This window comes from Dermacentor variabilis, unplaced genomic scaffold (assembly GCF_050947875.1).
Source record: "Dermacentor variabilis isolate Ectoservices unplaced genomic scaffold, ASM5094787v1 scaffold_13, whole genome shotgun sequence".
Taxonomy (NCBI): domain Eukaryota; kingdom Metazoa; phylum Arthropoda; class Arachnida; order Ixodida; family Ixodidae; genus Dermacentor; species Dermacentor variabilis.
The window spans coordinates 45130625-45202713 of NW_027460291.1; the positions used below are offsets into that span (position 1 = coordinate 45130625).

At 47.9% G+C, this 72089-nt stretch overlaps 8 non-coding genes across 8 annotated transcripts; all 8 read right to left on the reverse strand.

Moving 5' to 3' along the window:
- Window positions 1-25819: 25819 nt before the first annotated feature.
- On the reverse strand, window positions 25820-25892 carry TRNAV-UAC (transfer RNA valine (anticodon UAC)). The gene has a single exon. It is a non-coding gene; the product is annotated as a tRNA-Val (tRNA).
- A 6107-nt stretch (window positions 25893-31999) lies between these two features.
- Window positions 32000-32072, reverse strand: TRNAV-CAC (transfer RNA valine (anticodon CAC)). The gene has a single exon. It is a non-coding gene; the product is annotated as a tRNA-Val (tRNA).
- A 79-nt stretch (window positions 32073-32151) lies between these two features.
- On the reverse strand, window positions 32152-32224 carry TRNAV-UAC (transfer RNA valine (anticodon UAC)). The gene has a single exon. It is a non-coding gene; the product is annotated as a tRNA-Val (tRNA).
- A 79-nt stretch (window positions 32225-32303) lies between these two features.
- Window positions 32304-32375, reverse strand: TRNAV-UAC (transfer RNA valine (anticodon UAC)). Its single transcript has one exon. It is a non-coding gene; the product is annotated as a tRNA-Val (tRNA).
- A 5235-nt stretch (window positions 32376-37610) lies between these two features.
- On the reverse strand, window positions 37611-37683 carry TRNAV-UAC (transfer RNA valine (anticodon UAC)). The gene has a single exon. It is a non-coding gene; the product is annotated as a tRNA-Val (tRNA).
- Window positions 37684-53219: 15536 nt separating this feature from the next.
- Window positions 53220-53292, reverse strand: TRNAV-CAC (transfer RNA valine (anticodon CAC)). Its single transcript has one exon. It is a non-coding gene; the product is annotated as a tRNA-Val (tRNA).
- Window positions 53293-62061: 8769 nt separating this feature from the next.
- TRNAV-CAC (transfer RNA valine (anticodon CAC)) lies at window positions 62062-62134 on the reverse strand. The gene has a single exon. It is a non-coding gene; the product is annotated as a tRNA-Val (tRNA).
- Window positions 62135-62213: 79 nt separating this feature from the next.
- TRNAV-UAC (transfer RNA valine (anticodon UAC)) lies at window positions 62214-62286 on the reverse strand. Its single transcript has one exon. It is a non-coding gene; the product is annotated as a tRNA-Val (tRNA).
- Window positions 62287-72089: the final 9803 nt, after the last annotated feature.

Genomic DNA, 72089 nt, shown 5'->3' on the forward strand with positions numbered 1-72089 from the left:
GGGGTAGTTTCAGCCGCGTCTCCCTCGTCCATTAGATGTTCCGTCGACAGTTCATCGCTTGCTTTGATTCCGGCCACGTTTGCGAATGTTCGCACGCAGACGCTTTCATCGTGGCCATATCGCCGACATTTGGCACAACGCGGTACCCGGCAGTCGCGCCTGATATGGCCTGTGGCATGGTACCTCAAGCATAGCGGTGGGCGTCCCGGCGCAACGAGTAGAGCCATGATTCCTGCAACCCGCAACTGATGGGGTAAATCTTCTAGAGTTACACCAGGCTTGAGCTTTAGGCCAACCGTGCGCGTAGACGAGCCTTTGTCAGCTATTCCGTGCACTCGCCAGCTCTCCTTGTAGATATTGCCTGCTTTCCCGTACGGTGCCAGAGCAGAGCGCACTTCTTCGTCCGGTACATTATGTAGCGCCCAGTAGAGCTTGATACGTACTTCTTGATTTTCGGGGTCAACCACAAGGCACCGTTTCTCCTTGACCAGAACTTCCCGAATTTCTACCATCTTCTTAGTAGCTTCTGCACTTTTAAACACGGTTCATCTGGAACGCCCCCAAAGCTATCACTTCAGGAAGCACTTCGAGATGAACCAACGTGTCCCGAAAGTCTTCTACACGGTAAGGCGCGGCTTTCAAATCCCCGTGAAGAAAGACAGTATTCGCAACAGACGCAGCTGTTGGCAGCGACGGCAGAATAACTTCATAGTCCAGGGCTTAATCAGCGAAAAACCTGTTTCTACGGCCCGAATGGGCCGCTGATACCGCTCCGGCGGAGCACATTCCACACGCGTCCGTTTGCTATCACGGTCGGAAGTAGAATCACCACAAGAACCGAGCAAAGAGTGGGTTAATTCTCTCCCTCTTTTCTTCTGCGTATACGCGATCGCAAAGAAAACGAAAATGTAAGGCACTGTTCCCGCCCGGGATGGGGCCGGGGGCCTTGCGCGTGTGAGGCGCACGTGATAACCACTACACCACAAGAACCTTTTCTTTTTATTCCCGGTCTTCGAGATTGTACAGAGCACATAATACAGAACAAAATTACAATACACAAATAACAACTACAAACATTTTGAAAGGACATACATGCCATCAGTCCTATAAGGACTGGCGTTGTCTAATTAAAATTATTTCAATGCTGTCAGAGGTTCTATCCTCGATAGCCATTCGGGTACACATTCTTGTATTTTCGTTATTTCAGTGAAACTAGACATGCTTTCTCGGAAATAAGTACGCGCAGGCCTAGCGTTGGGGTCGCAGTAGTACCCAGACATCCTCGAACGCCATAAACTATGAAGGAATTTGAGCATTATTAGGTCGAAGGGAACCCCGCCGTCATTCCTTACCGCTAAGTACCTGATCCTATGCGGATTTAACGATAACTCCTTCTTCATTGTTCTTTGTAGGACATCCCAGAAGAACACCCCGGCCCAGCAATGCAAAAAGACATGGTCTATTGTTTCAGGTTGCTTGCAAATCAAGCAGTGCGAGCCCCAGGGTACAAGGAAGGCACGTTCTTCCATGAATGTCTTCACTGAGAGTGTTCCTGTGTGTAATTTAAAAAAGAATGTCTTTACCCCAGTAGGCACTTCCATATTCTTCACTCGTTTAAGGACCTCCTGTCCTGATATTCTATTGTATAGCGCTCTGTACAATGGCACTGTAAATACAATGTCGCAAACATCTTTATATAATGTTTTCTTTTTTGCGTCACATAAATACTGTTACAAGAAGGCTCAAGAGATGGCGCCACCATCCTGCACGTGCTGGCCACGCGCCCCTTCTGAAACCTCCGCTCCCACCGTCGTAGCAGCCCTCCTCCTCTATGAACTCTGAGCACACGACATATCAAGTTGCGTCTGGCTCTCCCGCTCCTCTCCTGCTGGTCGGCCGCCGCCCCGTCTCAAGACACTCTACTCTCTGTACCTCCATGTAACCACACCCATTCCTGTGCAATCCATGCTTAATAAACCCAGTTAACCTCCGTTAACAATGTCCAGTGTTCTATCATCCACTATACGAGACATACCGAAACATGGTGTCAGAAGTGAACTAGTTCTAACATCAGCGCATCAGCAATGGAGAAGATTCCTGCATCTGCGAAATTTAACTCCAGAGGAAACGCTACGGAACAATGGCGAGCCTTCAAGCAGAGCTTACCTCAAAGCAACTAACACAGCGAGAGCACCATCTGACCGGCAAGTAGCCCTTCTTTTGACCGTCGGTGGTTCTTCACTGCTCCATATCTACAACACTTTGGACTTCGGGGGATCGACTGAGGAAAGACCAAACCCAGAATTTAACTATGCATATGTCATCAGCCTCCTCTACGCGCATTTCTTACCGAAGCACAACGAGCTGTACTCGCGATACGTCTTCCGAACTCGCATGCAACGGGAGGAAGAGCAGTTCGACAGCTTCGTAACAGATTTGAAGCTCAAGGCGCGCGATTGTGGATTCGGAAACGAAAGAGAGAAAAATGATCCGCGTCTGTGGTATCTATGACGAAAAAGCCCGTGCAGACATTCTCAAGTTAGAAGATCCGACCATAGAGAAAGTTGAAAAGGTGTGTCCAGCACACGAAGCAACGAAAATTCAAATGAAGGCATATGAAGAGGGCACTCCATAAAGCAGCGAGACAGTGCACGCAGTGAAGAAATTCGTCCATCGCTCCAATGCCAACTCGAAAAGCGCGAAAGGAAAACCACAAAAAGCTAACGTACCAAAATGCAGGTATTGCGGTGGTAGCCACGAGCGCAAAGAAGAAACATGCGCAGCTTGGAAGCAAACATGCAGCAAGTGCAAAAAACGAAATCACTTCGCGGCAGTTTGTAAAAGCAGCAAGGTAATTGCTGGCCTAGCAGTAGATAGCGAGGATGAAAACATACTGGCAGTTCAAAGCCACAAACCAAGCTCAGTTCACAAGTCTCTGAGAGTGAACGGAACACAAGTAAAGTTTCAAGTGGACAGCGGTGCAGCTGTTGACGTCATCCCGGCTAGACACGTCAAGCAACAGCAAATCGAACCGTTCACAACAACACTGCGGACGTGTAATGGAAGCAAAGTTGACTGTTCAGGCAAGGCGCAACTAGATGTTACAACCGCAAACGGACAGAGACATTCTGTGGAATTCATAGTGGTTAAAGATGACTTCACTCCTCTCATTGGAAGATCGACAGCTGAGAGATTGGGTCTGATAATCATAGACTATAACCCTGTGGCTGGAATTGACGAAATTCCAGAAGAAAATTTCACTAATCACATAGTGAAAAATACCCAAATGTTTTTGGTGACGCTCTAGGAACACTCCCGGGGAAAGTACACTTGGTGACCAAGCCAGATACGCTTCCGAAAGCGATGACAAGTCGCACATTGCCTGTCAGCATTAAACCGCAATTAGAACAAACATTGGCAAGCCTGGAAAAAAGAGGTGTCATTAAACGTGTAGCAGAGTCAACGCAGTGGGTGAGCAGATTGGTTGTGGCAACCAAAAAGAATGGTGAAATGCGAATATGCATTGACCCACAAGCACTGAACGAGGCTCTCGAACGAGAACGTCACACATTGCCCATCCTCGATGATGTGCTACCCGATCTTGCCAAAGCAAAAATATTCTCAAAACTAGATTTGCGAGAAGGCTACTGGCAATGTTCTCTCGATAATGAGTCAAGCTTTATAACCACATTTCAAACACCAAAAGGTCGTTATCGATGGCTCCGCCTGCCGTTTGGACTCGCGGTAAGCAGCGAAATTTTCCAGAGAAGACTTCAAGTGGCACTTGAAGGGCTTAGCGGAGTTCTCTCCGTTGCAGACGATATTCTTGTGTATGGAGTGGGCGAAAATGAAAAAGATGCTGTCGAAGATCATGACAACAAACTAGAGTCTACTCCAGAGATGCCGACAAATTGGAATTCGTATCAACAAAGAAAAAACTCAGCTCAGAGCCTCATCAACTGTCTTCCTGGGACACGTGCTGACAAAAGGACTAAAAGTTGATCCAAATAAAGCCTAGGAATTGAACCAATGCCAAAGCCAGTCGACGTCCAAGGAATGCAACGCTTCTGCGGATTGATAAACTATCTCTCAAGAATCTTGCCGAAAATTTCGCGTGTATTAGAGCCATTCAGGAAGCTCACTGTAAAGGATATACCATGGCACTGGGGAAAACCGCAAGAACAAGCATTTCAAAAGGCAAAAGACGCTGTGACAAGAGCTCCAATTCTGGTCTACTTCGACTCACGAAAGCAGTTAGAAATTCAGTGTGATGCAAGCGATCTTGGACTCGGAGCAGCTCTTCTTCAAGACGGACAGCCAATCTCGTTCGCCAGCAGAACACTTACACCGACAGAAATCCGATATGCACAAATTGAAAAGGAAATGTTGGCTATCGTCTTCGCACTAAACAAGTTCCACCAGTATAGATTCGGAAGAGAAACAAACATCATCAGCGATCACAAGCCACTACAAGCGATCCCGAAGAAACGATTGGATCAAGTTCCAAGACGACTACAAGGCATGATTCTTCAGACGCAAAGATACAACATTGCCTTCGAGCACAGACCAGGCAAAGAATTACTTTTGGCTGATACGATGTCCCGTGCGTTCCTTCCCAACGAAAGCAATGAACAAGAACTTGAAAACATCAACGTCTTGCACTACCTTCCTGTGAGAAAAGAAACCCTGGAAAAGGTTCGGTCTGTGACTGAGAGAGATGAATCACTGCAAAGGTTGAAAGCCATCATTTTGTCAGGTTGGCCACAAGATAAGCGTCAACTACCCCAAGGCACGCGCATGCACTTCACATACAGAGATGAGCTTACAGTTGAAGACAACCCCATTTTCAAGGGATTACGTCTAATCGTACCAATTTCTCTGAGAGGTGAGATCAAAGCAACGCTTCACTCATCACATCTTGGTATTGAGAGCTGCCTAAGACGCGCTCGTGCATGTGTCTTTTGGCCAGGATTGAATGCAGAATTAAAGGACCTCATCGCAGGGTGCGAAGTGTGTCAAAAGCACGCACACTCCCAGCAACGAGAAACTCTCTCTCCTCAACCAGAACCAAGCTATCCATGGGAGAGAGTTGGATGCGACATTTTCGACTTGAACGGAAGTAACTTGTAGATCACAGTGGATTACTACAGCAACTTTTGGGAAGTGGACCAACTGAAATCAATGACCTCCAATCAAGTAATACTCAAACTAAAGTCTCACTCTGTAAGACACGGAATACCAAGAATCCTGATAAGCGACAACGGACCACAATTCACCAGCGAGGAATTCGACAACTTTTCGAAATGCTGAAACTTCGAACATAAAATGTCAAGCCCAGTGTTTGGATCGCACCGCTGGTACGATCTGTTGGGAACTCGGCGCTGACGCCCGTGGTTGTACCTGGGTCGCAAGCCCCAAGGGTAGCGTTGGCCTGGCGGCCTGGGGTACAACTGGAAGCATCCGAAGGTCCCGGCAAAGCATGAGTCGACTGGTAACAACGAAACAACTTGTTTATTTTAACATCGCAAAGAGTTGGCGGTCAGGTTTGACCGAAGTAGAGAGACGGGAGAGCACTTCACTCAACAGAAGAAATCGGAGCCCTCCTTTTGGCGTCCGGGGGCAGCTGTTTTTATACTCTCGCAGTTGAGGGCAAGAAGGAACCCCTCAAAAGACGAGCACGTGAATGTACAATGGGCTAATGGTGACGCACACTGTCGTAGCGATGCCGTAGCACCATGACGAGCACGATCTCGTAGCACCCTATTGTAGCGCTGCCGGTCGGGCACAAAGACTGTAATGAGAGGATGATCCCTGCTTTGGCATCGCCTGTTTCGGGCACAATGACTGGAATGAGAGGATGATCCCTGCTTTGGCATCGCATGTTTCGGGCACAATGACTGGAATGAGAGGATGATCCCTGCTTTGGCATCGCCTGTTTCGGGCACAATGACTGGAATGAGAGGGTGATCCTTTGCGGTCGCATCGCCGCAGTCGCGCCTGGAAACACCTGCCGATGAGTGTTGCGGCGACGACGATCGGGCCAAAATGTCTGCCGCCCCGCCGCAGTCGCGCCGGCAAAACCACGTGTCGCAGGCGAAACGCAACAGACCGCCCCGCCGGGGGAAGGAGATCCCGATGGACAGGGGACTGCATCCGCTGGCCGGAGGGATGTCGCTCGATGATGCTCATAACCGAAGTCGGGCGTCCTTCGACGTTTCTTGAGCGCAGCGCACAGAGAAGGCCTCGTTCTCTCGTTCAGGTTCGCACGGGACACTGCAAAGTGACTTCGGGAGAGTTCACATTTTTGTTCTCGTTCCCGGCAAGCGTTAGAACTACGCTGAAACTCAACCGCTCAGTCAGCAAGCACGGCACAACCCTCACTAAGCCCTGCCAGGCTCTTTCCCCTTTTTATACCACTGCCTAGTTCCTTACAGTAGTCTAGCATCACTCAGAACGCGTCCACAAATTGAAAAATTGCACTAGAAAGCATATCATCACTTTGAAACACTAAACAAAAGCAATATGTTAAAAAAAATCCTGCCTCAGGAAGAAAAACATCAGTAACAAACAATTTTGAGGCTGATTCCTACGTTAGGGGCTTCGACTTAAGCCATCGGCGTTACCGTTGAGACTCCCCTTTTTGTAACGCACCTCAAAGGAATATTGTTGTAAAGCGAGGCTCCAGCGCAGGAGGCGGCCATTTTTGGGAGAGATGGTCTGCAGCCATTGGAGAGGGCAGTGATCCGTCTCAATGATAAACCTCGAGCCGGCAAGATAGCATGACAATTTCTGAACGGCCCACACGAGACACGCACACTCTTTCTCGGTGGCGCTATACGCCTGCTCACGACTGGACAGCTTACGACTAGCATACAGGACGGGGTGTTCTACTTCTCCATTTTCCCGTTGGCACAGTACAACGCCCATGCCTCGCTCACTAGCATCGCACTGAACAATGAACCCTTTTGTATAGTCTGGCGATCGTAGCACAGGCTGGCTTGTTAGGGCACTCTTTAGGGCGCTAAAAGCTCTTTCCTTTGTCTCGTCCCAGACGACTGTTTGAGGCTCTGTTTTTCTTAGAGCATCCGTCAGGGGAGCCGCGATATCAGAGTACCTAGGGATGTACCTCTGATAGTAGCCGGCGACACCCAAGAACGACCGAATATCGGTCTTGGTGCGCGGTTGCGGAAAGTCTCGCACAGCGGCCACTTTTATTTCAGAGGGGCGGCGACGACCCTGACCAATCACGTGACCGAGGTAGACAACCTCGGCCTGTGCTAACTGGCACTTAGGAGCCTTTACTGTCAAGCCCGCTTCGCGCAGGCGGGTTAGCACTGCCCGCAAGTGTGCCACATGCTCAGACCAGGATGCGGAGAATATCGCTACGTCGTCTAGATACGGTAAAGCGAATTCTTGCTGTCCCCGCAACACTTTATCCATGAGACTTGAAAAACAGTATGGCGCGTTCTTCAAACCAAAACTCAACACTTTAGGACGGAATGTTCCCATTGGTGAAATGAACGCCGCATACCTACTAGCCTCTTCTGTAAGTGGAACCTGCCAATAACCCCTGACAAGATCTAGGGTGGAAATAAACTGAGCGCTACTAACTTTCTCAAGGCGCTCCTCGATGTTAGGGATCGGATAAATTTGATCCTTAGTGATGGAATTAAGCCTGCGGTAGTCGACGCAAGGACGAGGTTCCTTGCCCGGTACCTCAACTAAAATCAAAGGGGAGGTATAATCACTCTCACCTGCCTCAATAACACCGAGCTGTAGCATTTTCTTTACCTCAGCCTCCATAATATCCCTCTGGCGGGGTGACACCCGATACGCCTTGGATCGTACTGGCTCTGTGGAGGTAAGTTCTATATCATGAGTAAGTACAGAAGTCCTACCAGGCCTCTCAGAGAACAGACCTTGAAACTCTTGTAATAGCTGGTGTAGTTCGGTTTTCTGCTCAGGCGACAGCGGTGCTTTACTGATAAGGTCACTAATGACTTGACCGGTGTCTTCCCTGTTCGTCACTGAGCCTAGTCCCGGAAGCTCGACCGGAAGCTCTTCAGGAACGTTTACCATCATGCACACCACTGCTTCCCTTTGTCTATAAGGTTTGAGCAGATTACAGTGGTAAACTTGCTGTGCTTTCCGCTTTCCTGGCAGACTTACCACGTAGTTAACGTCCGACAGTTTCTGAACAATTCGTGCTGGGCCCTCCCACTGCACGTCTAGTTTGTTGTTTAGCGATGTGCGCAATATCATGACCTCATCGCCAACCTCAAAACGACGGGCCCTGGCTGTCCGATCATAATAAACCTTGGCCCTCTGCTGGGCCTTTGTCATTGCTTCACCTGACAACTCCTGTGCCCTTCTTAAGCGTTCGAGGAGCTTAAGCACGTACTCCACCACGACTGGGTCGTCGCCCCTACCTTCCCACGATTCTCGAAGCATGCGAAGCGGAGATCGAAGCGAGCGACCGTACACCAGTTCAGCTGGCGAAAACCCCGTAGCCGCATGCGGCGCGGTCCTTAAAGCAAACATCACCCCAGGCAGACACAGCTCCCAGTCAGTTCGATGTTCAAAACACAACGCTCTCAACACGCGCTTCATGACGGAGTGGAGCTTCTCAACGGAATTCGACTGTGGGTGGTACACTGAGCTGTGTAACAGCTTTACCCCACACCTTTCGAGAAAAGTTGTCGTCAAAGCGCTAGTAAACACTGTGCCCTGATCTGATTGGATTTCCGCAGGGAAACCAACTCGCGCAAATATGGACAGAAGTGCATTAACTATCTCAACTGAGCTGAGTTCTTTAAGCGGCACTGCTTCAGGGAACTTTGTCGCTGGGCAGATCACAGTCAAAATGTGTCTGTACCCCGTGGCTGTTACCGGCAGAGGTCCCACAGTATCAATAACGAGCCGTCTAAAAGGCTCCGTTATGATAGGTACCAATTTCAACGGCGCCCTTGATTTGTCCCCTGGTTTGCCCACCCGCTGACAGGTGTCACATGACCTCACGAAGTGGTCTGCGTCCCGAAAACACCCTGGCCAATAGTACTCTTGCAAGAGACGGTCCTTAGTTTTCTTAACTCCTAGGTGTCCGGACCACGAACCCCCATGCGACAAGCGCAACAGATCCTGACGATAGCATTGAGGCACGATCAGCTGATCGAACTCCACTCCTCTGCGGTCTAGATACTTCCGGTACAGGACTCCACCTCTTTCCACAAAACGCGCAGTTTTCCTGGCGATACCTTCTTTGACATTGCAGCGCACGTTTTCCAGGCTGCCATCCTTTTTTTGCTCGGCTATCAAAGCCGACCGGCTGACTTTTAGCAACCTATCAAGTCCGTCTGACGTAGGCGCGATGAGCAAATCAGTAGATAGCTCTTCTAACTTTCCCGTGTCGGGCATTTCCTCTCCAGTATCTGGCGCCTTTAACGTTACAGACTCAAGTTTATTCAGTTCGGGCGTGCTCGGAATATCAGCTTGCTGCGCCTCTGACCCTTTTTCGTTGTTTGATAACGTCGGCCCCGCAACTACCGCCTTTGCAGCGAGCTCCCGAACCTTCGACCTGGTTAAGGCCTGAACACTAGCTTCACCAAACAAAAGCCCCTTCTCGCGCAGGAGGTGATCGGACCTGTTTGAAAATAGGTACGGGTACTGGGGTGGCAGCATAGATGACACTGCCGCCTCTGTCTCAAGCGCTCCGAAAGGTCCTTCAATAAGCACCTTTGCTACTGGCAGACACACGCTATGAGCTTCCACGGCTTGCTTGATCCATGCGCACTCGCCCGTGAACATATGGGGTTCTACGTAAGATGGGTGAACTACATCCATCGTAGCTGCGGAATCGCGAAGCACTCGGCACTCTTTCCCGTTCACGAGGAGGTCTCGCATGTAAGGCTCGAGAAGCTTCATGTTCTCGTCAGTGCTGCCTATTGAAAAAAACACAACTTTTGGTGTTGTTTCCGGACACTGCGCCGAAAAGTGACCCGGCTTCTGGCACGTATAACAAACGCCCGCTCGCCTCATCTCGAACCGCTTTCTGCGTTCGGCTTCGGCTGCCGCCGTCTCTTTACGTTTGGTCGGACTGCTTTCACTTGCATCCTCACTACGCGTGTTCCCCTTTGCTCTCATGGGTGTGAACTTCGGCCTCTCAAACTTCGAGCCAAATTCACCCTTTTGACCGTCCTTAGCTCCGCGAGCTCGACGCGTCACAAACTCCTCGGCTAGCTCAGCGGCTCTAGCCACCGTACTCACGTCTGGCCTATCCAAGACCCAGTATCGCACGTTCTCAGGTAACCGACTATAAAACTGTTCTAGCCCGAAACACTGCAGAACTTTATCGTGGTCACCAAACGCTTTCTCTTCTTTGAGCCACTCCTGCATGTTCGACATAAGCCTATACGCAAACTCTGTATATGACTCACTTCTGCCTTTCTCATTTTCCCGAAACTTCCGACGGAACGCCTCCGCAGACAGCCGGTACTTTTTTAGCAGACTCGATTTTACTTTGTCGAAATCCTCTGCTTCCTCTCTATCCAAGCGAGCGACTACGTCGGCCGCCTCGCCGGGTAACAAAGTGAGCAAGCGCTGTGGCCACGTTTCCCGAGAGAACCCCTGCTTCTCGCACGTTCGCTCAAAGTTAACCAGGAACAAACCAATGTCCTCTCCAAGCTTAAACGGCCGCATCAGGTCAGTCATTTTGAACAATACGCGTTCTCCTGCACCGTGTGCCTGACTTCCATTACGAGCGCGTTCCATCTCTACCTCAAGACGCTTCATTTCCAAAGCGTGTTGACGGTCACGCTCTTGTTGCTCTCGCTCTTTCTGTTCTTTACGTTCACGCTCTTCTTTTTCTTTCTGTTCTTTAAGTTCACGCTCTTCTTTTTCTTTTTGCTCTTTAAGTTCGCGCTCCTGTCTTTTTGCAGTCTCCCTCTCTTCAATGGTCTCAAGGCATTCCGACAGCTCGTCATCCTCAGCCTCTAACTCAAGAATAGCCTTTATCAGTTCTGGTTTTCTGAGTTTGTCCGAGACATCCAGACCCAACTCTCTTGCAAGCTCCAACAATTTCGGTTTGCGCAACGACTTCAAATCCATGGCTGCTCTGAATGCTGCTTTCTCTACTGCTTACTATTGTCTTGCCGCAAACTAACCCGGCAGCAACGACAACCACAATTACCAGCTCTGTTTCTGACACTAACAAAAAGCCTGGCAAAGCTCAGAAGAAGAAAGTCCCGCACTCACCAAACCTCGCAGGCAGGAATTCCGCGCAGTCGTTCCGCTGCAGGCAACCAGTCGTCACACAGGGCTCGTTGCACTGCTCCCGGATCGTCGTTGAGCTGCTCAGCATACAGTCAACTGCATCTCTTCGCTGCTGGCCTCCGTTGTCGCGATCTCACCGCTGGCAGACAGTTGTTTGAAGTCGGAGGCGATCTCACCGCTGCCAACCAGATGTTTGGATCGCACCGCTGGTACGATCTGTTGGGAACTCGGCGCTGACGCCCGTGGTTGTACCTGGGTCGCAAGCCCCAAGGGTAGCGTTGGCCTGGCGGCCTGGGGTACAACTGGAAGCATCCGAAGGTCCCGGCAAAGCATGAGTCGACTGGTAACAACGAAACAACTTGTTTATTTTAACATCGCAAAGAGTTGGCGGTCAGGTTTGACCGAAGTAGAGAGACGGGAGAGCACTTCACTCAACAGAAGAAATCGGAGCCCTCCTTTTGGCGTCCGGGGGCAGCTGTTTTTATACTCTCGCAGTTGAGGGCAAGAAGGAACCCCTCAAAAGACGAGCACGTGAATGTACAATGGGCTAATGGTGACGCACACTGTCGTAGCGATGCCGTAGCACCATGACGAGCACGATCTCGTAGCACCCTATTGTAGCGCTGCCGGTCGGGCACAAAGACTGTAATGAGAGGATGATCCCTGCTTTGGCATCGCCTGTTTCGGGCACAATGACTGGAATGAGAGGATGATCCCTGCTTTGGCATCGCCTGTTTCGGGCACAATGACTGGAATGAGAGGATGATCCCTGCTTTGGCATCGCCTGTTTCGGGCACAATGACTGGAATGAGAGGGTGATCCTTTGCGGTCGCATCGCCGCAGTCGCGCCTGGAAACACCTGCCGATGAGTGTTGCGGCGACGACGATCGGGCCAAAATGTCTGCCGCCCCGCCGCAGTCGCGCCGGCAAAACCACGTGTCGCAGGCGAAACGCAACACCAGGATACCCGCGTTCCAATGGAATGGCTGAATCAGCCGTAAAGGAGGCAAAAATGCTGCTCGAGAAAGCAGAAGACAGCCACTCAGATCCACAAATGGCATTTCTTGATTACAGAAACACTTCGCTGCAAGAACTCAACGCTAGTCCAGTGCAATTACTCATGAGTCGCCGCACTAGAACGACTTTGCCAACACCATCGGAGCTACTGCAACCAAAAGCAGTCGACGTGAGCGAGAAAAGAAAGGCAGAAAGGAACGTCGTACTACAACAAACAAGCCAAGGATTTGCCGAGCCTAAGCGAAGGTCAAAGTGTCACAATTCGACCACTGAAAGGCAGGACATGGGTCCAAGGGACAATAACTAGAAGAATTGACGAAAGGTCGTATGAAGTTCAAGTTGGTGAAAGCGTGCTGCGAAGGAACGACTGTTTATCAGACCAAGACCTTCCGCGACTGCAGAAAAAAGCCAACACGAACAGCCCTACACTACAACGCAACCAGAAGAGGATACCAGCGCGACAAATCAGGCAAACCGCCCCAACATCAGACGTCAAAGAAACACAAGACTTCCCAAGAAGTTCAGGATTTTGTTGTCGGTTGAAAGGTTATCACCAAAAAAGGAAGGATGTTACAAGAAGGCTCAATAGATGGCGCCACCATCCTGCACGTGCTGGTCACGCGCCCCTTCTGAAACCTCCGCTCCCACCGTCGCGGCAGCCCTCTTCCTCTAGGAACTCTGAGCAGACGACATATCAGTTGCATCTGGCTCTCCCGCTCCTCTCCTGCTGGTCGGCCGCCGCCCCGTCTGAAGACGCTCTACTCTCTGTAACTCCATGTAACCACACCCATTCCTGTGTACTCCCTGCTTAATAAACCCATTTAACCTCCGTTAACAAAACACCAGTGCTCTATCGTCCACTTTACGAGACATAACGAAACAAATACTCAAAAGAAAAACGCACAGAAAGAAAGCGCACGCTATCTGCAACTTCTTTAAGATAGCTACGAAGCCTTTGGGCATACTATCTGTACTAAAAGTAAGTGCCGGCAAAGTGCCTCTCAACCTGAGCTGGCATACAGTACGCAGAAATGGATCACGCACATTCCGAAAGAACAAACATTTGTTGACAAGCTGTCGTACAAAAACATGCGCCAAGCCCAGGCCCCCTTCCTTCACGCGCCTGAACACATTGGTTCGGCTACACCTTCCCCAGGTAGAGCCCCGGATAAAAACCGCGAACACTCTGTGCAACCTTTGCAAGTTTACTCTTGCATGACGTTTGCATGTTTGCATGTTGCATGTTTGCATGACGTACCACAACTTTGTAATAAAAAAACATGTTACACACAGTTGCCTTTGCGAAAATGGACAGGTTGATGCCTTTCCACCTGTCTGCTTTTTCTCTTGTTTCTTTTGCTTGGTTCGTCCAGTATTTGTCGCTATTTTTGTGACTGTCCATGGGAACACCTAGATACTTGGTCGGCGTTTTCATCCAGCTCCCATTTGCAAAAATGTCCGGGGCCGAAGACCACTCTCCGTGCCACAAACCGACGGACTTCCCCCAGTTCACTCTACTGCCCGTCACATCCCAAAAATTTTTCACTACCCTTATTGTTTCCGCCACACTTTCTTTGCTGGTACAACACACTGTGATGTCATCTGCATATGCCAAGAGCTTGATTTGCGTGGCTGCCAAGCTACATCCGCGTATTTGCTCATTCTCAGTTATTGCCAAACACATAGTTTCTATGTCAGTCAGTCAGTCAGTCAGTCAGTCAGTCAGTCAGTTTTTATTTGCAGGAAAATCACATCATCCTGCGGGTGGCAGAGACTAAAGGCATGATTGCCTGACGAGGTCTCTGCCCCCGTAACAAAAGGAGCAGTCTACAGCAGTACAGCAGAGAGCTGGTAACAAAAGAGAGGCGGCGTTACAAATAGTACACGCACACAACCTACATCATACATTCTATACAATATGGGTGTACTTAAACACTACGGACAGTTTATTTTTTTTTTAAATCACATTGAAGATTCGCTCATATCACAAAAATACTTAAAAGGAAGTAAACAATTGAAACGGAAATTTACATTTGTCATTGTAACTTAACAATTTCAACCAAAAACAGAGTCGACGGAAAACAAAATGAGCCGCAGTTCACGTTTGAACGTTTTTCTGGGTAGGCAGAAATCCAGAATAGAAGCACAGTTATTTAACATGTCTATTACCTGATATTCCAGATCCTGTTTTCCATAATTTGTTCTGACTTTTTTATTTCTGCGGTTGGGGTTACGGATGTCATATTGCGCCAAGACAGGTGTGTAAATACTGTGGAGTTTCTGTTTATATATTCGCTGTGCCAGTGTCCATAAATATACTTTATTTGCAGGTAAAACATCAAATCTAGGAAAAAGTGGTTGTGTCGGCAACAAACTAATAGGGCCGGTGTGGTTCACAAAAATCCGGAGGACACGTTTTTGCAGCAGCTGTAGCCTATCGTAGTTCCCTTTTGTCGTCGTCCCCCAGACCAGAATGCCATACAAAAGTTTAGAATAGAAATGGAGTAATATAGTGATTGCTTTAGCCAAAGGGGTAGAAGAGGAGCTATTTTTCTAATACATCCAACAGACTTCGCGAGTTCGGAGAGCAGATAATTGACATGGGGGGTCCAAGACAACTCTTCACTAAACCATACCCCAAGGAACTTTTGTACACTTACTTGTTCTAAGTTATGTCCTCTGTAGTGTAAGTTAATCATTTTTGTATGCTTATTGATTGGCTTAAATATCATGTACTTTGTTTTTACTGCATTTAACTGAAGTTTGTTTTGTTGCAACCATGCGGATAAATCATTTAAATACAGATTGGCCGAATGCTCAATGTCATGCAGTGTTCTACTTGTACAGAATAAACTAGTGTCATCTGCAAACATGGTTATTGCGGGTGTTCTTTGTAGTTCCGTAATGTCATTAACATATAAGAGGAAAAGTAACGGGCCTAATATCGAACCTTGCGGGACACCTAGTTTAATGTCAAGCTGTTTTGAAGAACTGCAGTCTATTTTAACAAACTGACGCCGAAACGATAAGTAGCTCTTGATAAGGTCCAATGTGATACCTCGAATTCCATAGCAATCTAATTTTATAGCTAAGATTTCGTGGTCAACGGAATCAAAAGCTTTGCGCAGATCGAGAAATATGCCTAAGGTGAAGAGCTGATCTTCAATATTTCTGATTATTTGCTGCTTGACGGCAAGAAGAGCGTCCTGAGTTGTCTTGTTTTTCTGAAAACCATACTGTGAGGGTGATATTATATGATGCTTGGTTATATATTTGACAGTCTGTTATTGATTGACAATTCGTAAATCTTTGAAACACCGGTAGCACTGAGATTGGCCGGTAATTACTAATATCGCCAATTCTACCTCCTTTGTGTATTGGAATTACTTTGGCCAGCTTTAATTTATCTGGGAAGACTCCAGTAGAAAATGCGAGACTAATGAGATAGGCTAGGACAGGGCTGATAATTAATGATACTCGCTTTACAGGTTCAACTTTAATTTCATCATACCCACTTGCGACATTATTTTTTAAGCATATTATAAGACCATTGATTTCTCTTTCGGTAACGGCATCCAAAACAAATGAATTTACTAGACGAGAAGGCCAGTAGAGCCCACTTTGTTGAATAGACGGCTGGGGTACGGCTGCATTAATGAAATACTCGTTAATTTCATCTGCTAGCGTCGTACCTCCCATAGAGTCATTGATTGCTATTTGGTCAGCCTTAACCGGTGATTGGTTCCTTCCAGTAAGGTAATTTACCTGTCTCCAGATCTTTGCCGGATCCGTTCTTATCCTAGCAAACATTGCTTCATAATATGCAAGTTTGGCTTTCTTTATATCGGCGTTTAATTGATTGCGATATTTTTTAAATTCTTTGAGCAAGTCACCGTCTTTGCATTTTATGAATTTGTGGAACATGTTATTTTTCTTCTTGATGCGTTTTAGCAGGGCGGTGTCAATCCAGGGCTTTTTAATCTTCCCATTGCATTTCTTATACTCTCTCAGTGGAAATGCATCATTGTAGCAGCTAAGAAAGACCCGAAGAAAAACCTCATACGCAGAATTTGCATCCTGCTGTAAGTACACATTTGACCAGTCAGCCCGCTCAATTAAAGAATGAAAGTAGCTTAACGATGAGTCGTTCACCACCCTATGTTCAAGCCTGCTGCGTTTATAGTTCGTGGTTAGGATGTGTTGTGTGGCAAAGAATATAGGCAGATGGTCCCTGATGTCACATGATAATGCCCCTGCTTTGAAATCTGATGCATTCAGGTTTGAAACACATATATCTATGGAAGTAGAACTTTGTGAAGTAATTCGGGTTGGCATAGAAATAGCATTTTCGCACCCATAAGAGGATAACAGATTCATCAAGTCGCGCGCAGAAGAGTCGTCGGCCAACGTGTCGATGTTTACATCTCCCAAGAGAAAGAACAGCTTATTAGTATTAATACAATACATTATTACATTTTCTAAATGCTGTAGGAAATGCCGCTTGTATCCAGACGGTGGTCTGTACAGATCAGCAATTAAAAACGTGCTGGTTTCCACCGTTAGGCACTCTATATCCCTATTCATAACTGTGCACTCATCAACAATATGATATGCATACTTTCGCTGTAGATAAATAATCAGGCCACCACCTCTACCTGTTCTGTCTAATCGTATTGGAATGTAATCAGTAAAACAAGGAGAAGGCTCATCTTTGCTTAACCATGTGTCTGTGAACATGAATGCGTCAAAATTAACTTGCAGGGATTTCAGCCAAATGTCCAGCTCATCTTGTTTGTGCCTCATGCTACGGACATTTAAGTGTAATAAGGAAAAACATGGGTGTAAATATTGAAGATTTGATTTGAGCGTGGACGATTCAGTAATGAAAGAGGATGAGTTGAGCATCATACTAATTAAATTAAATACCCGGACTAACACAATGACGTGTAAGATTATTTGATGCGGGCGATATCTTGTTTGTTTGCAATTCGAATGGCGTCGGTCTGTTCATCTTTCCGTGCCAAAATTTTACCCGAGCTGACCCAGACGTATTTCCATCCGGCTTTTTTCTTTTCCGCAAGGGCAGCCCCAAGAAGTTGCTTGTTCTGTCGTGTTAAGTGCTCATTCACGTAAATGGTAGTGATGCCTGTGCCCTTATATCCCACATCTTCAGATGACAGCTTCTTTTTTTTTGACTTGGCAAGGAACGTGTTGCGCTCGGTTCGTGATATGAACCGTACAACGATGTTCTTATCCTCTCTGCGGGCCGTGGGCACCCGGTGGCAAATGTCGATATCAGTATCAGTTACCGCTTCACCAACAAGTTCACCGATCTTTTTTATCACTGAGGTCGAGTCGAGCTCCTCTGGCACACCCCTGATTTCCAGGTTATTACTTCGCTGATATTGTTCGAGCTCGTCCACTTTCTTTTCAAGTCTCTCGTTTTCCGCTTTGAGATGTTGATCCTGAGCTGTTAACGCTTTTATTTCTTGATGTAACGCCTTGATGTCACCAGTAATTGCCTTAACTTCATCACAGGTGTCGCTACAGAAGCGCAGACTATCTTTTATTTGCCTCATTTAAGTCCGCATTTCCCTGCGGAAGTCTGATAACGCACTTGCGAGTTCCTTTTCTTCTTTCTTTGACATCGTGTGCCCACGTCAAAAAGCAGTCAAAATACAAAATATATATCAATTTTTGGTTGTCCGGCAGCAGTGCAGCAAGCAAGGTAATTACTATAACGTGTCAAGGTCGTTTGTTCTTACCTGTAACGATAAACAGGATCCCTTAGTCGCCCTGCTCGCTGGGTGCACTGCTGCCGGACTGAAGAGCGAAGCAGGGATTCCGGGCTTATGTAGGCAGCCGGGCACTCTGCTCCGTCAGCGTAGGCAGAGACGAGGATGCGCAGTAGGATGCACGGGCGTCACGGTAACCAAAGGGCTCAGGAAGCCTGCGTCGTTGATGGCAAGCCGAAGCGTTGATCCAAGGCCCCAAGAAGCGTGTGGCTGTAACGATAAACAGGATCCCTTAGTCGCCCTGCTCGCTGGGTGCACTGCTGCCGGATGTAAATTTCAAACAAAAGAGGACTGAGAGGGTAGCCCTGACGCACAGAACGCATGACGTTAATGGGGGTCGCCAATGATTTATTCACAATTAAGCGTGTTGTGCAGTTCTGGTACGCCAACGCCACTCCCTAAGTGATGATGGAACCAACATTAACGTAATCCAAAATGGTAAACAAAATATCATGAGAGACACAATCAAACGCTTTCTCAAGGTCGAGCTGGAGCACCACGACTCCGTCCGAGGTGACGTCACAGCACTCCAGCACTCACCGCATCGTGTGAATATTAAAAAAAATGGACCTTCCTTTGATACCACACGTTTGGTGATCTGCGACGCTTTGAAGTTTGGTAGCCAAAACTCTTAAAAATCTTATAATCAACATTGGTTAAAGAAATTGGCCTGTAAGATGTTACTAGCCTAAGTTTCTACACTTGGTCACTCTTAGGAATGAGTATGGTGCGAGCTTTTTAAAAGAAGGCGGCAAAGTTTTGTTATCATACGCAGCATTAAACAGCTCTGTTAGCAACGGCGACAGTTCTTTCTTAAAAGCTTTATATAAACACGCGCCCAGACCGTCAGGTCGAGGTTATTTGCCTTGGTTCAAATCATCAATCGCTTTTTCAACTTCGCGTTCTGGTTTTTTCCCTTCCAATCGATCTTTCGTATCGTCATTCAATCGCGGCATGCGACTGAGAAAAACTTTTTTAAACTCCTCTACATTCGCTTCTTGAAACGCAAAGAGGGACTGGTAACACTCTCAAAACGCTTGGCCTATGCTCTTACTGTCGTCGGCAATTGTGCTGTTCCCAAAAATGTTATCGACGTGATTCCGTCGGCCTTGTGCTTTTTCAAGTCCAAGCGCCCTTTTAGTGGGCGTCTCCCCCAGCACTAATGCATTTGCTCTTGCGCGCACAATCGCACCTTGATACCGTTCTTTGTCGAGCTGCTCGATGTTTTCGTTAAGGGTTTGCACATCTTGTTTACACGCCCCTGGCTCTTCGCACTCAAGCGCTATCAGCTGCTTAAGTGCCTTTCACAAGCCCCTTTTTTTCATTTCCTTCTCAAACTTTAAGCAGCTCGATCTTTCTAAGGCTTTCATTTTTACGTTTTGTTTGAACCCTTACCATTTCTCTGCTATTGTTTGACTATTTTCCTCACATACCTCCCTAACGGCCTGATTTGCTATCTCTACAAATGGTTTGTCTTTTAGTAGTAAGGCATTCATTTTCCATAGGTCCCAATTAAAAGCTTCTCTCTTCCTCTCCGTGCCTATGGGACATTTTACCAAGCAGTGATCTGAGAACGATACTCCTGCCACAGAACAACTATGGCACTTTGGAATCATGTCTTGCGATATGTACATGCTGCCTTACCGCGCGTGACTACTGCCATGAAATCGCGTGTACATTACTTCCCGCTCCCCCTCCAGACACCCTCATAAATCGTCCAGTTCATTTTCACTAATTAGCTTAGTCAACATACTGCGGCTTCTATCACGAATACCGGCATTATTGGCTCTATCCCGAGCACTCCAAACACAATTAAAATCCCCCAACAAAATTATGCACTTATCGCAGCAAATATACTGAAAAAGGTTCTCAAAAAATAAGGTGCGCTCTTCTACAGAATTTGGCGCATATATGCACATGACTCGATGTTAGGCCGCTCATCTCTCGAGCATGCAGAATGGACGGCGTAGGGCTGCATGATTGTTTTGTATATGCTTTTGCAGTGTCGCGAGTTGCCCATGTGTTTCGTGAATAGGGAGGTGTCCACCCCACAGCGCGTCGGGCAGCAACCATTTCTGTTTCTGAGGGGTCGGACGGCCCGCGTGGTGTCGGGTGCCGAGCCGCGGCGCGCGCCGCGCGGGGGCGCGGTGCGGATGCGGAAAACGGATTCGGAGAACGGGCTCTTACGCGCGATGTGTTGACATTCCGCCGATGGTCACAATAGGTCCACGCAGACAAACCTCGAGTGGGACGGCGGTATACAAGACGTTGTGGCGCCGGCTCCTGAGTCCCCTGCTGGTTATAGACGCAGCCGAGGTTTAGGGGCACTTAGCAATGTGGACCACGTGTTGCGCGTGCGGAGCGGGGGTCCACGCCCCTACGCATCCGGGCGGCAGCCACGTGCATCTTGTTTTGAGCGCTGAGGAGAGCCCGCTTGGTGTCGGGTTACAACTTGCAGTGCGCGCCGTAGAGAGGGGCGCGGTGCGCGTACGGAGGCCGCGTTCGGAGAACATCGTTTTAAGAACACCGAGTCCGGATGCCGCCAGCGGTCATTATTTTCCTACGAGGAAAGACCTTGAGGGGGACTGCGGTACGCGGTGTTGGGACACCAGCGCCCGAACCCCCCGCTGGCTAGGAACGCCGCTGAGGTGCGAGATGGCCTGAATAAATCGTGCGTGCCTGGCGTGTTTGCCGAGGCCGTCACTGACCACGTGTAAATAGGAGAGGGAAACGAAGCTGTGGGAAGAGGGAAAACAGGGTTGTTTTCTAATACATTTACTTTTGAGAGTAAGCCTATCCCTTTGGGTTCATCATCATTAGCCTGGTTACGCCCACTGCAGGGCAAAGGCCTCTCCCATACTTCTCCAACAACCCCGGTCATGTACTAATTGTGGCCATGCCATGCCTGCAAACTTCTTAATCTCATCCGCCCACCTAACTTTCTGCCGCCCCCTGCTACGCTTCCCTTCCCTTGGGATCCAGTCCGTAACCCTTAATGACCATCGGTTATCTTCCCTCCTCATTACATGTCCTGCCCATGCCCATTTCTTTTTCTTGATTTCAACTAAGATGTCGTTAACTCGCGTTTGTTCCCTCACCCAATCTGCTCTTTTCTTATCCCTTAACGTTACACCTATCATTCTTCTTTCCATAGCTCGTTGCGCCGTCCTCAATTTGAGTAGAACCCTTTTCGTAAGCCTCCAGGTTTCTGCCCCGTACGTGAGTAGTGGTAAGACACAGCTATTATATACTTTTCTCTTGAGGGATAATGGCAACCTGCTGTTCATGATCTGAGAATGCCTGCCAAACGCACCCCAGCCCATTCTTATTCTTCTGATTATTTCCGTCTCATGATCCGGATTCGCCGTCACTACCTGCACTAAGTAGATGTAATCCCTTACGACTTCCAGTGCCTCGCTGCCTATTGTAAATTGCTGTTCTCTTCCGAGACTGTTAAGCATTACTTTAGTTTTCTGCAGATTAATTTTTAGACCCACTCTTCTGCTTTGCCTCTCCAGGTCAGTGAGCATGCATTGCAATTGGTCCCCTGAGTTACTAAGCAAGGCAATATCATCAGCGAATCGCAAGTTACTAAGGTATTCTCCATTAACTTTTATCCCCAATTCTTTCCAATCCAGGTCTCTGAATACCTCCTGTAAACACGCCGTGAATAGCATTGGAGATATCGTATCTCCCTGCCTGACGCCTTTCTTTATTGGGATTTTGTTGCTTGCTTTATGGAGGACTACGGTGGCTGTGGAGCCGCTATAGATATCTTTCAGTATTTTTACATACGGCTCGTCTACACCCTGATTCCGTAATGCCTCTATGACTGCTGAGGTTTCGACAGAATCAAACGCCTTCTCGTAATCAATGAAAGCTATATATAGGGGTTGGTTATATTCCGCACATTTCTCTATCACCTGATTGATAGTGTGAATATGATCTATTGTTGAGTAGCCTTTACGGAATCCTGCCTGGTCCTTTGCTTGACAGAATTCTAAGGTGTTCCTGATTCTATTTGCGATTACCTTAGTAAATAGTTTGTAGGCAGCGGATAGTAAGCTGATCGGTCTATAATTTTTTAAGTCTTTGGCGTCGCCTTTCTTATGGATTAGGATTATGTTAGCGTTCTTCCAAGATTCCGGTACGCTCGAGGTCATGAGGCATTGCGTATACAGGGTAGCCAGTTTCTCTAGAACAATCTGTCCACCATCCTTCAACAAATCTGTTGTTACCTGATCCTCCCCAGCTGCCTTCCCCCTTTGCATATCTCCCAAGGCTTTCTTTACTTCTTCCGGCGTTACCTGTGGGATTTCGAATTCCTCTGGATTAATTTCTCTTCCATTATCGTCGAGGGTGCCAGTGGTACTGTATAAATCTCTATAGAAATCCTCAGCCACTTGAACTATCTCATCCATATTAGTCATGATATTGCCGGCTTTGTCTCTTAACGCATACATCTGATTCTTGCCAATTCCTAGTTTCTTCTTCACTGTTTTTAGGCTTCCTCCGTTCCTGAGAGCATGTTCAATTCTATCCATATTATACTTCCTTATGTCAGCTGTCTTACGCTTGTTGATTAACTTCGAAAGTTCTGCCAGTTCTATTCTAGCTGTAGGGTTAGATGCTTTCATACATTGGCATTTCTTGATCAGATCTTTCGTCTCCTGCGATAGTTTGCTGGTATCCTGCCTAACGGAGTTACCACTGACTTCCATTGCACACTCCTTAATGATGCCCACAAGATTGTCGTTCATTGCTTCAACACTAAAGTCCTCTCCCGGAGTTAAAGCCGAATACCTGTTCTGTAGCTTGATCTGGAATTCCTCTATTTTCCCTCTCACCGCTAACTCATTAATCGGTGTCTTACGTACCAGTTTATTCCGTCCCCTCCTCAGGTCTAGGCTAATTCGAGTTCTTACCATCCTGTGGTCACTGCAGCGCACCTTGCCGAGCACGTCCACATCTTGTATGATGCCAGGGTTAGCGCAGAGTATGAAGTCTATTTCATTTCTAGTCTCGCCGTTCGGGCTCCTCCAGGTCCACTTCCGGCTGTCCCGCTTGCGGAAGAAGGTATTCATTATCCTCATATTATTCTGTTCCGCAAACTCTACTAGCAACTCTCCCCTGTTATTCCTAGTGCCTATGCCATATTCCCCCACTGCCTTGTCTCCAGCCTGCTTCTTGCCTACCTTGGCTTTAAAGTCGCCCATTAGTATAGTGTATTTAGTTTTCACTCTACCCATCGCCGATTCCACGTCTTCATAGAAGCTTTTGACTTCCTGGTCATCATGACTGGATGTAGGGGCGTAGACCTGTACAATCTTCATTTTGTACCTCTTATTAAGTACCTTTGTACCTTTGGGTTGTGGCTTAACAAACTGTCAACTCTCATTGGCAACTGCTTCCGTGGGATGGGCTAATGACCCTACCGCCCCTTTTCTTTGTCTCTTCCAACTATAATCGAGACGAGGTGCTTGGTCCTCAGTCTAGGCTGTAATGACTAAACCTGATAGAACAGTAAGACTCCGTACGATGCAACGCTAGTCTGGGCCTTAACCACTTAGTGGTAGAACAGTGAGACTCGGTTGGTCGTATGTAGTGTCAGTTGTCCTAGGCTCTAACTTAAGAAAAAGTAGAAGAGTAAGGCGCTGTTTACTTGTGTGTTTTGCATCAGTGTTGTTTTGCTATCTCTGTATTTGACTTGTAAATATTTCCGTTGCGATACATCTTCAAGTTTCGTTACCTCCAACCTGCCTCCTGCTTCATCAACGCCGATAATCACCTTGAAGAGATTTTGGTCGACTTCAAGGAGGAAAGAACACAACAACTTAACTACTCGACATTCAATTTCAGGATAAACAAAATCAGAAAAAACAATCCTTCATGACTGACATCAAAATACACTTTGCACAACAAGATCAGGCAACTTCTTTACAAACAGAACACAACCGGCGGACGTCCCTACCGCGTGACTCACGACCACATAATATCTAGTCGTGAAACGCCCCACCATACTCCCGGTCGCCTCCTCTCTGTCAACCTTGGTCTCCTGGAGCAACCGTAGGACCAGGAGACCAAGGTGACCAACCGTAGGACATGACTTTGCCTACGACTAGCCGCCAACCCTCTCACGTTTAATGTGGCAATACTAGCTGACGGTAAGAGAGCCATCTTAACTAAGGAAAAAGTAGGCCCGGAGCATGCTGCTTACCATTCACGACTAGCCCTCGGCTAGCCGCCTCCGGGACCTTCCGGCTTGCTGGCGTTGGTGGCTGTCGCAGCTTTGAGAACAGGCTTCTTTTCAGGCGGAATATTAAGTTTTGGCTTGTAGCCCATCCGCCTCCCATGATAGGCCTTCGTCGGTGGCCCCTCGCTGTTGCTGGTTGCACTACCGTCCCGGTCCTTGGTCGCGTCGTGGGGGCGCTTCAATGGCGCACCGAGAGTCGCAGTTCGCTCACCGTCGTTGGCGTCCTCGTCCTGCAACATTGCTGTCGTGTCGTCATTGGGTGCGTCTGCGTTACCGCCCCCCCCCCCGCAGCATGACCCACTGACTTGCTGTTTGTCTCGTCTTCTCGGCCGCCATAGCCACCGTGCCTTCTGCGCCGACGGTCGATGCCCCACTGACTGTCGCTGTCGGAACAAGGTCTCCAGTTCCTTTGGCGGCGTCCTCCGTCTCGACGACGTCCATAACGTGCTCTGCAGCAACGTCACTCGCTGCTGGTCCTGTCACGGCTGCGTACTATTTGACGCAGTCAGCGTCAACGTGGCTGAAACGCCTGCCCCTGGAACAGCGGGTTACTTTACAATCACGGCGGACGTGTCCCGTGCATTGGCAGTGCAGGCACTGCATGTGCCTCCAGGGAACGACCAAACAATGCTAGCTCTCCGCCGACGCGCACCTGATGAGGCAGGTCTTCCAATTTTACGCCGCTCTTCAGCTTCAGGAGCACGATCCAGCTAGTAGAGGTCTTGTCTCCCATGACTTGGACGCGCCATCGCTCTCGGATCACCTCTTCCGCCCAGCCGAAGGTTGCGAACGCTGTCCAGTTGTCCTCATCGGAGACGCCGTACAGCAGCCAGTGAAGCCAAAGCTTCACCTGCTGGTCCTGCGGGTCAACAATGACGCACCGTCGTCCCTTCACTTGCATTTCCTTCATGGAAAGCAGGCGTTTTGGGGCAGTCGCATCATTGAGGGTTACCGCCAGACGTGGTCAATCTGGTACGCCTCTATGCATACCACGTCAGGCAGCAGGCCCTTCGGCAACAGGGCGTCCCTGAAGTCTTCGACCTTGTAGGGTCTCGCACGTACAACCCCATGTAAAAACACTGTGTTGATACCTACTCTTCCTTACGGCAGTTGCGGCAAAATAAACGGATACTCCTTGTCTTCGTCGGGAAGCCTGTTTCCGCGACCAAAAGTGGCCGCACTCGCTACCGCGGAAGAGGCCATGACCCTACGATCCCAACAGCTGGACTGCCGCATGCAGAATGACACCACGGGAACCGAGCCCGGGTTGGGTTATTTCTCTCCCCCTTTTGTTCTGTGTATACGCGATCGCAAAGAAAACGAAACTGTAATACACTGTTGCCGCCCAGGGATCGAACCGGGGACCTTGCGCGTGTGAGGCGCACGTGATAACCACTAAACCACGAGAACCGAGCTCGGAGTGGGATAATTCTCTGCCTCTTTTCTTCAGCGTTTAAGCGATCGCAAAGAAAAAAGTGTAATGCACTGTTCCCGCCCGGGTTTGAACCGGGGGCCTTGCGCATGTAAGGCGCACGTGATAGCCACTACACCAAGAAAACCTTTTTTTTTCTTTATTGCCGATAATCAGCAGTGCATCGGAAGGGCAACATAAGGAACATGTATACGCAGACAGATGAACTTCTCATCCGTTAAGAAAAATTAATAATAAAAGCCGGCTGTTATATGTGAGCTGGCGTTGTTTAAAATTCTTTAAGATTAGCCAGGGGTTCTATCCTGGCCATCCAACGCGGAGGACAATCATGTGTAGCAAGCACATCAAGGAAACCTGTCATTTGTTCTCGAAAGAAAACACGGCTGGTCTTGCATCGGGATCGCAATAGAAGCCTGCTATGCGGGCTCGCCATATACACTAGAGGCCAGTTAACATTATCTGATCGAAAAGTGTTCCGTCCTCGTCATCTATCGGTAGATACCTTATGCCATGTGGATCAACAGGAAACTTTCTTTATTGTTTGCTGTAGAACATCGCAAAAGAAAACTCCCGCCCAACAGTGTAAAAAAACATGGTATATTGTCTCTGGCTGTTTGCATATGAAGCAATGAGAGCCCCATGGCATGTAAAAGCCCCTTTCTTCTAAAAAAATTGCAAATGATAGTGTACCTGTGTGTAGTTTGAAAAAGAAAGTTTTTATACCAGGCGGTACCTGCATTTTTTAACGCGTTTCAAAACACTCTGGTCTGGGCCTCTACTTTATATAGTTCGCTACCGAGGTGGGGGAAAAAGGTTGTCCAATAGATCATTGCGCAGCCTTTTTCTTGTGACCGTAAACAAATATTCTTTGGAAAACCGTACATCAAAGAATCGAACAATCAGCACAATTTATATAATACAGCACAGATCATATAATAAACTCTGGTAACAAATGCGCAAATCTAACCTTCCAAACTGATTGAAGGAATCATTGTTCCTGAAGAAAAAGAACCGTCCAACTAATTGCCTCACAAACAGATGGGACAGCCCTAACCCTCCATCTTTCACTCATCTGAACAGATTGTTGCGGCTGCATCTCTCCCATCCAGATCCCCACACAAACACGGCAAAGACTCTGTGCAATTTCTGTACATTGGCTCTGTTACAAAAAATGAATTGCATAACGTGCCATAGCTTAGCTACGAAAAACAAGTTGCAGACAGTAGCCCTGGCAAATACTGAAAGGTGTTCGGCTTTCCACGCCTCAGCCTTCTCTTTAACCCTTTTAAGCTCGCACTGGCAGTATTCGTTGCTCTGTTTATAAGCTTCAAGTGGTACACCCAAGTACTTTGCTGGCGTTGTCGACCACGTGACATTTGCAAAGTAGCGGGGTGTTAAGCCACTCTCTATGCCAAATACCGTGGCACTTGATCCAGTTTACTCTACTTCCAGTGATTTCACTAAAATGTTTGACAGCATTTATCGCTTGCAAAACGCTCTGCTTGTCTTTGCAACACTCGGCTACGTCATCAGCATAGGCCAGGAGGTTAACTTCTGATGCTTGCATCGTAAACCCATGAATACATTTGTTCTCAATCGCTGCCAAACACAGAATCTCTAGATAAATACAGAACAGGAGTGGGCTGGCTGGCCAGCCCTGACGCACGGAACGTTGAATGCTGATGGGGGCCCCCAGTGACTTGCTAATTATAAGCTTAGTACTGCCGTTCCGGTACGGCATGACCACCCCATCAGTAATTATGGTCCCGACATTTATATGCTTTAGAATGGCAATTAAAATACCATGAGCAACACAGTCAAAAACTTTCTCCAAATCAAGTTGGAGAATTGCAACTCGCTACCTTAAGGCGTGACAACATTCTAGATTTGATCTCATTATGTGTATGTTAGTGCTAATGGTACGTGCCTTGATGCCCCATGTTTGGGGCCTGCCTACTATGGTTCCCATTACTTATTGTAACCTGCCAGCGATTGTCTTCGTGAATACTTTGTTATCATTGTTGGTAAGTGATGCTGGTCTGTACGATGTTACATGTTTTAGTTTCGTAGGCACGTCGGTCTTAGGGATGAGCACAGTGTGTGCTTTCCCGGAAGAATATGGCAATGCGTTTACTTCACACGCTTCGTTAAAGACGTCAGCGAGAAGAGGCGACAAGTCTGATTTAAACTGTTTATAAAATGCGGCGCAAAGGCCATCCGGACCAGGCGATTTTTCATTTTTTTAAATTACCAATTGCCTTTTCCACTTCATCTGCTGATATCAGTGCCTCTAGTCTGTTCTTCGTGTCGTCGCTGAGTTGCGGCATGCGTCCCAAAAACGTGGCTCTAAAGGCACCTACGTCAACAGCACTCGATGCAAACAGCTGTTGAAAATGCTGGTAAAACACTTGTGCTATGTCCTCACAGTCGCTTATTTCGCTACTTCAAGTACATCTATGTGGTTACGCCGTGCATGTCTCTTTCCAGGACCGAGCGCGCGTTTAGTTGGAGCCTCATCTGCTGTCAATGCCTCAGCCCTTGCGCGTATAATTACTCCCCGATATCGCTCTTCATCGCATATCTTCAATTTCGATTTGATGCTACGCAGATCGTCTTTGTATGCGCCCGGTTGGCTGCACTTAAAGGATGTTAATTTTTCCAGCACCGCCCTTAGTTCTTTCCCTTTAGCTCTTTTTTCGTACTTTATTTTTCAGTTGCGATCGATGGAGGCTAATTCAATTCGTTGTTTAAGATTTTCCCGTCTTTCGGTCACTCGCACCACGTTGTTATTTTCCACTTCTTTCAGATATTTCTGTACATTACTTAGAAAAAGCTTGTCATTTAACAATTTGGAATTCATTTTCCACATCTCCCACGTGACAGTGTGGTGTTTTGCTTTGCGTCCAACATACGTCTTCACGAAACAGTGATCAGGGAATGGAAGAGGCGCGACACCGTAGCTGTTACACAGTGGTATTACGTCTAGTGACACGTACAGTCTATCTAGACGAGCGTGACTATTGCCGTGGAAGTGTGTGTAATGAACCTCGCGTGTTCCCACCAGACAGTCAGCCACGTCGTCTAGGTCGAACTCGGCTAATAATTCAGTAAGGACATGGCACCTTTTCTCATTTGTTCTCCTGCCTGTCCTGTCCCGATCTCGGAGTACACAAATAAAATCCCCCAGAATTATCACTTGTCTGTTCATGCGAATCTGCATCCTCAAGGATTTAAAAAAGCTAGTGCGCTTTTCACAAACATTGGGTGCATATACACACAAAACACGCCACGAATCATCACCAACAATAAAGTCAGCATACATTAATCTGTCTGAAGGGCACGAATAATAATTTTCATTAGATAGCCCGGGCAGTTCCCTGATAAATAAAATAACGCCCGCCGATGCTCCATTTGCATGGCTCACTACCGCGTAATACAAAGAGGTAAACCTTAGCACCATGCCCCGGGTCTCCTCCTGCCATTCGACCTTGGTCTCCTGCACGGCCAGAACATCGAGGTCTTGGTCCACCATCATCCGGTACACTGTGCTTTGTTTACGCTTGGCGGCCGGACCTCTTACGTTTAGCGTGCCTAAGCTAAGCGTAGGTTTGGTTGCCATTGCTAATACGGGAAAGTGAGATAGGCTCGGAGCACGGTGCCAACCACAACGTCTAGCCATCCCCTAGACGCCTTCGGGGCCGTCCGGTGGTCTGGTGTGGTCCGCAGACGGCTGTCCCTTCCTGTCCCGAGGAATGTTTGGAGTGAGCTTGAAGCTGGTCCTTCTCGTCATAGTTGTCTTTGCAGGCGGCCCGTCGGCGTGATTCTTTGCAGCTGTTTTCCCGTCGGTAGCGTCTAGCGGCCTCTTAAAGGTAGCCTCGCCGCTCGTATCCATAGGGACGCTGCTTAGGGGCGGATCCCCACCTTTTGTCCCGCATGCGGCTTCATCAACTACTAGGCAGTTTTCCTTGCTTTTCTCACGCTCTTCGTCAGGACCCATTGTCGTCCCATCGTTCTTTTCGGGGGTAAAAAATCCACCTTCCGTATCGTTCGCTGCCTCCGGTGCCAAATCCGCATTGTTGGCGCTCTCCTTGTCACCAGCCCCCTTGGCAGCGTCCTCGGCTTCAGCAGCGACTACCTCGTTCGCTGGTGGACCCATGGATGCAGCGTAGGTGCGTATGCATTGATCTTCTGAGTACCCAAAGTTCCGACATCGAGCGCAATGCGGCACCTTGCACTCGCGACGGACGTGTCCGACACCCTTGCATCGTAGGTATTGCATCGGCCGTCCAGGCGCTGCGACATGGGCCAGTTCACCGGCAACTCGGATTTGGTACGGGAGGTCATCGACTTTCATCCCGCTCTTCAACTTCAGCAGAACGGTCCGAGATGTTGGGTCCTTGTCGCCTACTCCTCTGACCCGCCATCGTTCTCTCATCAAAGACGCGGACTAAAAGAACAACATGTACGACGGACAAGGCGCTACTTCCAATGAAATGTTTTTTTTGAAGAAACAGGACTTTAAATAGATGCAACCAAGAACGGCCCATCGTGACATCACGACCTCCCTATCTTATTAGAAAAGCTATCTCTTTTTCGGTAAGCGTCACTGAAGGGCAACTAATGTACGTGCCATCGGCCTTTGCAATGTAAAAAGCTTCTAATATCTCCCGTTCAAGTCTATCTCTAGACCGTGCCAGAAACCTGGTGTCGCAAAGATACGGAGGGAAATTGTACGGAGGGCAACTTTCATTAAAACACCGTCCGGTTTGACCGATATAAACCTGTTGGCAACTTAGGGGTATCTCATATACGACATTACTTTTGCAAGCAGTGTACTGCGCTGCATGCTTCTTAGAGCATGGTTCGGGTTTTGCTTTTGTAATCATAGGGCATATCTTGGCCAGCTTACATGGTGCACTGAAGAGAAGATTGATACTGTGCCTTTGTGCCACCTTCTTGAGGTTGTGGGACACCCTGTGCCAATAAGGAATCACATGTAATCTCTTCCTATCAAATGGCTTATCAAATATGAGATACCCCTAATTTGCCAACAGATTTATATCGGTCAAACCGGACGGTGTTTTAATGAAAAGGCGCGTGAGCACAATTGGGCCGTAAAAACAATGCGGGGGGCCATCTGGCAGAACACTGTAAACGTCACAATTGCCGTCCGTATCTTCGCGACACCAGGTTTCTGGCGCGGTCTAGAGATAGACTAGAACGCGAGATATTAGAAGCTTTTTACATTGCAAAGGCCGAGGGCACGTGTATTAGTTGCCCTTCAGTGACGCTTACCGAAAAAGAGAGAGCTTTTCTAATGAGATAGGGAAGTCGTGATGTCACGATGGGCCATTCTTGGTTGCATCTATTTAAAGTCTTGTTTCTTCAAAAAAACATTTAGTTGGAAGTAGCGCCTTGTCCGTCGTACATGTTCTTTTATTCCGCGTCTTCGCAGCGCTGTTTTCATCAAGTATGCAAAACCAACTCGCCCACATCAAGCTTCTGCTTCTCTCATCACTTCCACGGCCTTGCCAAAGGCCGCCAGCGCTGCCTTTATAACTTCGTCAGCCACCCAATACAGCAGCCAATGAAGGCGGAGGCTTACCTATTGGTCTTGAGGGTCGACGATTACGCAGCGACGCCCCTTCACGTTGAGCTCTTTCAACGCCAGCATCCTTTTCGTTGTCTCGTCACTCGAGAAGGTGACTGCCCAAACGTGGTTGATCTGGTAGGCTCCTAGGGCCACGACCTCCGGCAGCAATCCAGTCGGGGCGAGAGCATCTCGAAAGTCTTCGACCCTATAGGGCCTCGCTCGCACGTTGCCATGCAAAAAGCGGTGTCTTTCACGACAGATCCCCTGGGCAGTGGTGGCAAAATAAACTGGCAGCTCGCATCCTCGTTATCGTCGATAAGCCTGTTACCGCCGCCAGTACCCGCGCCTTCGGAGCCCACGATTCACACTTCCGTACAGCTCGGCTGCCAGAAGCAGAATCTACACGAAGAGAAACGAGCACGCAGTAGGTTAATTGTCTCCTCTTTTCTTCAGCGTAGACGCGACCGCAAAGAAAACAAAAGTGTAATGCACTGTTCCCGCCCGGGTTTGAACCGGGGGCCTTGCGCATGTAAGATGCACGTGATAATCACTACACAACGAGAACCGAGCACGGAGTGGGTTAATTCTCTCCCTCTTTTCTTCAGCGTATACGTGATCGCAAAGAAAAAAGTTTAAGGCACTGTTCCCGACCGGGTTTGAACCGGGGGCCTTGCGCATGTGAGGCGCACGTGATAACCACTACACCACGAGAACCAACCATGGGGTGGGTTAATTCTCTCCCTCTTTTATTCTGCGTATTCGCGGTCGCGAAGAAAACAAAAGTGTAATGCACTGTTCCCGCCCGGGAACGAAGCGGGGGCCTTGCACGTGTAAGGCGCATGTGATAACCACTACACCACGAGAACCGAGCACGGAGTTGGTTAATTCTCTCCCTCTTTTGTTCTGCGTATTCGCGATCGCAAAGAAAATAAAAGTGTCATGCACTGTTCCCGCCCGGGTTTGAACCGGGGCATTGCGCGTGTAAGGCGCATGTGATAACCACTACACCAAGAGAACTTTTTTTTTTCTTTATTGCCAGAACATTCACGTGGCAAACACAAAGGATATCATCTTAGTAATTGAAGTAAGTGATACATAAATATACACAAACACACTTTCATGTTTGTGCGCATGCATATTGTGCGCTCAGACACATTGTAGTTGGCCATGTCACGTTTAAAATTCCTTTAATATAGCGAGGGGCTCAATCTTCGCCAGCCAATCCGGAGGACAGTCTTGATCTTTAATAACATCAATGAACTTGGAAATAGCTTCCCAGAAGAGCAGCTTCCCAGAAGAAACCAGCCATTCGAGCCCGCAATAAACAGTGGAGGCCCATTAACATAATTAAGTCCAAAGGCATCCCGTCCTCATTTTCTGCCGACAAATATGTAATGCCTAATGGACTTAAAGGCAATTCTTTCTGTAGTCTTCTATGAAGAACGTCCCAAAAGAAAACCCCTGCCAGCAATGGTCAGTAGTTTCGAGTTGTTTACAAATAAGGCAGTTTGCTCTCCAAGGTAAATAAAAAAAACCTCTCTTATAAGAAGGCCCGTACCGGCAAAGTTCCGGTATGTAGCTTAAAGAAAAAGGATTTAGCGCTTGGTTGCACCTGCATTTTCTTAACACGCTTTAACAGGTGTTTCCCAGTCCTCCACTGTTTACGGCTCTGTACATTGGAGCCGGTACAATCACGTCAACTCCATCCGTGTACAATTTCTTCCGCGACACCGAAAAGAGGTAATCATTAGAAAAACGTACGGGCATAAAACGGACACTGTCAACGACTTTCCTTAGGTACCCTCGAAGAGCACCAGGCATACTTAAATTGCACACCACGTACATCGGCAGATGCTTGCTCAGTCGTAACTGGCACATTGTGCGCAGAAAGGGGTCACGCACTTCTCGAAAAAAAGCAAACCGGTTGACTAGCTGTTTTACAAAATGATGTGACAGGCTTAGGCCCCCGTCCTTCACTCTCCTAAACAAGTTCGTACGGCTGCACCTCTCCCATTCTGATGCCCCAATGAACACAGCAACAACTCTGTGGATCCTTTGCACATATAAACGAATGCAACATGAAATTTGCATCATGTACGATATTTTGCTTGTTAAAACCAAGTTACATACCGTGGCTCTCGCAAACATCGAGAGATGAGCACCGTTCGAATTTGTTATTTTTTCTTTGAGTCTTTTGGTCTCTTCGAGCCAGTAATGTTTGAGCGGAACGCCCAAGTATTTAGCAGGCGATTTGATCCATCTAATGTTTGCGAACGTTTCTGTTGTTGACAGCCATTCACCATTCCAAAAACCGAGACACCTTGCTCCAATTTCCAAAGCTCCCTTTGTGTTTCCAAAATGTTTAACAATGGTTGTTACTTCTGTGATGCTTTCTTTAGTTGTGCAGCACACCGCTACATCGTCTGCATATGCTAGAACTTTCACTTCGGCTTCCATGAGTTTGAAGCCCTTTATGATACTGTTTTAATTATTCCCAAACAAAAGCTTTCTAGATAGATGTCAAACAAAAGCGGGCTGAGAGGACACCCCTGGCGCACGGAACGCTCTATTTTAATGAGGGCCCCCAGTGTCTTATTAATAATCAGCCGTGTAGAGCAGTTCCGGTACGCCAGAGCTACCCCATCAGCGATGTTTGATCCTGCGTTCAAGTGCTCAAGAACTAATATCAAAATTTCTTGTGGGGCAAAATCAAAGGCTTTTTCTAAATCTATCTGCAAAATGGCAACGGCCGATTGAAAATCGTCACAGCATTCCAAAACGCCTTTCATCGTAGGTACAGTACATTTGTTGCGATAGTGCGTCCCTTTATACCGCATGTCTGGTGTGGTCCTACAAGATCCTTAATGATTGACTGTAATCGGCTTGCAAGAACTGTCATTAAGACTTTGTAATCCGTGTTGATCAATGAAATGGGTCTGTATGCCGTGACTAGCCTGAAAATTGCTTTTTGATTAGCCTTAGGAATAAGGGCAGTATGGGCTTCAGAGAATGACGGTGGTAATGTGTTGGTAGCAAAAGCTTCGTCAAACAGCGCTTTAAACAAAGGCACCAGCTCGTTCTTGAACGCTTTATAAAAGGCCGCGCCAAGACAATTCGGACCGGGCGACTTATTAGGGCTCGGGTTATCTATAGCACTTTCTATTTCAGCATGCGTAATGGGTGCTTCTAGAAGTCTCTTCGTTTCGGCTGATAGTTGCGGCATACGAGAAAGATAGTTTGCGCTGTACGCTTCGATATCGACCGGCTGGTATGCAAAGAGCCGCTTGTAATGCCGGTGAAAAGCACGTGCGATGCTCTCCTGGTCATTCAGTTCTTCGTCATTCTCTTCAATCGCTTCTATTCCGTTTCGCCACGCACGCGTCTTCTCGATACCTAGCGCCCATTTCGTGGGCGTATCCCCCCCCCCCGGCCCATCCTTCTACTCTGGCTCGAAGGAGCGCCCCGCGATAGCGGTTCTCCTCGAATCGCTCCAGCTGTAGCTTTGTCTTAAGTAGGTCTTCTTTAAAAAGACCTGGCACTTTGCTTTCCAGCGCAGTTACTTTCCGTAATGTTTCTTTCAGTCCGTTCTCTCTCACCTTTTGTTGGTATTTTAAGACGCTGCTTCTTCGATGGACTTTATTTTAAAGCTTTGTTTTAGTAATTCCCAATCTACACCTATCTGCTTATTATCATTAAAACTTCTTTCTGGGCAAGTTGATGCATACTTGACATAAAAATTGTTGCAGCGCAAACACATGCAACCACAAAGTATGAAGGATGTTAGTATCCCTCGCCTTTTGCTAGTGTCTTTCTTGTTTTTTCTGCGCCTGATTCCGTTGACTGCTGGCACGTTCGTTCATCGATGCGCAATGTCATTTTCCCCGATTGTATCACCCCCTTCCCCCTTCACTTCTGCCATGCCCCTTATATAAGGTATCGGTCTTCTGTCAATAAAATTTAGTTGACAGTCAGCGCTTGTGTCCCGTCCTTCATACTTTGTGGTTGCATGTGTTTGCGCTGTAACAATTTTTATGTCAAGACTGCTTATTATCGTCCAGTTTAATATCGTTTATTGCTTCTGACACGAATTGGATAAAGTGCTCGTCACGTAATAGCGTTGCGTTAAGTTTCCACAGATCCCAGTTAAAACTGTTACATCTTTTTTCACCCACATTGCATTTCACTAAGCAATGGTCCGAGAAAGAAGCGGGTAGTACAGTGCAAATGTTACATGCAGGTATGATTTGAAGGGACACGTAAATCCTGTCTAGCCGAGCATGGCTAGAACCCTGAAAATGCGTGTACTGTACCTCGCGTTCCCCTTCTAGACATTCGGCAACGTCGGCAATATCATGCTCGTCTATCAGTTCTTTCAACAATACGGTGCTCTTGTCGTTCCGTCTCTTTTTTGTCGCTCTATCCCTCCCACTCAGTACGCAATTGAAATCCCCTAGCAAAACCTGTTCTTTCATAACATTTAGATGCTTCGTAAGCTCCGAAAAGAAATTGGCTTGGTCTTTATCAGTGTTCGGTGCATAAATACAAATGACCCGCCAGTCACGCTCGCGCAACGAAAAATCGCATCACACAATCCTACCCGACACACATGAAAAATGATTTTGTATCACAAGGCCTTGCAACTTTTTAAGAAAAACGATGCAGCCAGCGGATGTTCCAACGGCATGGCTAACAACAAAAAAATACTTAGAAGTGAAACGAAGCACGATGCTTGCGCTTTCCTCCAACCCTTGCACTTTAGTCTCTTGTACTGCCAATACGTCAAGGTCCTGGTCCACCAAGAGTCGATAGACCTGACTCTGCTTTTTCTTGGCAGCCAGTCCTCGCACATTAAGTGTGGCGAAACTAAAAGGCTGGTTGGAAGCCATCGTTCACTAATGGTGTCAGAGGGGAACCCGAAGCATGGTGCTTACCTTTAACGTCTAGCACTCCGCTAGAGGTCACCGTACTTGTTCGGTTGCCTGGTATCGTTTGGTTGCGGCGCCGGTTTGTCTCCGACCCACCTCCCTGCCCCGATGTTGGGCATTGGCTTGTAGCCGGTACGTCTCCCCAGAGGCGCCTTTGCGGGCAGTCCGTCCTTCTTGCTTGCCTCATGGCTGCCTTTGAGTTCTTCTTCCTTTTCCAGCGGTCGCTTGACGGCGGCGCCAGCGACCGATGTATTGGTGGCCCCGTCAACTGCCTGGTCTTTGCAGTCGGTCGGTGAGGCGCCCACAGCAACTTGAGGAAGATAATCCCCTTTCTCAACGTCTTTGTCGTTGCCGGTGTTGTGGAAGATTTATTCGCGGTTGAGGGGGCCCGTGTGTCTCCTCCGCAGCAGGTGCCACTGTAGTGGTCGTCACCTGCAGATTGGCCACGTCTCCTGTACCTCTGGTAGCATCCTCAGCTTCAGCCATATTCATGGCTTTCTCTGCTGTGTTATCACCCTTAGGCTGACCTACCGCGTCGGCGTAAGAGCGCTTGCACTTGGCGTCAACATGCCCGAAACGTCGGCACAGAGAACAACCGGGCACTTTACAGTCGCGACCTACGTGACCGTTTCCCTCGCAGCGCAAACACAGCATCGGCCGGGCAGGGGCGACGACGAGGGCCAGCTCACCGGCGACCCGGATCTGATGGGGCAGGTCATCCACGGTTCAATTGAAGTTCAATAGCACGGACCTCGTCGTGGATCCTTTTTCACTGACGCCTTCGACGCGCCAGCGCTCCCAGCTGACCTCCAGCGCCTTGCCGAAGGCCGCAGTGCAGCCGTAACTTTACTATCCGGTCCTGGGGATCGATGATGAGGCAGCGCCGCCCCTTCTCCTTGCAAGCCTGCGGCCTCTTTGTTCCATCAGCGCCACACATGGTGACCGCCCAGACATGATTTATCTGATACGCCCCCAGCGCAACGAATTTAGGCAGCAGTCCGGTAGGGCGCAGGGCGTCTCGAAAATCTTCAACATTAAAAGGCCTGGCGCGGATGTCGCCGTGTAAAAACACGGTGTTCAACGCGACACGACCCGTAGGCAGCTGCGGCAAAAGAATCTGATAGTCGCTATCGTCGTTCTTGTTCAGCCTGTTTCCGCGGGCAACGCCCGCCTGAGCCACTCCATAGAAGCACATGATTGCACGTCCGTTCGCCGTGGTGACCGGAAACGGAATGACACCATGAGAACCGAGCACGCAGTGGGTTATTTCTTTCCCTATTTTCTTCTGCGTATACGCGATCGCAAAGAAAACAAAAGTGTAATGCACTGTTCCCGCCCGGGATCGAAGCGGGGGCCTTGCGCCTGTAAGGCGCACGTGATAACCACTACACCACGATAACCTTTCTTTTATTTATTGCCGGTCTTCGACATTGTACAGAGCACATAATACAGAACAAAATTACAATACACAATTAACTACAAAATATTTTGAACAGACATACATGCCATCAGTCCTCTAAGGACTGGCGTTGTCTAATTAAAATTATTTCAGTGCTGTCAGAGGTTCTACCCTCGACAGCCATTCGGGTACACATTCTTGTATTTTCTTTATTTCAATGAAACTAGACATGGTTTCTTGGAAATAAGTACGCGCAGGCCTAGCGCCCGGGTCGCAGTAGTACCCAAACATCCTTGCACGCCGTAAACTATGAAGGCATTTGAGCATTACTAGGTCGACGGGAACCCCGTCGTTATTCCTTACCGCCAAGTACCTGATCCTATGCGGATTTAACGATAACACCTTCTTCATTGTTCTTTCTAGGACATCCCAGAAGAACACCCCGGCCCAGCAATGGAAAAGGACAAGGCCTATTGTTTCAGGTTGCTTGCAAATCAAGCAGTGCGAGCCCCAGGGTACAAGGAAGCCACGTTCTTCCATGAAAAAAAGTATATTATGGGGTTTTACGTGCCAAAACCACTTTCTGATTATGAGGCACGCCGTAGTGGAGGAATCCTGAAATTTTGACCCCCTGGGATTCTTTAACGTGCACCTAAATCGAAGACACGGGTGTTTTCGCATTTCGCCCCCAACGAAATGTGACCCCAGTGGCCGGGATTCGATCCCGCGACCTCGTGCTCAGTAGCCCAACACCATAGACACTGAGCAACCACGGTTTTTTTTCTTTATTGCCTGATCTCTTTTACAGGTCGTGGAAACACAGAAACATGAATGATAAAAGGAAACACTTGGACCAACTCTTGATCCGGTGTGTTCACATTAAAATTTCTTCAAGTTACACAATTCGTCCAAGAGAGGTAGCCAGTCAGGAGGCTCTGGTTGCGCTTTATACAGTTCGCGTATATAATCCATGTTTACAATGAAATTTTCCCTGACAGGACGTGCGTGAAGGTCGGCGTTGCGGACCGCCATTCTAGTCTGCCAGATGCTGTGCAGTGCTATCAGCATGAACATGTCGTACGGGCCGCCGTCTTCATTGTCCACACTCAGAAAACGAATGCCATAACTCATGATGGGTAGGTCCTTTTTTCAATGTGCGCTGCAGAATGTCCCAATGGAAAACGGCGTCCCAGCAGTAAAGAAATACGTGTTCTACCATTTTGGGCGTCTTACAAAGTATACAGTTTGTCGTCCATGGAACGTAGAGTCCCTTATCAGCTAACCATTGCTTTACTGGGAGCGTCCCAGAATGAAGTTTAAAGAATTTTTGTTCCCGGTTTTACGTTCATCTTTTTAACCCTTCTTAGCACGTCCTCTCATAGACCGAGATTGAATAAAGATCTGTACCTCGGTGTTGGTAACAAACAGTCGACAAGTTCATTGTAAAGTGTTTTCCGTTTTACAGAGGACAAATACTCTAGTGAGAAGCGTACTTTCAAAAATTGAAAAGAACGCACTACTTCACGCAAGAATCCAGTCACATAATGGTACATATGGTTATTCGACGACACAACGAATTCCGGAATGTGTGAGCAGTCTTAATTTTATTACAGTTTACAAAAAGCCATTTCTTTGGTCGCGGAGAAAAATAAAACCAGACACAACTTGCCTAATAAATAAGTGATACAAATACAATCCACCGTTTCGGGCTGGTAAGAATAAAATTGAGCGACTTGTTCGTTCCCAGGTGGATTTCCACACAAACACGGCGAAAATCCTGTGAAATTTCTGCACATTCACCCGCGACATACAAAGGACTTGGAACACATACCATATTTTCGCTATTAAAAACAGGTTGTATACAGACACCCGTGCAAAAATAGAGAGCTCCCGCCCATCCCAGGCGTTTGTTTTTTGCCTGATTGTTTCTGCTGCGTCCTTCCAGTACTCGTTGTCACGATAAACCTCCAGTGGCACCCCTGGGTACTTCAGAGGGCAGGTTTCCCATCTTACATTTACTTACACATCAGGCTTCATATCCCAATTACCATACCAAAAAGCAGTTGTTTTATCCCAGTTAATCATGCTACCTGTCATGGAACAAAAATGTTTGGCTGTATGAACAACTTCACATATGCTCTGCCTATCTTGACAGAGTACGGCCACATCGTCAGCATATGCAAGAATCTTTACTTCAGTACTCTATAATCTAAATCCGTGCACGTTTGAATTTTGGATAATTGATAAGCAAAAAGGATCTAGGTATATGGCAAAAAGTAAGGCTGAGGCCGGGCATCCTTGTCTGATAGAACTGAGTATGTCAATTTCTTCACTCAGCGTCCTATTAACTACCAGGCGTGTTACACACTGCGAGTACGCCATCTTTATTCCATCCAGAAAAACATTTCCAACTTGCACATGTTCTAACACGTTGAACAACACTTCATGGGAGACACGGTCAAAAGCTTTCTGAAAGTCTAACTGCATCATTGCTATTCGGTCTCCAAAGTCATCGCAAATCTCTAGGACACTTCTTACTACGTGTATATTTGTCGTAATGCTACAACCTCTTATGCCATATGTCTGGTGCGTTCCTACAATGTTTTGAACGACATTCTGCATTCTTTTGGCCAACACCTTCATGAAAATTTTGTGATCCGTGCTCCAGAGGCTAATGTGGCGATATGACGTCACAGACCGAAGTTTGATGTCATCGTCCGATTTGGGGATTAAAACAGTCTGCGCTTCAGTGAAAGACCATGGTAGCTTCTTTTTATACCCCCCTTCGATAACTTCGAACAGCGCGCTGGCAATCTCTTATTTAAACATTTTATAGAATTCTGCTCCGATTCCATCTGGGCCAGGTGTCTTTCCAGTGCTTAAGTCATCAATAGCTTTTTTAATCTCCTGTATACTGATAGGGGCCTCCAAACTTTTTTTTAGTTTCATCGTCAAACTTGGGCACTAAAGAAAGGAAATCTTCACTAAATCCACTCGCCATCCAAGCAAATCGCGATAGTGTTCAACAAACGCGTTCATTATCTGACTTCTTTCTTTCGTCAGTCTGCCATTGTACATTATTTCCTTAACTTCTTTTCTTTGTGCATATTGCTTTTCATCACTTAGTGCCCGCTTTGTCGGTGTTTCGCCCATCCAAAGCCGTTCTATTCTTGACCTAATAATAGCACCTCTGTACTTTTCTTTATCTAAAAGTTCCAGCTTGTTTTTGCTATTTTTGATTTCTTCAGTGAAAGAGCCCGGTTTCACACTCTCTTCCTTTAAAAGTGCTTGCAGTTGCGACTGCAATTTCTTGTCGTCTTGTTTCTTCTCAATATTTAAGGATAGTCGTACGTCCTATAGCACTCAATTTAATATCTTGTTTAAAAGCTTCCCACCTCGTTTCCCAGTCGTCTTCTCCAACTTCATACAGCATCGTTAACGCTTCACGTACTTTTCTAGAAAAATTGTTATCTTTCTTGATGCTATTATTCAATTTCCAGAGATGCCAGTTGGACTTAAGCATCTTTTCCTTTGTCCCAAGTGTGAATTTTACCAAACAGTGGTCGCTAAAAGACACTGGTATAACAACGTATTCGTCACAACACATCACAAGATCAAGTGGGATGTAGGCTCTATCTAAACGCGCGTGACTTTGCCCCTGAAAATGCGTGAACTCAACCCCGCCGTTAGGCATGCAGAGGACCACATCTTCTAGTCCATTCTCTGCAATCGATTCCGTCAAAAACATTGCGCTTTAAACGCGCAAATTTACACGTTTGGAGCGGTCCTCAATCGCGCACACACAGTTGAAGTCACCAATTAATATCGCATATCTACTACAATCAAGGAAACCACCAATCTCTTCAAAGAATGCTTTTCTTTCGTTGTCACAATTTGGGGCATGCAAGCAAATCACGCGCCATTCAAAATTCATTAACGAAAAGTCACAAACCACGAAGCGTTCGCTCTCACTGCTTCTTGTACTTGTCTCAACTATGCCCATCGATCTTTTTATAAAAATTGCACACCCTCCCGATAAGCCATCGGAATGTGACACACAAACATTATACGTTGTACGGAAAGGCACAACCGTTCGATCAGTTTCGTTCTCCCTGTGTACTTTTGTTTCTTGCACGGCGATAACGTCTAAATCATGTTCCGCAAATAGCCTACTTAATTGGTATTGGCGTCTTCCAGACGAAAGCCCGCGCACATTTAGAGTGCGGGCTCTAATTAAATAAAGGATGCGCTCACCAAACAGTCTGTGCCCCGATATTGGGGTACAAACTCGGTGCGTTAGCCGTGTTGTCAAGTGTGCAGCATAGCCGCCCTCTTTTCCCTTTTGGCTTTGGGGTGGGCCGCAGCCGGCGAATGGTTAACGCTTTCGTCGGCGTTTCACTGCTGTTGGCGTCTTTAGCTGTGCACCAGCGTCGTCTCATGGTCTCTTTCCCAGCGCACTGCTGTCTTGTGCTTCACGGCAATCCATGGCATCCACTTCGGCACTCTTGTGGTGAAATCCCGCTGTGTCTTTATTTCCACCTGTTTTGTTGGCACCACCCTCGATGAATTCGGAGCCCTGTATCTGGGCTTTTGCGTCTGCTGAAATTTCTACGTGTACAGTGGCTGACAAATTTTCCGCGGTAGTATTTTTCGATTGCTTACTTCCTTTGGTGCTGGTGCCTTGTACTCCTGATGTTGTTGCAGAATGCAGACATTCTTCTGCTTCCGCTTCGTCCATGGTGAGCTCTGATTTCTCCGTGCTCAATATGGCCATGGCAGTTGCCGCATACGTCCTCGAGGAGTTTTCTACGGCGTGTCCAAAGCGTTTGCAGACGTTTCACCGCGGCACGCGGCAGTCCTTTCTTATGTGGCCAATCTGTTGGCAGCGCAAGCACCTTGGCGCTCTTCCGGGCGCTACGACAAGGGCTAGCTCAGCTCCGACGCGCAGCTGATGTGGTATATCATCCAACGTAACGTCACCCTTCAGTCGCACCACAACTGTGCGTGTAATGGTGTTCTGTTGACTGTAGCCGTCAAGGCTCCATTTATCCAGTCCTATTTCCACGACGGTTCCGTAGGGGCTCAGGGCGTTTCGCACGCCTTCTTCGCGTACATGGCAGAGCAGCCAGTGAAACTTCAGACGGACGTCGCGGTGGCTTGGATCAATTACGATACATCTCCGACCCTTGACCGTCAATTCCGGTTCGGCCAAAAACTTCTTCGCGCCTTCAGCAGTTTTGCAGGTAACCGCCTACACATGATTCATTTGATAGGCGCCGAGCGCAAGAACCTTGGTGGGCGGAACACGTTGAAACAGTGGCTCACGAAAATCTTCTGCGCGATATGGTCTATCTTTTACATGAGCATGTAGAAAAACGGTATTTTGAACAACGTACCCAGTTGGCAGTGGGGGCAACATGATTCCACAATCCTGCGACATTTCATTCCTGGTACCGCGGCTATGGTGGGCCGCTACATCCGCTCAGACGGAGCTCATATCAGCCACGTCCGTACACTACGGTGGCCGGAAGTCAACTCCTGAGCAACCACTGCGGTCGTTCTTCCATAAATGTAAGAATGTCTACATTCAAATAATGAATGAATGAATAAATGAATGAACGAATAATGAATGAATGTCAAATAAGAATGTCTTTACCCCAGTAGGCACCTCCACATTTTTCACTCGTTTAAGGTCATCCAGTCCTGATCCTGCACTGTATAGCGCTCTGTACAATGGCACTCGAAATACAATGTCGCAAACATCTTTATATAATGTTTTCCTTTTAACGTCACATAAATACTCAAAAGAAAAACGCACATAAAGAAAGCGCACGCTATCTGCAACTTCTTTAATATAGCCACGAAGCGTTCTGGGCATACTATCTGTACTAACAGTAAGTGCCGGCAAAGCGCCTCTCAACCTGAGCTGGCATACAGTACGCAGAAATGGATCACGCACATTCCGAAAGAACAAAAATTTCTTGACAAGCAGTCGTACAAAAACATGCGCCAAGCCGAGCCCCCCTTGCTTCGCGTGCCTGATCACATTGGTTCGGCTACACCTTTCCCAGGTAGAGCCCCAGATAAAAATCGCGAACACACTGTGCAACCTTTGCACGTTTACCCTTGAACAGTACAACGTTTCCATGACGTACCAAAGCTTTGTAATTAAGAAAACATGTTACACACAGTTAACTTTGCGAAAACGGACGGGTTGATGCCTTTCCACCTGTCTGCTTTTTCTTTGATTAAAAGACTAGCGCAAAATAACAGGGACACAGACGGAGGAATCGACAGGACTGTGTCCCTGTTATTTGCGCTAGTCTTTTAATCAATGCTGTCACACTAACTAGCACAGCTTTCTGCCTTGACTGCTTTTTCTCTTGTTTCTTTTGCTTGGTTCGTCCAGTATTTGTCGCTATTTTTGAAACTGTCCATGGAAACACCTAGATACTCGGTCGGGGTTTTCATCCAGCTCACATTTGCAAAATTGTCCTGGGCCGAAGACCACTCTCTGTGCCAGAAACCGAGGGACTTCCCCCAATTCACTCTACTACCCGTCACATCACAATAATTTTTCACTCCCCTTATTGTTTCCGTCACACTTTCTTTGCTTGTACAACACACCGCGATGTCATCTGCAAATGCCAAGAGCTTGATTTGTGTGGCTGCCAAGCTATACCCGCGTATTTGGTCATTCTCAGTTGTTGCCAAACACATAGTTTCTGTGTAAATGCCAAACAAAAGAGGACTGGGAGGGCAGCCCTGAGGCACAGAACGCATGACGTTAATGGGGGCCCCCAATTATTTATTCACAATTAAGCGTGTTGTGCAGCTCTGGTACGCCAACGCCACTCCCTCAGTGATGATGGAACCAACATTAACGTAATCCAAAATGGCAAACAAAAGATCATGAGAGACAGAATCAAACGCTTTCTCGAGGTCGAGCTGGAGCACCACGACTCCGCCCGAGATGACGTGACAGCATTCCAGCACGCACCGCATCGTGTGAATATTCGAAAAAATTGACCTTCCTTTGATACCACACGTTGTTGCGTACTCTAGGGTAGCGTATCGTACTGCTGCCGAGTTGTAGCGGCGCCTACCTATCGAAGCTCGACCGACGTTACTTATTGAGTAGCGTGGCGTTGTCGGCGGGCTGCAGGCGTCCGGTAGACCACGGCGACCAAGCAATAGCGAGACGATTTCTAGTGCGAAACTTGCACGGTTTATTCAAAGGTAGATGAAAGAAAATGAGAAGAGCATGAAGTGATCAAAAGTAAATTTCGGAGCCCCTAAATAGGCTCTCTACTGCGTTGGCGGGATCTTGCTTCCGTCGACGTCTAGTGACCGGCACAGAAAGAGGGCCCCTCCTTCTCTGGTTATACCGAGCCTGCTGCAAAGTGGAGATCGTGCCGCCTCCTGGAATTGTACACGCGTGTCCGTCTCTTCTGCGCGTTGCGGGTTAGTGGAAGTTCTCTAGTGTGTTCGAGGAAAGGGTCTCTCTAAACACACACATACACACACAAAAGAGGCCTGTACACTGCGGCGCGTCCGCCTGACCGACAGACACTCGAAATGGTCATGGCGAATTAGGAAGTCATGCTTCATTTAGACGAGGCCTGGTGGAAGAAGGTCGCGTGAGAGAAAGTTCTTTCTGCATGTGGAGCCGGACGCCAACCATCGCAGCAGAAGTCAAGCCTCATTTCGACGAGACAGGATGAGATGGTCGGTTGAAATTCCTTTCCGCACGTGGTGCCAGACGCCAACCCTAACAGCACCTCCGGCGGGGTAGGAAGATCCCGACGTGTAGGGGCCAGCAGCCGCTGTGCGAGGAATCGGCGTCTTAGTAGCAGAATTCCCCTTAGAGGTTACGAACCCTTAGTTCGTAGCTGGTACATTCCTGGGAGTGGTCATCAGTCCTCGTGGCGCTCTTGTAACTTTTCTCCCTGGTCCGGTCCGGTCAAATTGCTCTTGCAAGCAGGTCTCGCAACTTTTCGTCTTCTGCGTGGGCAAGCAATCACCCCAGAACAGTGCCGGGCCCACAATCACAAAGCAGCGAGCACAAGGCCACCCTCCTCCAAGACACACCAGGCTTTAAAAAAAAGAAAACTCGCTACACCTTTCTCATTCCTTACGCGCGTCTCTCCCCCCTGAACACTAAAAACAGCCATTTCTTGAAAGCTTTAAGACATGCTTATTAAAATCAGCTAACAATCGGCTACACTTCAAAAAAAAAACGTATGAACGAACGTACAAATGCCATGGCAACCCGGGAGCGCATGAAGCTTTTCGTTACTCTAGGGGCAACGACTCAAACCTTCGGCGTTGCCGTTAAGCTTACCCTTCTTGTAGTGAATATCGAAGCTGTACTGTTGAAGAGACAAGCTCCAGCACAAAAGACGACAGTTTTTCGTAGTCATGGGCTGCAGCCATGTGAGGGGACAGTGGTCAGTCTCTATGGTGAATCTTAAACCAGGGATATAGCAAGCTTGCTTTTGCACCGCCCATACTACGCAGGCGCATTCCTTTTCTGATGCACTGTATGCTTCCTCACGAACTGAAAGCTTTCTACTGGCGTACAGGGGAGGGTGTTCGTTCTCGTCATCTTTCCTTTGAGAGAGCACCACCCCCATAACCCTGTCGCTGGGATCACACTGAAGAATGAATGGCTTAGAGTAGTCGGGCGCGTTCAACACTGGCTGACTCGTTAGTGCGTTCTTCAGCATACTAAAAGCCTTTTCTTTTGCGTCATCCCACTTTACCGTTTGTGGTTCTGGTTTTCTGAGAGCAGCCGTCAAAGAGCTCGCAATCTCGGAATACCGCGGGATAAATCTTTGGTAGTAACCTGCCAAGCCAATGAATGATCTGATGTCTCGCTTGGTGCGTGGTAGCGGGAAGCTGTCTATTGCGGTCAGTTTAACCTCGGAAGGCCGACGATGACCTCGTCCTATTACATGACCTAGATAAGCTACCTCTGCGCGCCCTAATTGGCATTTGGCAGCCTTAACAGTTAAGTTGGCCTCTCGTAGACGACACAGCATGGTTCGCAGCTGTTGCATATGGTCCGCCCAGGATGAAGAAAAGATTGCTATGTCAATGAGATACGGAAGTGCAAAGTCCTCCATTCCTCGCAGCACCTGGTCGATAAGAGAAGAGAAGAGAAGCAATGCGGCACATTCTTCAATCCAAAGCTCAGGACTTTCGGACGAAAGGTTCCTATCGGGCAAATAAACGCCGCAAGCCTGCTTGCCCTCTCGGTCAACGGAACCTGCCAATACCATCTGACTAAATCGAGCGTAGAGATGAAATTAGCACTGCTCACTTTCTCAAGCCTTTCCTCGATATGGGATATTGGATAAGTCCAGTCCTTCGTGATTAAATTGAGCCCGCGGTAGTCGATACATGGTCGCGGTTCTTTTCCTGAGGGCTCAACCAAGACAGGAGGCGAGGTATAATCACTGTCTGCTGGCTTGATTAGACCTAGCTCTAACATCTTGTTTATTTCAGCGGCGATGACTTCACGCTGACGAGGTGAAACGCGATAACCTTTCGAACGAACTGGGTCCGGCGAGGTTAATTCAATATCGTGAACGATCGCAGTGGTCCTGCCCGGTGTGTCTGAAAATACGTCTTTAAATTCAAATACGAGTTCGCTCAGTTCGGCCCTTTTATTGGGATTCAACTCCGCCTGTTCTACTAACTTGTCAATGGTCTCGTGAATGTCTTTTGTCACTGCTGTTAACGATTCAACGAGGGTTTCAGGATCATTGCCTTTTCCCCAACTTCAAAGCGTCGCGTGCGAGCCGTTCTGTCATAGTAATGCTCAGCATTGCTTTGTGCCTTACGCATTTCCTGCTCAGCGATCATTGTGGCAAGGCTTAAGTTCAATAACCTTCTGCACTCTGCCTTGCGAGACATTTCAGGCTCTGCTGCTTTCCTGACCTCTTCATTAGCTGGTGTACTTTCCGCATTATCCCCTATAGGGCTATCCTGTTTGGTGCTGGTTGACGAATCCTCCGTCAGACCTGTTTCCTCCACCACTGGACATTCGTACACCGCCTTGGCCACGAGCTCCCTTGCCTTGGAATGAGTTTGGGCTTGCACTGTTCCCTCACTAAACCCGATTCCCTTGCGTCGTAGCAAATCCTCTGATTTGTTAGAAAACAAATACGGATACTGCGGCGGGAGATGTGCCGAGGCGGCGGCTTCAGTGTCCAGTACTCCAAAAGGGCCTTCGATAGGAATCTTGGCCTCAGGGAGACAAACACTGGAGGCCTCTACGGCTTGCCTTATCGAAGCACTTTCACCTCTGAATTGGCCTTCCTCTATGTTCGACGGATGCACTGCGTCCATTGTGGCTGCCGAGTCGCGAAGCACTCTACACGGTTCGCCGTTTACCACGAGGTCTCGAATGTATGGTTCTAGCAAATTCAGATTTTCTACTTTACTACTTAGTGACATAAATACTAGTTTGGGATTTCTGCACCCCACGGAGATATGCCCTGTTTGCTGGCAGTTGTAGCAAACTACTTGTTTCTTTGCCTCGAAAGCCATTTTTGTTGCCTTTCTGTCCTCCGTTCTGGCGACTCCTCCTTTCCTTCGCTCTCCTCGTCACTAGTTTTCACCGAATCTGACCTTTCCATTGTTTTATACCGACTCGACTTTGACCATCGCTTTGGCTTGTCGGGTCTGTATTTATTCATCTCCTTCTTAGGACCTCCGTTGCCTTCGAACGCACGGCGGGTTACGTACTCCTAAGCGAGATTGGCCGCTCTCGTGATAGTGTCTACGACTGGCCTATCCTGAACCCAATACTTGATGTTTACTGGCAACTGGCGGTAGAACTGCTCTAAAGCAACGCACTGCATTGTCTTTTCAGCGTCGCCGAGTGCACCCTCTTCTCTGAGCCACTCCTTCAGCTTTACTTTAAGGTGTATGCAAAATCGGAGTATGACTCGCTTTTGGTTTTCTTGACTTCCCTGAATTTTCGCCTGAATGCTTATGCTGATAATCTAACTTTTAAACAGGTTCGCTGTGACTTCACCGTAGTCCTCTGCTTCTTCTTTCTCCATGCGGGCGATCATATCAGCTACCTCACGTGGCAGTAACGTAAGCAAGCGTTGTGGCCACGTGCTTCTTGCGAATTTTGCCTTTTCACACGTGCGCTCAAACTGTAGCAGCAAAAGACCTATGTCCCCTCCTACTGCGTAGGGCGCCATCAAGTCGGTCATTCTGCGCTCGCTTTCACGTGCCCCTGTGCTAGGTCTTTCAGTATTATGAGCTTTCAGCAACTCAATCTCTAGGCGCTTCATTTCGAATGCGTCGCGTGCAACACGGTCGAGCTCTTCTTTTTCCTGTAGGCGTTTACGCTCATCTTTTTCCTTTGACGCTTACGCTCTTCCTCTTTCTCTTCAATGCTCTCTAGGCATTCCGTCAGTTCATCGTCTGCCCCGATCGCTTCGATCGCCTCAATGATCTCCGGCTTTCTCTTTGATTCGGCAATTTGGAGGCCCAACTCTTTGGCCAAGCTCAACAATTCCGACTTCTTTAGTGCCTTCAAGTTCATGGCTGCCCTTAGTGCTGCTAACTCTTCATTATATTGCAACCTTGACGTACCCAAACTTCCGTCAACGGTTAAACAAAAATCACTGCACCATACTTTCCAAAAAATGCGTAAAAGCCAAGCGATATCTCAGTGAAGAAAAGCCGTGCACTCACCATATGCAGTCATGAATCCAGACACCTTCCTTCCGAACGTTGTCACCGGGACGAAGAGGCTACGATCTCGTAGCTGTCATCCAAGTTGGGGTCTCCAGGGTTCCGTATCCCAATCGCTGCCAGTCAGTTTGTTGCGTCCTCCAGGGTATCGTATGGTACTGCTGCCGAGTTTTAGCGGCGCCTGCCTATCGAAGCTCGACCGACGTTACTTATTCGGTAGCGTGGCGTTGTCGGCGGGCTGCAGGCATCCGGTAGACCATGGCGACCAAGCAAGAGCGAGACGATTTCTAGTGTGAAACATGCACGGTTTTTTCAAAGGTAGATGAAAGAAAATGAGAAGAGCATGAAGTGATCAAAAGTGAATTTCGGATCCCCTTAAATAGGCTCTCTACTGCGTGGGCGGGATCTTGCTTCCGTCGACGTCACGTGACCGGCACAGAAAGAGGGCCGCTCCTGCTCTGTTTATTCCGAGACTGCTGCAAAGAGGAGGTCGTCCCGCCTCCTGGAATTGTAGACGCCTGTCCGTCGCTTCTGCGCGTTGCGGGTTCGTGGAAGTTCTTCTGTAGTTTGTTCGAGGAAAGGGTCTCTCTAAACTCGCACACACACACGCGCACACACAAACACACACACAAAAGAGGCCTGTAGACTGCGGGGCGTCCACCAGACCGGCAGACACTCGAAATCGTCATGGCGAATTAGCAAGTCCCGCTTCATTTTGACGAGGCCTGGTGGAAGAAGGTCGGGTGAGATAAAGTTCTTTCCACATGTGGTGCGGGACGCCAACCATCACAGGAGAAGTCACGCCTCATTTCGACGAGGCAGGGTGAGATGGTCGGTTGAAATGCCTTTCCGCACGTGGTGCCAGACGCCAACCCTAGCAATGTTTGATGATCTGCGACTATGTCCTTTATGACGCTTTGAAATCGGGCAGCCAAAAGTTTCATAAAAATCTCATAATCAACATTGGTTAAAGATATTGGCCTGTAAGAAGTTACTAGCCTAAGTTTCTCCACTTGGTCACTCTTAGGAATGAGTATTTTATGCGATTTTCCATAAGAAGACGGCAAGGTTTTGTTATCATACGCATCATTAAATAGCTCTGCTAGCAACGGCGACAGTTCTTTCTTGAAAGCTTTATACAAACACGTGCCCAGACCGTCAGGTCCAGGTGATCTAACTTGGTTCAAATCATCAATCGCTTTTTCAACTTCGCGTTCTGTTATTTTCCCTTTCAATCGCTCTTTCGTATCGTCACTCAATCGCGGCATGCGACATAGGAAGGCGTTTCTAAACTCGTCTATATTCACTTCTTGAAACGCAGAGAGCGACTGGTAATACTCTAGATACGCTCGACCTATGCTCTTACTATCGTCGGCAACTGTGCCGTTCCATAAAATCCAGTCGACATGATTCCGTCGAGCTTGCGCTTTTTCGAGTCCCAGCGCCCGTTTAGTGGGCGTCTCTCCAGCTACTAATGCATTTGCTCTTGCTCGCACAATCGCACCTTGATACCGTTCTTTGTCAAGCTGCTCGATTTTTTCTTTAATGGCTCCTACATTTTGCTTATACGTCCCAGGCTCTTCGCACTCCAGTGCTATCAGCTGCTTAAGTGTCTTTCGTAAGCCCCTTTCTTTCATTTCCTTCTGAAATCGTAAGCAGCTCAAGCTTTCTAAAGCTTTCATTTTTACGTTTCGTTTGAAGTATTCCCATTTCTCTGCTATTGTTTCACTGTTTTCTTCACTTGCTTTCCTGACGGCCTCACGTACTGCCTCTACAAATGGCTCGTCTTTTAGTAGTAAGTCATTCCCAATTAAAATCTTGTTTCATCCTCTCCGTGCCTATATGACATTTCACAATGCAGTGATCTGAAAACGATACTGGTGCCACCGAATAACTATGGCACTTTGGAATTATGTCTTGTGATACGTATATGCGGTCTAACCGCGCATGACTACTACCTTGGAATCGTGTGTACATGACTTCCCGCTCCCCCTCCAGGCACTCACAGACATTGTCCAGTTCATTATCACTAATTAGCTTAGTCAACACACTACTGCTTTTATCGCGAATACCAGCATTATTGACTCTATCCCGAGCCTTCAAAACACAATTGAAATCCCTCAAAAAAACCATGCACTTATCAGTGCTAATATACTGAAAAAGGTTCGCAAAAAATGAAGCGCGTTCTTCCACACCATTCGGTGCATATATGCACATGACTCTGAATTCCAATTCACGAAAAACAAAATCACAAAAAACGATCCTTCCGCTTTGACATGAAAATACATTTTTAACAACAAGGCCAGGCAACTTCTTAACAAACAGGACACAACCGGCGGACGTCCCTACCGCATGGCTCACGACCGCATAATATCTAGTCATGAAACGCCGCACCATGCTCCCGGTCTCCTCCTCTCCGTCAACCTTTGTCTCCTGGACAGCTAGAACGTCTACGTCTTGGTCAGCGGCCAACCGTAGGACTTGGCTTTGCCTACGCTTGGCCGCCAACCCTCTCACGTTTACTGTGGCAATAGTGAGCGACGGATTAGGAGCCATTATGAACCGCCTCCCAAGAGGCGTCTTCGCTGGTGGCCCGTCACTTGTGCTGGATGCCACGCTGTCCTTGTCTCCGCCCTCGTCACGGGGGCGCTTGGAGGTGGCACCGAGACTAGCCGCCCGGTCCCCGTCGTTTGCATCCTCGCCCTGTTGCATCGCTGACTCAGTCTCCTCGCGTTCGCCTTCATTAGCACCTGCCTTCACAGGGTCTTCGTCCCTCTCGACACGTGCAGGCCCAGTCACCTGCTCAGCACCCTCGACTACCTTGGCTTGAGCGACCTCCGGTACCGTCGTGGCATTTGTAGTCAATGAAGGCACTTGCACACCGGCTCCCTTAGCAGCTTCTTCTGTCTCGACTGCGTTCATGACGTGCTCTGCAGCAACATCACTCGCTGCTGGTCCTGTCACGGCCGCGTAAGATTTAACGCAGTCAGCGTCGACGTGGCCGAACCGTCTGCATCTCGAACAGCGAGGGACTTTGCAATCACGGCGTACGTGTCCTGTCCCTTGGCAGCGCAGGCACTGCATGGGCCGCCCAGGTACGACCACCAATGCCAACTCTCCGCCGACGCGGACCTAGTGAGGCAGGTCTTCCACTTTAATGCCGCTTCTCAGCTTCAGTAGCACGGTCCGGGTGGTCGAGGTCTTGTCTCCCATGCCTTGGACGCGCCAACGCTCCCTGCTCACCTCTTCTACCTTGCCGAAGGTTGTGAATGCCGCCCGGACGTCCTCGTCGGAAACGCCGTACAGCAGCCAGTGAAGCCGGAGTTTCACCTGCTGGTCCTGCGGGTCGACGATGACACATCGACGCCCTTTCACCTGAAGCTCTTTCAGGGCCAGCAGGCGTTTTGTTGCAGCTGCGTCCCTGAGGGTCACGGCCCAGACGTGATTGACCCGGTAGGCCCCGAGGCACACAACTTCCGGCAGCAGGCTTGTGGGCGTAAGCGCATCCCGAAAATCCTCGACCTTGTACGGCCTCGCTCTTACATCACCGTGTAAAAAGACGGTGTTGAGAACAATTCGTCCTTTTGGCAGTTGGGGCAAAATGAACTGGTAGTCCCTTTCGTCGTCGTTGCTGAACCCGTTTCCGCGGCGCAAAGTGACCGCTGTCGCCGCCGCGCTTGAGGCCATGATTCAACGATCCGATCAGCTCGGCTGGCGGAAGCAGAATGCTACACCACGGAAACCGAGCACGCCTGAAGCTACTTTGCTCCCCGTTTTGTTCTGCATGTATGCAATAGGTAAAAAAAGGCAGTACATTGTTCCCGCCCGGGATCGAACCGGGGGCCTTGCGTGTGTGAGGCGCACGTGATAACCGCTACACCACGGGAACCGAGCACGCCTCAAGCTACTTTGCTCCCCGTTTTGTTCTGCATGTATGCAATTGCAATAGGAAAAAAAAGTAGTACATTGTTCGAACCGGGGGCCTTGCGCGTGTGAGGCGCACGTGATAACCGCTACACCACGGGAACAGAGCACGCCTCAAGCTACTTTGCTCCCCGTTTTGTTCTGCATGTATGCAATTGCAATAGGAAAAAAAAAATGTAGTACATTGTTCCCGCCCGGGATCGAACCGGGGGCCTTGAGCGTGTGAGGCGCACGTGATAACCGCGACACTGCGGGAACCTTTTTTTTATTTATTTATTACCTGTTAGCGATACAATACGAAGAAATATGGAATGGCTCAATTCACAATTTTGAATTCAAAGGAAAACTACATTCACAATGAAGAAAGGGCGATAAAAACACCGGCTGTATTATACAATATACAGCTTCGTTAAAGGTATTTTGTTGTCATGAGGTAGTCAAAGATCCATAGCCATTCTGGGTGCTCGCATAAAGACCTATATGCGTCACGTACATGTACAATATTTTCAACAAGATACTCTTCTGCTGGTCGTGCAACTTGGTCTGTATTTTTGACCACCATTTGCGTCCTCCAGAGACTGTGCATGCACAACAACATTATTAGGTCATACGGCACCATCTCTGTTTGCTCAACAGGCAGAAACCTTATCCCGAAAGGCGTTGATGGGAAACCTTTTTTGAGAGTTCTCTGTAGGATGTCCGATAAGAATATGGAATCCCAGCAATTCAAGAAAATGTGCTCTATGGTCTCTGGCTTTTTACAAATGATGCAGTTGACGCTCCCAGGCACAAAGATACCTTTTTCCTGGAGCAAGCTTTGACAGGGAGTGTGCCGCAATGTAACATAAAGAAGAAAGTTTTGGTAGAAACCTTCACAGGGAAACCTTTTACACCTTTCAGCACATTCCGCTCTTGTCCTAAATGGTATGCTGCACGATAAATCGGTGTAGGGCAGATGACATAAATAAGGTCCTTGTAAAGCTTCTTTCTGGAAACATCTGAACGATAATCTACTGAAAAATGCACTCTGAGAAAACGGACACTATCCACAACTTCACGCATGAATCCTTTCACAGCTACATTACGAAACGTGTGTGAGGTAACAATAAAATCAGGCAATGCATCACACAATCGCAATTGAATGACAGTGCACAAAAACACGCCACTTTGGTCGCGGAAAAACACGAATCTCGACACGACCTGTTTCAAGAACAAATGAGATAAACCTACACCTCCATTCCCCACCGCATGAAACAAGTTTACACGACTCAGCCTATCCCAACCAGATGCCCACAAAGAAACAGCAAATATTCTGTGCAAATTCTGCACACATATCCTTGACATACACAACACTTGTAACATATAAAACACTTTCGCTACCAAAAAACAAGTTACACACCATCGCACGGGTTAAAATACACATACTTCGTCCGCCCCACTTTGATGTCTGTGCTTTCATTTTTTCGGTTGGTGCTGCCCACTGGCTCGTTGCATCTTTATAATATTGAAGCGGAACACCAAGGTAGCTGGATGGCACAGTTGTGAACTTTATGCTTTCATAGCATTCTGGCTTATCTTCCCATTCTCCGTGCCAGAAACCTAAACACTTCTGCCAGTTTATGGCACTGCCAGTAAAGCTACAAAATTCTTTCGCATCTTTTACGGCTACTTCAATGCTTGTTTTGTCTTCACAAAAATTGCAATGTCATCTGCGTAAGACAAGAGTTTAATTTCATGTGTGAAGAAACGGAAAACTCGTATATTCTGGTTGTTTTGCACTTTAAGACAAAAAAGGTTCCAAGAACATTGCAAATAATAATGCTGAAATCGAATCTCCCTGTTTCACACCAGTTACAACTGATATTCGATCACTTAATGTCTTAATAATTATTAGATTGGTAGTACAATCAGTGTAAGCCATTCTTACTCCATCTAGGACCATTTTGCCCCCCCCCTACGTTATTATATTCCAGTAATCTAAAGACCGCCTCGTGTGCTACCCTATCAAAGGCTTTTTCAAGGTCCAGCTGTACCATCGCCACGTGCCCGCATACCATATCACAGCACTCCAGTACACTTCCTGCTGTATGAACATTCGTAAAAATTGTCCTCCCCTTTATGCCACATGTTTGGTGTTTACCAACTACCAATATTATTACACTTTGCAGTCTTTTAGCTAACACTTTCATGAATATCCTGTAATCAACATTTGCAAGACTTATCGGTCGATATGCTTCAACTGAAAGTAATTTCGAGGGGTCATCTGTTTTATGTATAAGTACAATATGGCTTGTTTTAAAAGATGGAGGCATTCCGTGGCTGTCATACGCTCCATTAATAACATGGTAGAGTATTTCAGCCAATTCCTGTTTAAAAGCTTTGTAGAATGACGCGCCAAGGCCATCAGGCCCAGGCGACTTTCCTTCACTTAACTCCTTTATTGCTGTTTCGATTTTATTTACACTAATGGGAGCTTCCAGTGTCTTTTTCATATCGTCGTTCAACCTCGGCATTAGTGGCATAAATTCTGTAAAGAAGCCTTCGTGTACAGGTGTCTTACACCCCAGCAAACACGTGTATCTCAACAAACGCTTTCTGGATCACATTTTTATCAGTAGTGACTTGGTCACGATAGCAAATTCTTTTGATTTCGTTCTTTGCGCCGTAGCATCTTTCGTGTCCCAGTTCACGCTTGGTTGGGGTTTCCCCCAACTGCGTCGGCGGTCCCACAGCGCTCGTTGGATCGGAGCAATCCTCGTCGCTAGCCACCTTCTCATGAGGTCTCTTAGTAACAGCTGTTGCAGGTTGATTTTTTTTCACTTTTCGGGAGTGCCTCGTTCTCCGAGTCATTCTGCGAAGTCGATGCGCCACCTCCAAGAATTGTTTCCATCTCGGGAGTACTTTCGCGAGTGCTTGGGTGGGCCCGTTGTCGTTTTTCGTCCTCCGTTTTTAGTTCTTTGTCCTTTACAGAAGACGCTACAAGCGGGTTCTCTTGCCTGCTCGCCTGATGCCCACTTCCCACAGGAGCTTCTTCGGCGTCTGCCTGGTCCATAAGGTGCTCTTGCACAATGTCGCTTCCGCCTGTTCCGGTTACATTGGCATAGCTGCGTACACGCTGGCTCTCCTCGTGGCCATAGCGGCGGCAGGCACCGCAGCGCGGTACCCGGCACTCGCGCCGTATGTGACCGGTTCCGTGGCACCGGAGGCAGAGCGGCGCTCAACCAGATACGAATACAAGTGGTTGTCTTCGCCTATGCGCAACTGGTGCGGCAGGTCTTCGACCGTCAAACCGGACTTCAGGCGCAAGGACACCAAACGTGTGTGAGAGCCCTTCTCGTACCAGCCTGAGACACGTCACTTCCCTTTGGAAATTTCAACAACTTTGCCAAAAGGTGCCAAAGCCGTTCGAACTTCGTCGTCGGGCGTGGTGTGCAGGAGCCAGTGAAGCTTCATCCACACATCCTGTTTGCACGGGTCAGTAACGACGCACCAGTGCTCCTTGACGCTGAATGCCTCGAGTGAAAGTATGTTTTTCTTGGCGTCTTCGTCCTTGAAGGTTATCGCCCACACATCATTCATTTGATAGGCCCCAAGGGCCAGCACTTCCGGCATAAGCTGTACTCGCGCAAGCGCATCGCGAAAATGTTCTGCGCGATACGGTATTGCTTTTAAGTCTCCGTGCAAAAACACCATGGCGGCGATCAGATCTGTGAAGCAGCAGATGGTGCTAAGAATCCCTCGCTCCGTACAGGCCGCCATTGGAATTTGAACCTGGCAACGTTTAACGTTAGAACGTTATCTAGCGAGGCGAGTCTAGCCATGTTATTGGAGGAATTAGAACGTAGTAAATGGGACATAATAGGGCTCAGTGAAGTTAGGAGGCCAAAAAAAGCATATACAGTGCTAAAAAGCAGGCACGTCCTGTGCTACCAGGGCTTAGCGTAGAGACGAGAACGAGGAGTTGGATTCCTGATTAATAAGAATATAGCTGGTAACATGCAGGAATTTTATAGCATTAACGACAGGGTGCCAGGTCTTGTTATGAAACTTAATAAGAGGTACAAAATGAAGGTTGTACAGGTCTACGCCCCTACATCGAGTCATGATGACCAGGAAGTCGAAAGCTTCTATGAAGACGTGGAATCAGCGATGGGTAGAGTGAAAACAAAATGCACTATACTGATGGGCGACTTCAATGCCAAGGTAGGCAAGAAGCAGGCTGCAGACAAGGCAGTGGGGGAATATGGCATAGGCACTAGGAATAGCCGGGGAGAGTTATTAGTAGAGTTTGTGCAACAGAATAATATCCGGTTAATGAATACCTTTTTCCGCAAGCGGGTTAGCCGAAAGTGGACGTGGAGGAGCCCGAATGGTGAGACTAGAAATAAAATCGACTTCATACTCTGCGCCAACCCTGGCATCATACAAGATGTAGACGTGCTCGGCAAGGTACGCTGCAGTGACCATAGGATGGTAAGAACTCGAATTAGCCTATACCTGAGGAGGGAACGGAAGAAACTGGTACATAAGAAGCAGATCAATGAGTTAGCGGTAAGAGGGAAAATAGAGGAATTCCAGATCAAGCTACAGAACAGGTATTCGGCTTTAACTCAGGAAGAGCACCTTAGTGTCGAAGCAATGAACGACAATCTTGTTGGCATCATTATGGAGTGTGCAATAGAAGTCGGTGGTAACTCCGTTAGACAGAATACCAGTGAGCTATCGCAGGAGAGGAAAGATCTGATGAAGAAACGCCATTGTATGAAAGCCTCTAACCCTACAGCTAGTATAGAACTGGCAGAACTTTCGAAGTTAATCAACAAGGGTAAGACAGCTGACATAAGGAAGTATAATGTGGATAGAATTGAACATGCTCTCAGGAACGGAGGAAGCCGAAAAGCAGTGAATAAGAAACTGGGGGTTGGCAAGAATCAGATGTATGCGTTAAGAGACAAAGCTGGCAATATCATTACTAATATGGATGAGATGGTTCAAGGGGCTGAGGAGTTCTATAGAGATTTATACAGTACCAGGGGCACCTACGACGGTAATGGAAGAGAGAACAGTCTGGAGGAATTCGAAATCCCACAGGTAGCGCCGGAAGAAGTAAAGAAAGCCTTGGGAGATATGCAAAGGGGGAAGGCAGCTGGGGAGGATCAGGTAACAGCAGATTTGTTGAAGGATGGTGGGCAGCTTCTTCTAGAGAAACTGGCCACCGTGTATACGCAATGCCTCGTGACCTCGAGCGTACCGGAATCTTGGAAGAACGCTAACGTAATCCTAATCCATAAGAAAGGGGACTCCAAAGACTTGAAAAATTATAGACCGATCAGCTTACTAAGTATTTACTAAGGTAATTGCAAACAGAATCAGGAACACCTTAGACTTCCGTCAAGCCAAAGGACCAGGCAGGATTCCGTAAAGGCTACTCAACAATATACCATATTCGCACTATCATTCAGGTGATAGAGAAATGTGCGGAATATCACCAACCTTTATATATAGCTTTCATTGATTACGAGAAATCGTTTGATTCAGTCGAAACCTCAGCAGTCATGGAGGCATTGCGGAATCATGGTGTACACGAGCCGTATGTAAAAATACTGAAAGATATATATAGCGGCTCCACAGCCACAGTAGTCCTCCGTAAAGAAAGCAACAAAATCCGAATAAAGAAAGGCGTCAGCCAGGGAGATACGATCTCTCCAATGCTATTCACTGCGTGTTTACAGGAGGTATTCAGAGACCTGGATTGTGGAGAATTGGGGATAAGAGTTAATGGAGAATACCTTTGTAACTTGCGATTCTGGGCCTTGCTTAGTAACTCAGGGGACCAATTGCAATGCATGCTCACTGACCTGGAGAGGCAAAGCAGAAGAGTGGGTCTAAAAATCAACATTCAAAAAACTAAATGTTTTACAGTCTCGGAAGTGAACAGCAATTTGCAAGATGTAGCGAGGCACTAGAAGTGCTAAGGGAATATATCTACTTAGGGCAGGTAATGACGGCTGATCCGCATCATGAGACGGAAATAATCAGAAAAATAAGAATGGGCTGGGGTGCGTTTGGCAGGCATTCTCAGATCATGAACAGCAGGTTGCTATTATCCCTCAAGAGAAAAGTGTATAATAGCTGTGTCTTACCAATACACACCTACGGGGCAGAAACCTGGCGGCTTACGAAAAGGGTTCTGCTTAAGTTGAGGACGACGCAACGAGCTATGGAAAGAAGAATGATGGGTCTAACGTTAAGGGATAAGAAAAGAGCAGATTGGGTGAGTGAAGAAACGAGAGTTAATGACATCTTAGTTGAAATCAAGAAAATGAAATGGGCATGGGCCGGACATGTATAGAGGAGGGAAGATAACCGATGGTCATTAAGGGTTACGGACTGGATTCCAAGGGAAGGGAAGCGTAGCAGGGGGCTACAGAAAGGTAGGTGGGCGGATCAGATTAAGAAGTTTGCCGGGACGACATGGCCACAATTAGTACATGACCGGGGTTGTTAGAGAAGTATGGGAGAGGCCTTTGCCCTGCAGCTGATGCGGTTGATGATGAGGTTGATGATCATGATGATTCATTTTCCATAGGTCCCAATTAAAGTCTTCTTTCTTCCTCTCCGTGCCTATATGACATTTCACCACGCAGCGATCTGAAAACGCTACTTGTGCCACAGAATAACTATGGCACTTTGGAATCATGTCTTGCGATACGTATATGCGGTCTATCCGCGCATGACTACTACCTTGAAATCGCGTGTACACGACTTCCCGCTCCTCCTCCAGGCACTCACAGACATCATCCAGTTCACTATCACTGATTAGTTTAGTCAACACACTACTGCTTTTATCGCGTATACCAGCATTATTGACTATCCCGAGCCCTCAAACACAATTGAAATCCCCCAACAAAACAACAAAACCATGCACTTATTATTGCTAACATACTGAAAAAGGTTCGCAAAAATGAAATGCGCTCTTCCACAGCATTCGGCACATATATGCACATATCTCTGAATTCAAGTTCACGAAAAACTAAATCACAAAAAACGAACCTTCCGGATTGATATGAAAATACGTTTTTAAAAGCAAGGACAGGCAACGTCATAACAAACAGAACACAACCGACGGACGTCCCTACCGCGTGGCTCACGATCGCATAATATCTACTCATGAAACGCCGCACGATGCTCCCGGTCTCCTCCTCTCCGTCAACCTTTCTCTCCTGGACAGCTAGAAGGTGTAGGTCATGGTCAGTGACCAACCGTTCGACTTGACTTTGCCTACGCCTAGCCGTCAACCCTCTTACGTTTAGTGTGGCAATAGTGAGTGACGGATTAGGAGCCATGTTGAACTAAAGTGTAAGGTAGGCCCGGGCATGGTGCTTACCTTTCACGACCAGCCCTCGGCTTGCCGCCTCCGGGACCACCGGTCTTCCCGGTGGTGTTAGTCTGCTTTACTTTGTCACCAGGCCTTCTCTCGAGTGGAACATTTGGCTTAGGCTTGAAGACCGACCGCCTCCCTAGAGGCGTCTTCGCCGGCGGCCCGTCAATAGTGCTGGATGCCGCGTTGTTCTTGTCTAGGCCTCGTCACGGGGGCGCTTGGATGTGGCACCGAGACAAGCGGCACGGTCCCCGTCGTTAGCGGCCTCGCGCTGATGCATCGCTGACTCGTCGTGATCCCGTTCAGCTTTCGTCGCAGAATCTTTGTCCTTCTCGACCCTTGCAGGCCTAGTAACCTGCTCAGCAACTTGAGGACCTTGGCGTCAGCGACCTCCGGCACCCTGATGGTACTTGTCGTCGCTGGGGGCCCTTGTTCTCCGGCTCCCTTAGCAGCGTCGTCGGTCTGGACTGCATCCATGACGTGTACTGCTGCCTCTTCACTCGCCACTGGGCCAGTCGCAGTAGAGTAAGTCTTGACACAGTCGGCGTCGACGTGCCCGAAGCGTCTGCAACGCGAGCAGCGCGGCACCTTACAGTCCCGCCTGGCGTATCCCGTGCCTTGGCAGCGTAGGCATTGCATCGGACGACCGGGCACCACCACCAAGGACAACTCCCCGGCAACGCGTATATGGTGAGGAATATCTTGCACTTTCAGTCCGCCCTTCAGCTTGAAAAGAACTGTCCTCGTGGTCGAACATTCATGCGCAACGCCTTGAACACGCCACTTCTCCCGGCTCACCTCAACCACCTTGCCGAAGGCCGTCAACGCAGTCCGTACGTCTTCTTCCACGCCGTGCAGCAGCCAGTGAAGCCGCAGCTTCACCTGCTGGTCCTGAGAGTCGACGATAACACATCGCCGCCCCTTAACCTGAAGCTCTTTCAAGGCCAGAAGTCGCTTTGTTGCAGCCGCATCACCGAGGGTCACTGCCCAGACATGATTCACTTGGCACGCCCCAAGGCACACAACTTCCGGCAGCAGGCCCGTGGGCGTAAGATCATCCCTAAAGCCCTCGACCTTATACGGCCTCGTTCGTTCATCACCGTGTAGAAACGCGGTGTTATTAACAATTTGTCCTCTTGGCAGCTGAGGCAAAATAAACTGGTAGTCCGTTTCTTCGTCGTTGCTGAGTCTGTTTCCGTGGCCAAAAGTGGACGCTGTCGCTGCCCCACTGGAGCCCATGATTCCGCGGCCCACTCAGATCGGCTGCCGGAAGCAGCCGAGCTGAGCGGCTTCTTCTGCCAATGCGCGAAAGTGTATGCGCGAATGCGCGAAAGAAAACGAAAGTGTATGCACTGTTCCCGCCCGGGATCGAACCGGGGGCCTTGCGCGTGTGAGGCGCACGTGATAACCACTACACCACGAGAACCGAGCACGCAGTGGGTTAATTTTCTCCCTCTTTTGTTCTGCGTATACGCGATCGCAAAGAGAACAAAAATTTAATGCACTGTTCCCGCCCGGGTTTGAACCGGGGGCCTGGCGCGTGTAAATCGCACGTGATAACCACTACACTACGGGAACCGATTTTTTAAAATTTATTACCTGTCTTCGGCAAAGCGTGCAGTTTGCACACATTACAGTATCACAACTGCATCACAAAAAAAAAAGAATAGAGTAGCACCGTACAACAAAGCCGTCTCTCCATATTGGACAGGCGTTGTCAAATTAAAATTCCTTCATGGCTGTCAGATATTCTAGCCTCCACAGCCATTACGTAACACATTGTTGCATTCTCTGTACTTCAATAAATCGTGACCCATGCATTCTCTGAAATAAACACGAGCGGACCTCTAGCGGCAGGACCACAATAGTACCTTGCCATACGAGCCCACCATAAACAGTGGAGAGCGTTCAACATAATAAAGTCGTAAGGAACCCCGTCATTATCCTTAATGATCAGATAACTGATCCCTTGGGGGTCCACCGGTGACCCTTTTTTCAGGGTTCGCTTTAAGACGCCCCAGAAAAAAAAGCCCTCCCAACATTCCAAGAAAACGTGATCTATGGTTTCCTGCTTTTTGCAGATCAAGCAATGCGTTCCCCATGGTACGCTACAACCCCGCTCTTCCATGAAAGTCTTCACGGAGAGCGTTCCGGTGTGAAGCTTAAAAAAAAGGTTTTTACCCCTGGTGGCACCTCCATGCGTTTTACCTGTTTAAGTACATCAAGTCCTGGCACTCCACTGTATATGGCTCTGTATAACGGCACTGGGAAAACAACGTCGCACACATCTTTATATAATCTTTTCCTTTTCACTTCACAAAGGTAATCCATTGAAAATAGAATAGAAAGAAATCTTACGCTGTCAACGATTTCCTTAAAGTAGTCACGAAGTGATCCGGTCGCGCTAGCCGTACTAACAACATGTGCCGGCAAAGCGCCTATCAACCTGAGCTGGCATACGGTGCGCAGAAAAGTATGGCGCACATCGCGAAAAAACAAAAATCGGTTGACTAGTTGTCTAACAAAAAGATGCGCCAAACCCACACCCCCGTCCTTCACTCTTCCGAACGAATTCGTTCGGCTGCACCTTTCCCATGTTGACTCCCAGATGAAAACCGCAAACGCTGTGCGCAGCCTTTGCACATTTAGTCGAACAATACAACGCTTGCATGACATAATATAACTTAGTGACAAAAAACATATTACAGATTGTCGCCCTTGGAAAAATAGACAGCTTCGTACCTTTCTATCTGTCCGCCTTTTCTTTCGTTTCATCGGCTTGGCTCCTCCAATATTCATCGCTACTATTGCAGCTATTGAGAGGAACACCCAGATACCTCGTCGGCGTTTTGAACCAATTGACGTTTGCGAAGTTGTCCAATGCAGAAACCCATTCTCCGTGCCACAGGCTTAGGGATTTGCCCCAATTTATTCTACTCCCCGTGACATCACAGAAGCGTTTCACTACCGATAATGTTTCCGTAACACTTGCTTTGTCTGTGCAACACACTGCAATTTCATCTGCATAAGCCAGTAGCTTTATCTCTGTCGCTGCTAATCTGAAACCCCGTATTTTGTCATTTCCGTGAATTACTACACACATTGCTACTATATAGATAGGAAATAACAGCGGACTGAGGGGACAGCCTTGGTGTACTGAACGCATTATGTTAATGGGGGCCCCCAGAGACTTATTAACAAGTAATCTTGTTCTGCAATTCCGGTACGCCAAAGCCACGCCCTCAGTGATGATGGAACCGACATTAGCATGATCCAAGATGGCAAACAAAATAACATGAGCGACACAATCCAACGCTTTCTCCAGATCAAGCTGAAGAACTGCAACACCGCCTCCGGTGACGTCAAAGCACTCGAGCACACACCGCATCTGATGGATTTTCGAAAAAATGGACCGTCCCTTGATACCACAAGTTTGGTGTTCTGCGACAATTTCTTTCATGACGCCTTGAAGTCTGGTAGCTAAAATATTCACAAATATCTTGTATGCAATGCTTGTTAGTGATATAGGTCTATAGGATGACACGAATCTGAGTTTGTCGGTTTGATTACTTAGGTATTAGTATTGTGTGCGCTTTTCTAAAGGACCCGCAGGGGCGTCTGCGTCAGCAGGCGTTTGATGTGTTGCGACACCACGTACCCGAGCACACGAGGGTTGGACCCTCCCGCGTTTAACCGTGCGCGGCTTAGCAGTGTCCGGGGAAAGGGGGATCCTGGGGGTTGAGCCGATGCCGGGTGTTCGGACCTTTAAGGCCCCCCGGCGGAGGCAACACACCTCTTTGACCTCTGCTTCACGTAGACGGCACCCCCTGACTGACCCACCCGGGGGAAATCGGTAGTTGCCTTTTCCTGTCTCTCGCTCTCCCTCCAACCTTCGTCTTTCTCTCACATTCCATCTTTCCTGTCTTCTCCTCGCTTCTCTTTACTTCCAATTTTTCCAGGCAGCAAGGGTTAACCTTGTGTGAATAACCAACCTAGGTTATTTCAGATTTGGTTATAGTGGTAATGTACAGCTGGCGTTTGCAGGCCGTGTTGCACAGGCCCTGCAGCGTCCCCTTGTAGGACTCCACGGTGGGTGGCTGGCGTTAATGCCGAAATTACAATCTCTTATGGCTTCTTCTTTCCCCCCACTACCTGATCGCTCCCTGAAGAGGGGGCGCACCGATGATGTCTTAGAATTTTTTTCCTGTCAAAAAGAAATTTTTCCTCGATGCCATGTAGTCCACTCTGAAACATCAAACAAACCCGTTCGAACAATCTCACCATTCCTCGTGTCCAAGTCTCTGACCCAAGTTTTTGGTACCGGTTCCAAAGCATCCAGAATGGCAAGCGGTGATCTCCTCTTGGAGCTCCGCAACCTGAAGCTGTATGAAAAGCTACCCAATCTAGTATCCTTTGGCGACGCCAAAGTAACAGTAACACCGCATCGTACTATGAATACCAGCCGTGGCGTAGTCTCCGAGGATGATCTCTTGGAGCTGACTGAGGCTGAGCTCTTGGAGGGCTTCAGCGAGCAGAACGTCATCAACGTTAAGCGAATTAAGATGAGGCGTATAATAAGGAAATTCAGACCAAACACCTGATGCTTACTTTTGGCACAAGTGTTCTGCCCGAGTCCATCGAGGCCGGCTATATCAAGCTCCGTGTTCGCCCATATGTTCCAAATCCCCTGCGTTGCTTCAAATGCCAGCGTTTCGGTCACAGTTCACAGAGCTGTCGAGGCCGCCAAACCTGCGCGAAATGCAGTGCTCATGAGCACACCTCTGAAACTTGTGAAAACTCTCCCCATTGTGTAAACTGTGAAGGGGACCACGCTGCATACTCGCGGTTGTGCCCATCGTGGAAGAAAGAAAAGGAAATAGTTACAATTAAAGTAAAAGAAAAAATAAGTTTCAAAGAGGCACGCAGGCGGGTATCCTTCCTGCCAAAGCACACCTTTGCCGATGTGGCGCGTCAGGGGGCAGCGCCACAACGGTCTCCGGCGGCTGTCCGCCCCACACCTAGTGAGGCGGCAGTGACGCCAACCGCCCCCTCGGCGGCTGCAGCTAACGCTGCTACGCCAACACAGCAGACGGGGCCATCGACCCCTAAGGTGGGCGCAGCCGAGGCTGCCCCAACCTTCCCAGCCCCTTCCAGCGCTAGCAACAGCCGGCGCAGCCAGATCCCTCAGGGAGCCCCATCGACCACCGGGCTGGTGGGCGCAGGGGTCTTGCCTTCCAAGGCGGGACTCCCTCGGGAAACTTCTCGCGCGCAAGAGCACGTGTCCGGCGCCTCACAAGAGGCAATGGACACTACACCTATTCTCAAGGCGCACCAAGCGCCTAAGGAGCGGCGAGGCTCCCTCGAACACTCCAGAAAGGGTAGAACCCCCGTTACAGGGCCTCGAAGGAGCTCTGTAACCTAAGGCATCACCTCCATTTCCGTAAACACAGCACCAATTTTTCTTTAAATATGGATACACAAATCATTCAATGGAATGTCAGAGGTCTTCTTAGGAATCTCGATGATGTGCAAGAACTTATCCATATACACAATCCAAAAGTGCTCTGTTTACAGGAAACACACTTAAAACGAAAATACACAAACTTTCTTCGACAGTATGTTACTTTTCGCAAAGATCGCGATGATGCTGTCGCATCATCGGGCGGTGTTGCAATTGTAATTCAAAAAAGCATAGCCTGTCAACGTTTGCAACTACGAACTGCTCTTGAGGCAGTGGCGGTTCGAGTTGTTCTGCTAAACAAACTTATCACTATTTGCTCGCTTTATATACCCCCACACTACAAACTAAGCAAACATGAATTTCAGTCCTTTATAGATGAATTGCCAGAACCATATGTTGTTGTTGGCGATTTCAATGCACATAACTTCCTGTGGGGCGACCCTCGTATAGATGCGTGAGGACGTCTTGTTGAACAATTCCTTTTTTCTTCTGGTGCGTGCCTGTTGAATAAGAAGGAACATACATATTACTCTCTTGCAAACAGAACCTATTCTTCAATATATCTTAGCATAGTCTCCCCGTCTGTACTGCCTGAACTTGAATGGGAAGTTACCGACAACCCTTACGGCAGTGACCACTTCCCTATACTGCTAAGGTCCCCTAAAGAAAACGAATATCCTCCACAAGCTCCGAGGTGGAAGATTGAGAAAGCTGATTGGGAGAAATTTCGAACTCTCACTAGCATCTCATGGGCTGACATGTCTTCTTTAGAAATTGATGCTGCGGTGGAGTATCTTACAACATTTTTAATAGATGCCGCATCAAAATGCATATCCGAAGTGAGTGGTTTAGCATGCAAACGTTGCGTCCCGTGGTGGAACGACGAATTTATGACCGCCCGTAAGAAACAAAACAAAGCGTGGGGGTTGCTACGCGCCTCTCCCACTGCGGAGAATCTAATTAACTTTAAAAAAGCAAAATCCGAAGGCAGGAGAACGCGCCGACAGGCCAGAAGAGAGAGTTGGTTGAAGTTTTCATCGAGTATTAACTCGTTTAGAGACGAGGCCAAAGCCTGGAACAGGGTCAATAGGATTAGAGGGCGCCAAACATATTCACTCCCTCTGGTAAACACACAAGGCTATACCCTGCAAAATCAGGCAGACTCACTTGGGTAGCACTTTGAGAGCGTGTCGAGCTCAACCGATTATTCTCAGTCCTTTCTCAAATATATACAAATAGAAGAATGTAAGCCAATAATTAGAAAATCCAGACAGAATAAACACTATAACCGGCCTTTCAGTATTGCCGAGTTGAGAGCTGCCTTGAACACATGTAAAAGCACTGCATCGGGACCTGACAGAGTCACGTATGATATGATCAGAAACTTACATACTGATACACAAGCTACACTACTCACACTTTACAAATCTATTTTAGCTGCGGGATACCTCCCATCTGCATGGAAAGAGGCGATTGTGCTTTCTGTCCTGAAGCAGGGATAACTTGCTGCCTCCTTGGCAGCAAGTTATCGTCCGATAGCTCTTACGAATTGTCTGTGCAAGCTCTTTGAAAAAATGATTAATCATAGACTCATACACTTCCTTGAATTCAACAATATACTCGATCCCTATCAGTGTGGCTTCAGACAAGGGCTGTCAACAACAGATCATCTTGTGCGCATTCAAGGATATATTCGCGATGCCTTTGTACACAAACAGTATTTCCTCTGCATATTCCTTGATATAGAGAAGGCATATGATACAACATGGCGCTACGGGATCTGGCGAGATTTGTCGGGAATGGGCATCTGTGGAAATATGTTGAAAATAATTGAAAGCTATTTGTCCAATCGTACCTTCGGTGTAAAAGTCGGCAATGCACTGTCACGTCCCTTTACCCAGGAAACTGGTGTACCCCAGGGAGGCGTGCTCAGCTGCACTCTCTTTATCGTTAAGATGAACACACTACGTGCTTCCCTACCACCTGCCATTTTTTATTCCGTATACGTAGACGATATACAAATAGGCTTCAAATCCTGCAACCTCACAGTATGCGAGAGACAGGTACAGCAAGGCATAAACAAAGTGTCCAAATGGGCAGACCAAAACGGATTTAAGGTCAACCCCCCCAAAAGTTATTGTGTTCTCTTCACAAGAAAGAGAGGCCTGGTCCCAGATCCTTGTGTAGAACTGGGCGGACAACAAATTCCTGTCAACAAAGAACACAAATTCCTTGGTGTTATTCTTGACTCCAGGCTCACTTTCATTCCTCACCTAAAACATATTAAAGAAAAATGTCTTAGAACAATGAACTTACTTAAAATCCTATCCCACACAACGTGGGGTAGCGACAGACAGTGTTTATCGTTGGTCGACAACCTGCAAAAAAGCGGTCTCACGCACAGGACCTTTGAAGGCGTTGTTTTCCCCGGAGGGACCGCGGCATTCAGGAAGAGAGCGCAACGCCTGCTGATAGCCTTCCTGCGAGACACGGGGCTCATCGACACCTGGTGACACATCCCTGATCTCAACTTGAAGGAGGATCAGGCGGAACAATTGCCGGCTATGTATGCCAGGCTAACCCCGCCTGCTTCAACATCACCACCACCACCACCACCACCACCACCACCAATATTTACAAGAGCCTAGTTCGATCACGGTTAGATTACGGTGCCGTAGTATATCACTCTGCCGCACCGAGCGCGCTTAAGATGTTAGACCCCGTTCACCATCTGGGTATCCGTCTGGCCACTGGCGCATTTAGAACAAGCCCTGTTGAAAGTCTATATGTACAGACAGATGAGTGGCCACTCCATCTTCAGAGAACAAACATCAGCTTAACGTATTTTCTCAAGGTTCGCTCTAATAAGGAACATCCGTGTTTCGCAACTGCTAACGACTTGACGTGTGAAACACTTTTTCATACCAGACCCTCTATGAGACTTCCTTTCGCACTGCGTGCAAGAGAACTTAGCACGGAAATGGATGTCCCAGTTCTCGAACAACGCCTAATGCCTCCAGCTAAGCTAGTACCGCCCTGGGAGTGGCAACTGATAGAGTGCGACACATCCTTTATAGAGGTCACTAAACATGCGCCAGAGACACATATCAAAATGCACTTCTTGGAGCTCCAGTACAAGTACTCGTGCACAGAGTTTTACACAGACGCTTCTAAGTCGCATGCCGGGGTGTCCTACGCAGCCATTGGCCCATCCTTCTCGGAATCCGGTGTACTGCACCCTGAAACAAGCATAGTTACGGCTGAGGCTCATGCACTATTGTCGGCTGTGAAACATATCAGAAAATCAAATATTCAGAAAACAATTTTATTTACAGCCTCCTTAAGCGTCGTAAAAGCCTTGAAGTCACACTGTAAACGCAGAAACCCCGTAATTACTGAGCTCTATTCCATTCTCTGTAGAGCGTATATGTCTAACCAGCATGTCATTATATGCTGGGTGCCTGCACATAGGGGCATCGAGGGTAACGTTCTAGCAGACCAGATGGCCACATCAATTTCATTGCATACAGTTAATCCTACTGCTTCGGTCCCTGTCACAGACCTGAAGCTTTTTTTAAGAAGGAAACTGCGAAACCAGTGGCACCGTAAGTGGGACGCAGAAGTAAATAACAAACTGCACGTGTTAAAGCCACAGTTAGGTTCCGTAACAAAATCACGGCGAACAGATGTCCTATTCTGTCGCCTCAGAATAGGACACACATTTGGCACACATAACTTTTTACTCACTGAAAATGATCCTCCAACCTGCGGTAGATGCGGGGAGACGCTAACCGTCCTCCGCGTCCTCCTGGAGTGTCGGGCAGCCGAATCTGAGAGAAGGAAACATTTTTCCCTAGCATACCGGCTGCACATCCCCCTTCATCCTGTTATGTTACTTGGTCCACAACCACTCTTTGACACCAACGCCGTCCTAGGTTTTTTGAAAGATGTCGTATTGCATGTTATTAGCCCCACACGTTCGTAGCGGGTCCTCTTTTCAGAGGATACCGCTGTGATAGCTCTTTGGTATAGCACATGCCTCTAGGCCATTGTGTTTCAAGGGCTCCGGCGAGGCAGCAGTGCTCCAAGTAATTTTACCATCTTATATCTTTTATATATTTCATCATTCTTCTACGATGGATTTTAATGTTCATAGTATTCGTCATTAGTCATCGCCATAATTTTATAGCACGTAGATTTTACGCACTTTACAGCGAATATTTTTAGGCCACTTTACAGCCAAGTCACATCTTCCATAATACATCGTCAACATTACCACGTGTCATGGCGCTCTTTGGCCAAACCAGGCCCTTGCGCCACAACACACCACACATCATCATCATTTCTAAAGGAAGCGGGCAATGATTTCTTCTCGTGCGCATCATTAAATACGTCTGCTAATAATGGGGACAGTTCTCTTTTGAAAGCCTTATATAACCCTGCAAAGAGTCCATCAGGCCCAGGTGTCTTGCCCGAGTTCAAATCGACGATGGCCTTTTCGACTTGCTTCTCGGTAATGTTGGCTTCTAATAGTTCTTTGGCGTCATCTCCCAGTCTCGGCATATGCTGAAGAAAATCGGCTCTAAACTTCTCTACATTCGCTGCCTGAAATGCAAAGAGCGACTGGTAGTACTGAAAGAAGGCACGTCCTTGGCTCTCGTTGTCAACAACAACCCCTTTCATTAAAATCTGATCGACATGGTTTCGTCTTCCGTGCGCCTTCTAGAGTTCAAGCGCCCTTTCTGTGGGCGTTTCCCCCGCCGCTAATACGTCTGCTCGTGCTCGCACGATGGCACCTTGATAACGCTCCTTGTCGAACTGTTCAAGCTTTTCTTTGATGTTTCGCACATCATCTTTGTACGCACCAGCCTCTCTGCATTCAAGCGTTATCAGCTGTTGAAGCCCTCTTCGCAAACCCTTTCCTTCATTTCCATCTCAAATTTTAGACAACTCGACCTTTCTATAGCTTTCATTTTAACCTTTTGTTTAAAACATTCCCACTTCTCTGCAATTATTCCCGCTACATCACTGCGTACTTCTTTAATCGCAGCCCCTACCTCCTTTAAGAAAGACTGGTCCTTTAGCAACAAGGAATTCATTTTCCACATCTCCCAATTAAACACATGTTTCCGTTTCCCTATACCTACGTTACATTTTACGAGACAATGATCGGAGAACGACACGGGTACTACGCAATAACTGTGGCATCTTGGAATTGTATCCAGCGAGATGTAGATTCGATCCAATCGCGCATGGCTACTGCCCTGAAAACGTGTAAAAGTCCCGTCGCGCCCGCCTGCCAGAAACTAAAAAACGTCATCGAGTTCATTTTCACTAATTAGTTTTGATAAGACTTCACTGCTTGTGTCCCGCACACCGGCATTATTGGCTCTGTCTCTAGCGCTCATCACACAATAAAAGTCTCCTAACAGCATAACGCGCTTATGGCATCGAACATACTGCGAAAGGTTCGAAAAGAAAAGGGCACGATCTTCTACTGAATTTGGCGCATATACGCATATGACACGGAACTGAACATCACACAAAACAATATCGCAAAAAACAATCCTTCCAGACTGACAAGAAAAAATATTTTGAATGTGTAGTCCAGGCAGTTTCTTCAGAAAAAGAATGCACCCCCCAGCCGTGCCTAGCGCATGGCTTACCACAACAAAATACCTAGTCGTGAAACGGCGCACCATGCTCCCGGTCTCCTCCTCCCCGTCAACCTTAGTCTCCTGGACGGCTAGTACGTGTGCATCGTGGTCAGTGACCAACCGTAGGACCTGACTTTGTCTACGACTAGCCGCAAACCCTCTCACGTTTATAGTGGCAATATTAAGGGACGGTATCTGAGCCATGATGAGCTACAGAGAAAAGGAGGCCGGGAGCATGGGGCTTATCGCTCACAACTAGCCCT